The sequence below is a fragment of the Fistularia commersonii genome, chromosome 2, assembly GCF_037954325.1.
Source record: "Fistularia commersonii isolate RoL2024-O1a breed Wild chromosome 2, RoL_Fcom_v1.0, whole genome shotgun sequence".
NCBI classification, from domain to species: Eukaryota; Metazoa; Chordata; class Actinopteri; order Syngnathiformes; family Fistulariidae; genus Fistularia; species Fistularia commersonii.
The window spans coordinates 25,659,586-25,731,674 of record NC_141285.1 but is presented as its reverse complement, the minus strand read 5'-3'; the positions used below and the strand labels follow the sequence as shown (position 1 = coordinate 25,731,674).

The 72,089-nt window shown below is 44.0% G+C and overlaps 1 protein-coding gene across 1 annotated transcript; it reads right to left on the bottom strand.

Moving 5' to 3' along the window:
• Positions 1 to 11,697: 11,697 nt before the first annotated feature.
• Positions 11,698 to 61,570, bottom strand: LOC147236850 (uncharacterized). The gene is made up of 3 exons (XM_086163052.1): positions 60,781 to 61,570; positions 54,312 to 55,104; positions 11,698 to 11,764 (listed from the first exon to the last, which is right to left on the bottom strand). Exons 1-3 carry the CDS (start codon positions 61,568 to 61,570, stop codon positions 11,698 to 11,700), a joined length of 1,650 nt encoding a protein of 549 aa, XP_086019178.1.
• Positions 61,571 to 72,089: the final 10,519 nt, after the last annotated feature.

The window sequence follows — 72,089 nt, the reverse complement described above, 5'->3', positions numbered from 1 at the left end:
GACGCGTCTCAGCGGGTGTCTAGAGGAGCCGAACGATCCTCGCGGGGTGACATTCATTCTGGCCCGGGATAATCGTAAGTGTATTTTCCTGACTTTGAATAAACCATTCTTGCTTGATTAGTTCCTGGCCGTTGTGACGTTTTTCCCTGAATGATAATCTGAACACACCGGGACAACAAAGTCCGGTCCCGTGGCAGGAGCCACAAAAACGGACATCCCCAACACGAAAACTTTCCCGACCGACCGCGTTGAGGGGCACTCCGAGTCCAGAAACCAAGACGGAGAAAAGCGGAAACAAAATGAAAAAAGTGGAAGAAAGAAAGGCGCATGCGCACAACTCCAGATGAGACGGCGACACTGTTACGTCTCCTGGCGACTCTTTGAAATGAGTTTAAACGGAATCTCAAACTGAGTGTAACAGAAACATTTTGAACATGAAACACATCCCTGAGCCCACAAGGTTATTAGTTATCTATTGATTGTGTCCATTTTTGGACAAGAAAACACCATAAAAACACCATAAAAATTCAATGCATTCTTATCAAACACAGAAGGTCAAAGGAGGCTCCTCCTTGTTAGTGACATTCTGTGTTAAATGCAGGTCATTTACACACAAAAAAAAACAAAAAAACAACTTGCCAAACAAACTAGAACCTGCCATGAACGCACTAACAAAGCTTTTTGAACAAATCGAAACAAAGAGTACAGTTTGGACGACTAAATCTGCACCGACAGGGTTCTGTGGAAAAAAAAAGGAAAAAAAAAAAGGTAAATTCTGTGACATTTTTTCTTCCTGACCTTCGGTTCACAAACCCAGTCACCTCCTGTCCTTTCCCTCCATCCATCGTCCTTCCACGCAGATCTTCACCATGCCTCCTCCGTCCACATCCAAACCATCTCAGTCCAACTTGAACCTCTTTCACATTAAAGAAAACTTTCATAGTTTTAAAACAAGGAACAGATGGAACAACATGGCGAAATAAAAGAGTCAGGCTTACAAAAACAAAACTCTTCATGTATCGCCCCCTACGTAAAGCTGCGCTTGAAGCTTTTGAAAACAACACTTTTTGCTTGTCAAAAAGTCACATAACAAGGATGGCAAGCATCGATCCTGCTTCATTTTCTCCTCTTTGCTACGAGGTCAAAAAAGTCAAGTCTCTGCAGGTCTCAGAGAGCTGTGCGGAGTCTCGGCTGGGTTACTGAGCGGTTCTCCTTCCATCTGGATTACTTCAGGACTATTTTCCCTCACACTTCTTCCTCTCAAAAATGCACTGATCCTTTGGTGGATATATTTTCGTTTCCAAATTGCGAAAGCAACCAAACCCAAAACCACCAACACCAAGCCCACCACGACCCAAAGTGAAGGTGATGGCGGTGGAAGGAATAAAGGGTTCTGCAAGGGGTCGCTCCATTTCTGACTGACTGGATTCTTCAGCCTGCAGGAGAACTTCTCAGCCTTCTGGATGATGTTGCCGTTGTAGACGGTGATGTCTTTCCTCTCAATATCCCACTCATCATCTCCCAGTCTCCACAGGTAGCTGACAGGTCCCAAATTCTCGGTGTTTCCGTCGCAGCTCAAGGTGCATTTCTTGGATTCAGGACCACAGGATGGTGGATCGACGCTCACCGTGGGCTTCGGTACCTCCTCGATCATCTGGACCCTGTATTGATCCTGAAGAGCCCGTTGGTTGAGATCCAGTGTGAAGATCCCTGCGTCTTCTTTAGTGGCATTCCTGATTTCCAGCTCCGCGGTTCTGGTGTTCAAGGTTGTCCTGCCTTTAAACCTTGAATAATAAACCACATCCAGTTTGTCTTTCACCCACTCGGAAACTGGATTCCCGTTCATCATCCATCCAATAGCCCAGATCTCCTCTGAGATGGACGGATTCAGCCGCAGCTCCGCTTCTTCCTTGAAGTACAGCGACGTGACGGTGAAGGAGAAACACTGAGGTGCCGCTAAAAGCAGCGAGAAGAACCGGAAGGTTGTTTCTTTCTGCATGTTGGCTTCTGGAAAATCGAGATTCTGTTCCTCCCCGTAAAATCCAGCGGTCTCTGAGTAACTTTGTTGGTTGGAGAGCAGCATGGAGGAGAAACCTGCAGAGACTTTCATACACTGTGTTGTAAAACCTGCAAAATATTGATGAAAACAGGAAGTAGAACCAACGAAACTGGCGACACTCCCCACACTCTACTCGATGTTGACAATATATCGCAATATTACTACTTCATACTCTGTTGCAAGAGTGCTTCTTGCGCACACCTTCAACACTAAACTTTAGTGTTTAAACTTTAGTTTCAACCTATGTTGAAAGTGATTCAAGTGATTCAACCTGGTTGAGTACACGTATATTTAATATTCAAACAGATTTTTTTTTGTTGCAAATATTCACTGACTGAATTTGATCCACAGCGTCGGAGAAAGGGACGGGGCCGCCGTCACTGAGTTTAGAGCGCCCTCTAGTGGCGAGAGTGTGAACTGCATGTCATGTATGTGTGACGGCAGGTGAGGAAACAGAAGACACTCTTTCCTGGACGCTCACAAACGCTCACCTTTGTCTTCAGTCTGGCTTCCACGACTCCTTCCCGTAGCTCCATTGTGTGTCTCATTAGCTTAATTTCTCAGAAGAACATCTCCCTTGTTCTTGGCACACTTTGTTTTTTAAACGTAATTCTAAGTTTGAAGAGGGTGTTGATTTTGTAACATCGACAAAAAAACATGTAGAACGATCGTGTCTTTTCTGAGGGGAAACTGAAAAAGCTTGCCTTAGGAAGGACGGGCACATGGAGATGAATAAAACAATAAACAAATTTAAACTGGAGTAGCGAGAGCGTGCGGGCTGGCGCATGCGCACAACTCCAGAGGAGGCGGTGCCACATGACGTCATCCTCCTCAATCCACAGCGGTGTTGCCAGATAATCCCGACAATGAGCAAAAACACTTCCTGAAACCGGACCGCAAACCGGGTAATACAGAAACATGCTGAACAAGAAACGCATCAGGAGACCCCACTAAGATCTTTTCATTCATTCTTTGTATTTTATTTTTTTCAAGCCTTCAAATCGGTAATCTCTTTCAGGAGTGACCTGGACATGAGAAGACGAAAGGCGGAAACACCACCAATCTGGCAACAAGCTCTGTCGGTGAGCAAGTGACACATTGTTGGGAAACTCTCAAGCAGCGCGCTGGTGAAAAAGGATGAAAACAAAAGCAGTAAAATATATTTCTGGCGATGACACAGTGAAGAGGCCATGAAGAAGAAGGAAGGATGAAAAGTAACAATGTGTGAGTTCAGTGTCTGTCGATGGAAGAAGCTTCAAATGATGAAATCACTCAAATTCAACCACACAGTTCATCCTTGTCAATTCATGGTATGAACTTTTCTCCTGCCTTCATCAGGGTTACCTAAGGATCTTCTGAACCATGTTCCCTACCAGTCCTTCCTCTGAAACATCTACTGATCCGTTCGTGGATGGATTTCCGTCCCTTGATTGCTAAAACAACCAAAACAGAAACGCAGATCAAACCCAAAACCAAAGCCACCAGCCAATATGGAGGTGGAGGGAAAAAGGGGTTCTGCAAGGGGTCGCTCCATTTCTGACTGACTGGGTTCTTCAGCCGGCAGGAGAACTTCTCAACCTTCTGGATGATGTTGCCGTTGAAGACGGTGATGACTTTTGTATCATTCTCCAGTTGAACATCTCCCAGTCTCCACAAGTAGCTGACAGGTCCCACATTCTCAGTGTTTCCGTCGCAGCTCAAGGTGCATTTCTCCGATTCAGGACCACAGGATGGTGGATCGATGCTCACCGTGGGCTTCGATACCTCCTCGATCATCTGGGTCCTGTAGACATCTTGAAGAACCCGGTGGTTGAGATCCAGTGTGAAGTTCCCAGCGTCGTATTTAGTGGCATTCCTGATATCCAGCTCCCCAGAACTGAGGTTCAAGGTTGTCCGGCCTTTAAAGCTCCGATAATAAACCAAATCCAGTTTGTCTTTCACCCACTCAGACACCAGGTTCCTGTCCAGCTTCCAGGTGATGGCCCAGATCTCCTCTGAGATGGACGGATTCAGCCGCAGCTCCGCTCCTTCCTTGAAGTACAGCGACGTGACGGTGAAGGAGAAACACTGAGGCGCCGCTAAAAGCAGCGAGAAGAACCAGAAGGATGTTTCTTTCTCCATTTTGACTTCAGGAACACCGAGGTTCTGCTCAACTCTGTGAAACCAAGAAGACTTCAGTGTCTGAGTCATTTCACTGCAGGGACGGTTTAAGTGCACAGTTCGAAAACGCCCTCCTCGGTCGCTCAGCTGTTGCCAGATAATCTTGACGATCCGCAAAAACACGCCCTCAAACACGACCGCAAACTGGGTACAACTAAAACAGGAAGCACGCCAGTTTGCCAGCGTTATTTTAATCTACTATCTTATTGTAAACTTTATTCAACTAAGAAATCCAAATATGTATCATTAATCTATCTTTGATTTGTGATGTGGGCAAGATTAAGATGGCAACACCTATCAAACTCCTCCTGTGAGTCGCACAGTAAGCTAGCTATTGCTAGCTAGTGTGACGCAGCTCACAGAATATGCTAGTAGGCTACAATTATCGAGGAAAACTTATTTAATTCACATTACGAACTTTAAGGCTTGTGGTGCCTCCGCATTCTTCCCTCTTTAATGCCCAAATACAACAGTATTAACATGGAGCACCCATACAAACAGTTGGGTATATTAGCATGATTAGCAATATTAGCATGATTAGCATTAGGTAAAGGACGTGGACAAAGGATGACGGGCTGGTTTGAGGCGCCGACGGCCTTGGAGGTGTCAGAAGCCCCATCGAGGGATCTCTGACTCTCTGCAGAGAGCAGGATCATTTGAGATGGCTGCATCGCTCTTACATTGGTAGCTGGAGCTTTTCTGCATTTTACATCATTGTAAAGTCCAGTGAGAGTCTTTCAACTGAAGGCTAAATGAGGGTGAACCATATCAGTAGGCAACGGTAAACAATATCAAATTGGAGTCTTTAGATGCCAAACATGGAAGCGGGTGTTGTTGTGATAGAAATTCTTTTCTGCCAGGCTTCACAGATCACCTCTTCCTTCACTCTTTAGCTTGCAAACTTGGGAGTGATGGCCGGGGCCTCACCTGCAAGTTTAGGCACGTGTGTTCTTTCACTTGGAAGCTCCGAGTCCGGTGGAAATTCAGTGACTTTCGGTAGATTCTCCGGGTCCGCGCCTTCTGGACCACCGTAGATCCGGAAATTATCTCGGCGAGCCCGTCCCCGATCAATCGTTTTAGCCTCCTTTCGCTGACCCGGTGCTGCGAAACCCGTTTCACCAGCGTGTCTGGATCACTGCTTGGATCTCCATGTGCCTGTCCTTCTGCACGACAAGCTCTGGTCCCCCTTAGTTTACTTTCAGATCGGACCTGTTTTCCCACAGCAAAGAAAGAAGGCTGTTTCTTTCTCCACGTTGGCTTTAGAAACACAGAGGTTCTGTTCAATTCCAAGAAACCCAGAAGAGTTCAGTCTCTGAGTAACTTCTCTGCAGGGACGGTTTGAGTGCGTTGAGTTCTCAACCTTCCGGATGGTGTTGGTTTAGTAGACAGTGATGCCTTTCCCCTCAGCTTCCGGTTGAACATCTCCCAGTCTCCACAGGTAGCTGACAGGTCCCACATTCCTGGTGTTTCGGTTGCAGCTCAAGGTGCATTTCTCTGATTCAGGACCACAGGATGGTGGATTGACCCTCACCGTGGGCTTCGGTATCTCCTCGATCATCCGAACCCTGTATTGATCCTGAAGAAGCCGGTGGTTGAGCTCCGGTGTGACCAGTGTTGGTGCAAGAGAAAAGCTCAGCTATGAAACCTTCAGCAGCTGCAGCTGCAGATGCCAAGCATCGATCCTGCTTCATTTTCTCCTCTTTGCTACGAGGTCAAAAAAGTCAAGTCTCTGCAGGTCTCAGAGAGCTGTGCGGAGTCTCGGCTGGGTTACTGAGCGGTTCTCCTTCCATCTGGATTACTTCAGGACTATTTTCCCTCACACTTCTTCCACTCAAAAATGCACTGATCCTTTGGTGGATATATTTTCGTTTCCAAATTGCGAAAGCAACCAAACCCAAAACCACCAACACCAAGCCCACCACGACCCAAAGTGGAGGTGATGGAGGTGGAAGGAATAAAGGGTTCTGCAAGGGGTCGCTCCATTTCTGACTGACTGGGTTCTTCAGCCTGCAGGAGAACTTCTCAGCCTTCTGGATGATGTTGCCGTTGTAGACGGTGATGTCTTTCCTCTCAATATCCCACTCATCATCTCCCAGTCTCCACAGGTAGCTGACAGGTCCCACATTCTCAGTGTTTCCGTCGCAGCTCAAGGTGCATTTCTCCGATTCAGGACCACAGGACGGTGGATCGATGCTCACCGTGGGCTTCGGTACCTCTTCGATCATCTGGGTCCTGTATTGATCCGGAAGAGCCCGTTGGTTGAGATCCAGTGTGAAGATCCCAGCGTCTTCTTTAGTGACATTCCTGATTTCCAGCTCCGCGGTTCTGGTGTGTAAGGTCGTCCGGCCTTTAAACCTTGAATAATAAACCACATCCAGTTTGTCTTTCACCCACTCGGAAACTCGATTCCCATCCATCAACCATCCAATGGCCCAGATCTCCTCTGAGATGGACGGATTCAGCCGCAGCTCCGCTCCTTCCTTGAAGTACAGCGACGTGACGGTGAAGGAGAAACACTGAGGCGCCGCTAAAAGCAGCGAGAAGAACCATCATGTTGTTTGTTTCTCCATGTTGACATCCAAAGTAACACCGCCTGCAGGGATCGTTTAAGCGTACAGTTAGAAAACGCAGTTAAAAACCGCAGTTAGACAACGCCCTCCTCGGCGTTGCCAGATAATCTTGGCAATCCGCAAAAACACGCCCTTAACCACGACCGCAAACTGGGTACAACTAAAACAGGAAGCACGCCAGTTTGCCAGCGTTATTCTAATCTGCTATCTTATTGTAAACTTCATTCAACTAAGAAATCCAAATATGTATCATTAATCTATCTTTGATTTGTGATGTGGGCAAGATTAAGATGGCAACACCTATCAAACTCCTCCTGTGAGTCGCACAGTAAGCTAGCGATTGCTAGCTAGTGTGACGCAGCTCACAGATTATGCGAGAAGGCTACAATTATCAAGGAAAACTTATTTAATTCACATTACGAACTTTAAGGCTTGTGGTGCCTCCGCATTCTTCCCTCTTTAATGCCCAAATACAACAGTATTAACATGGAACACGCTGTGATATCCTTGCCTCGAAAGCTTCACAAACACCAGGAATGTGGTTTTCGCTAGTTTTACTGAGCACAAAGTTGATACAGTTTTTACACCTGTCATCGAGCCTACAGGTCTGTTTTCTACCCCTGTTTAAACACCCACAGTGATGTTAACCTCTCCTGCCCTCTACTGGACAGGAGTAGTGACACACTAACTATTACATTCCGACAATGAGGCAAAAACACTTCCTGAAACCGGACCGCAAACCGGGTAATACAGAAACATGCTGTACGGGAAACACATCAGGAGATCCACAAAGATCTTCCAATTAATCCTTTGCATTTATTTAAGCAGGAAAAACTCCATTGAGATCGAAAATCTCTTTCAGGAGTGACCTGGACAAGAGAAGCCGAAAGGCAGAAACACGACCAATCTGCCAACAACACACCGACAATCCTTGTTAGTAAACACTGAAGCAGCCCGCTGGGGAAAGAGGAGAAAAACACCAACAGTAAATGTATTTCTGGCACAGTGAAGAGGACTCCATGACGAAGAAGGAAAGTTGAAGAGTAACAACGTGTGTGAGGGTTCGGTGTTTTTCCATGGAAGAGGCTTCGAATGATGAAATCAAATTAGGACTGAAATGGGAAAAGCCGGCAGGTGTGACAACAGACGCTTGTCCAAATCGGACAGGGGAAAAATGTTGGACTTTTAAAGAGAATGCAGGATAAAGTGACACAAATCAACCCCTGTGCAGGATAAAAGTTGAGCGGAATTGTTTTATTTACAATATTTACAGCTATAATGTTGACCCTTGTCATGTAAGAACTGCAGTGATGGTAATAATTCAGTTGCCATGATTTATTCTATTCTGAAAAGGCCTGGTAAAACTCATTAGATGCTTTTGTTTTGACGCTAAAAGAATGGAAGTGTTATTGTGTGTTTCTACAGGTGACAAGGCTTGATGTCGTGTTTCACACCCGGAAGATGTTTCTGACCAGGTGTCATCTGTTTTTCACTGCATCTGCATTTCAGTGATTAAATGTTAAGTTTTGAACTTACAACAGTGACCTCGTGATCAAGAAGCTCCAGATATTCATGCACTGAATGATACACATGATGTGATGAAGTGCATTTTACAGTGGAAGACTGGTGAGCAGAATGAGGTTCAAGCTGCTGTCGCTGTGGCCCTCTGACACAATTCAGCTTTCTCACGTGACCCTTGTATAAATTAAACGCCAACCCCTGTATTACTGGGTATTAACCTTCCTCTTTCTTTTTTAACTGTCAAACTGTAACGACTCCATTCATCCAGGCTTCACTTGGGGTTTTCTTGTTGGTGGCGGGTGTTAAGTTTCTGTTGCAAACCTTCTCTATTTCAAGAAGAAAAACCCGTCCAGATCGTCAAGTAAACAGACCAAACGGTAAAACGGTTAGTAGAATACAAAAATATTGTAGCTTTTTAATCAATGGGACATCTGGGTGACACGGTATATTAACAGGGTGAAAAATGAAAAATACAGCCCATAATTTGCATGAACCTGGTGTTGCAGGATGTTGAGTGGAAGCCAAGATGAAGAAAACCTGAAATAAAGTGAAAAAGCAGAGGAAAGAAAGGTGCAAATGCACAACACAAGAGGAGGCGGCGACACCTGTTAGATCATCCTGATGACTCTCAAAAATGAGCTTCAATGGAAAAGCAAACTGAGTAAAACCGAACATCTTGAAAATGAAATATGTCACTGAGCCCACAGGGTTATTATTCTTGTATTGGTTTTTGTTCATTTTTTTTTTTACAGTTGACGATTAAAAAATTGCATTCTTAAGCATCTTTATTAAACAGATGAGGTCCACATATAAAAAAGAATAATGAAAATAAAAAGAAATAGACAAAAGATAAAAATCATAGAGCATAACAAGCACACGCACAGACACAAACAGAAATGCTCTGAGATAAAAAAAAAAAAATCAGCATCTGCAGTTCTTTGTGGATTCTAGGTTGGTTTGAGAGCAGTACTCGTTCCTTCAGGGTTACTTGAGGACCTTCTGAACCATTTTCCAACTCAGTCTTTCTTCTGAAACATCTACTGATCTGTTCGTGGATGAATTTCCGTCCCTTGGTTGCTAAAACAACCAAAACAGAAACGCAGATCAAACCCAAAACCAAACCCACCAGCCAATATGGAGGTGGAAGGAATAAAGGGTTCTGCAAGGGGTCGCTCCATTTCTGACTGACTGGGTTCTTCAGCCTGCAGGAGAACTTCTCAGCCTTCTGGATGATGTTGCTGTTGTAGACGGTGATGTCTTTGCTCTCAATATCCCACTCATCATCTCCCAGTCTCCACAGGTAGCTGACAGGTCCCACATTCTCAGTGTTTCCGTCGCAGCTCAAGGTGCATTTCTCCGATTCAGGACCACAGGATGGTGGATTGATGCTCACCGTGGGCTTCGGTACCTCCTCGATCATCTGGGTCCTGTAGACATCTTGAAGAACCCGGTTGTTGAGCTCCAACGTGAAGTTCCCAGCGTCTTTTTTAGTGGCATTCCTGATATCCAGCTCCCCAGAACTGATATTCAAGGTCGATCTACCTTCAAACGTCCGATAACAAACCACATCCAGTATGTCTTTCACCCACTCGGAAACTGGATTCCCTTCCATCAACCATCCAATGGCCCAGATCTCCTCTGAGATGGAAGGATTCAGCCGCAGCTCCGCTCCTTCCTTGAAGTACAGCGACATGACGGTGAAGGAGAAACACTGAGGCGCCGCTAAAAGCAGCGAGAAGAACCGGAAGGATGTTTCTTTCTCCATGTTGACTTCAGGAACACTGAGGTTCTGCTCAACTCTGTGAAACCAAGAAGACTTCAGTGTCTGAGTCACTTCACTGCAGTCACTTTGAGTGTGCAGTTTCCAAACGACCAGTTTCCTTAGTATTATCAGATAACGTTCAAAAAAGGCGCCATAATAAACTAAACGCTGGGCCAAAACATGCTTAACAGGAAACATGAAAGTCAGCCAGCAATTTTTTTCATTCTTATTTTATTCTTTTTTTCTATTGAACCAGGATTAGTGCCATTAACATCAATATGTCTTTTTCAGTGACCTGGACAAGAGAAGAAGCAGGAAAAACGACCAATCTTGCAATTATACGACGCCTCATCCTGAGAAAAACACGTTCAGTTTGTTTTTTTCTGCAGAGACACCTTAACGATGACTAAACACAGCATTTATGGACTGACACCGTTGATAACAAGAAGTCCTTCCAAGATGGAGAGATGATAGAAGAGGCATTTTCCCAAGCAGCTGACTCTAGTGATGGGAATTCCGGGTCTTTTTAGAGAACCGGCTCTTTTGGCTCGGTTCACTAAAAAGAGCCGGTTCTTTCGGCTTCCAAACGGCTCTTCAGATTTATTGTTGCCTTAATTGATATATTACCAATGATAATGTAACATTATGCACAAAATGAATTGATAAATAAAAAAATGTATTATACTACTGTATTATAGTAGCCTTTATTTTTTCAATCTACAGTGAACTTTTAACCAATTTAAACTTTTAACTCTTTTATACTAAGCAACTTTAAAGTCAAACAACACAGAAAACCTGAAAAACACACAACACAAGAAAATGTAAATTAAAAATATTTACTTTTCAGTGTACCAACAAATAAACTATTAAATACAAGAATAAACTTTTAGCTTTTTTATACGTAAAAAAATTAAAGTGAAACACAGGATACCTGAAAAAACACATAAAATGTAAATTAAAATATTTACAGATCTACAAAAAACAAATTATAAAATAGAAAACAATTTTAGCTTTTTATACACTCAACAAATTTAAAGTCAAACAACAACACAGAATCCCTAAAAAAAATGCAACACAACAAAATATAAATAAAAAACATTAACTCTTCAGAACCCACAAGAACTTTTAACTATTTACAATTTAACTTTTAACCAATTTAGACTGAAACAACGCAGAGCCCCTGAAAAAAAACGCAATATATATATATATATATATATATATACACATTTATTGATGTTCACCAGTTTGTTCTGATATATATACACATTTATATACACATAACGATGAGCTGTGTAAATAACAGGCAGTTCCAGGCTTGGCGGTCGCTAAGCTACAATGCAGAAACTGTGAGATGTATTTGCACGCGTTTGTGCACTGAGGCTTGTTCACAAGACGGTTCAAATCTTTTTTTTCTCGAAAACTCAGTTTGTTGGCTGATTTGGTCAGGATTAGGGACGTTCAAACACTGAGGTTCTACAACAACTACACATGAACAAAAAGTTCAGACGCAACACATACATACACACACACACACACACACACACAGACCTTTATTTGCGTACAAAGTCCACGTGTCGCTCTGTTCTTTCCTGTTTCTGTCGCGGCCCAAGGTGCAGGTTTCGGTTTCAGGACCACAGGATGTTGGAGCCAAACTTCACCGTGGTCTTTGGTATCTCCTCGACCATCTTGGCCCTGCAGGAAACCAGAAAAACAAAGTGAACAAGGGTCAAAGGAGGCTCCTCCTTGTTAGTGACATTCTGTGTTAAATGCAGGTCATTTACACACAAAAAAAAAAAATGTAGAAAAATCAAACTTGCCAAACAAACTAGAACCTGCCATGAACGCGCTAACAAAGCTTTTTGAACAAATGGAAACAAAGAGTACAGTTTGGACGACTAAATCTGCAACAACAGGGTTCTGTGGAAAAAAAAAGGAAAAAAAAAAAGGTAAATTCTGTGACATTTTTTCTTCCTGACCTTTGGTTCACAAACCCAGTCACCTCCTGTCCTTTCCCTCCATCCATCGTCCTTCCACGCAGATCTTCACCATGCCTCCTCCGTCCACATCCAAACCATCTCAGTCCAACTTTAACCTCTTTCACATTAAAGAAAACTTTCATAGTTTTAAAACAAGGAACAGATGGAACAACATGGTGAAATAAAAGAGACAGGCTAACAAAAACAAAACTCTTCATGTATCGCCCCCTACGTAAAGCTGCGCTTGAAGTTTTTGAAAACAATACTTTTTGCTTGTCAAAAAGTCACATAACAAGGATGGCAAGCATCGATCCTGCTTCATTTTCTCCTCTTTGCTACGAGGTCAAAAAAGTCAAGTCTCTGCAGGTCTCAGAGAGCTGTGCGGAGTCTCGGCTGGGTTACTGAGCGGTTCTCCTTCCATCTGGATTACTTCAGGACTATTTTCCCTCACACTTCTTCCTCTCAAAAATGTACTGATCCTTTGGTGGATATATTTGCGTTTCCAAATTGCGAAAGCAACCAAACACAAAACCACCAACACCAAGCCCACCACGACCCAAAGTGAAGGTGATGGAGGTGGAAGGAATAAAGGGTTCTGCAAGGGGTCGCTCCATTTCTGACTGACTGGGTTCTTCAGCCTGCAGGAGAACTTCTCAGCCTTCTGGATGATGTTGCCGTTGGAGACGGTGATGACTTTTGTATCATTCTCCAGTTGATCATCTCCCAGTCTCCACAGGTAGCTGACAGGTCCCACATTCTCAGTGTTTCCGTCGCAGCTCAAGGTGCATTTCTCAGATTTAGGACCACAGGATGGTGGATCGATGCTCACCGTGGGCTTCGGTACCTCCTCGATCATCTGGACCCTGTATTGATCCTGAAGAACCCAGCGGTTGAACTCCAGTGTGAAGATCCCAGCGTCTTCTTTAGTGGCATTCCTGATTTCCAGCTCCGCGGTTCTGGTGTGTAAGGTCGTCCTGCCTTTAAACCTTGAATAATAAACCACATCCAGTTTGTCTTTCACCCACTCGCAAACTGGATTCCCGTCCATCAACCATCCAATGTCCCAGATCTCCTCTGAGATGGACGGATTCAGCCGCAGCTCCGCTCCTTCCTTGAAGTACAGCGACGTGACGGTGAAGGAGAAACACTGAGGCGCCGCTAAAAGCAGCGAGAAGATCCAGAAGGATGTTTCTTTCTCCATGTTGGCTTCAGGAACACCGAGGTTCTGCTCAACTCGGAGAAAACCAAACCTTAAACCGTTTTCAAAATCCAAATTGCGGATTAGATTTTGGCTTCGATTTTTACTGTCTGTCCTGAACCCCCGATCACGTTACCAGATCTTCCTGACGATTTGGGAAAAAACAAAGACGCAAAACTTGGTAAAAAAAATTAAAAAAAAGTTAAAAAAAAAAGCAGCGAGAAGAACCAGAAGGATGTTTCTTTCTCCATGTCGAACTCGAGGAGAACCGCATGTCTGACTAACGCGGAAAGGCGGGTGCGACACTGTATAAATGCATGACACACTGTCTGACGTCAGTAGTAGAAACTCCTAACTGGTAGAGCGCAGCTTCCTTCTAGAATTTTTTTTTCTCTTGAAGCCGCATGTGATTGTTCAATATGCCTGGCGTGGTTTCTGATTGCAACTGGTCTAACTCAATGCCAACCTTCAGTAGAGACTGATCTTTTTCTTTTCGTTTTAATTTATTTATTTTTTTTGCGTGTTTTTCAGGGGTCACTGAAAAAGGGAAAGTTGAATTGTAAATGATTAAAAGTTCTTGTATTTTATAATTTATTTATAGCACTGAAGAGTTAATATTTTTAATTTATATTTTGTTGTTTTGCATTTGTTTCAGGGATTCTGTGTTGTTGTTTGACTTTAAATTTGTTGAGTGTATAAAAAGCTAAAATTGTTTTGTATTTTACAGTTTATTTTTTGTAGATCTGTAAATATTTTAATTTATATTTCGTGTGTTTTTCGGGGATCCTATGTTTCACTTTAAATTTGTGTCTTCTTTAGTGGCATTCCTGATTCCCAGCTCCCCAGAACTGATGTTCAAGGTTGTCCGGCCCTTAAAGCTCCGATAATAAACCACATCCACTTTGTCTTTCACCCACTCGCACACCAGGTTCCTGTCCAGCTTCCAGGTGATGGTCCAGATCTCCTCTGAGATGGACGGATTTGTCCGTTTTTGTGGCTCCTGCCACGGGACCGGACTTTGTTGTCCCGGTGTGTTCAGATTATCATTCAGGGAAAAACGTCACAACGGCCAGGAACTAATCAAGCAAGAATGGTTTATTCAAAGTCAGGAAAATACACTTACGATTATCCCGGGCCAGAATGAATGTCACCCCGCGAGGATCGTTCGGCTTCTGTTGAGATAGGTGATCTCATTAGTTTTATTTGAGTTTACATTCTAGTATACATATGTTGTATTTGTATCTACTCTCAGGAAATGTATGGCACTTTACGACAGGGTTTGGGACTTGTTTTAGTTTTTCGCGACTGTTCAGCTAACTTGACGTTAACTTCTACGTCAGTGTTCTTTTTTTGGTATAGCGGTGCTGGCGGGAATTTTTTCCCTCACTCTGTACTGTACATGTCCCATGGCTAACCGATGTTGATGCCCGGAGCTGTGAAGAAGAAATTAAAAGACGATTCAAACAAGGCAAACTTGTGAATTCCTTCCGAAACATGGAAAACGAAGAAGCTGCAAACTTAAACGCAACAGGTTATGGGCCCAGGCTATGAACAAAAGGAGGAAGATGGCAACGTTTGGTTTTCGATGGAGTCGAAAACAACTACGAGCTTTGGGAAGTAAAGTTTCTGGGACACATGCAACTCGAAGGTCTGAAAGAGACAATACTTTCAACTGTTGAGCCCGACCCAGATAAAAATGCAGAATGCTACGCTGAGCTTATCCAGTTCCTCGATGATAAAAGTCTATCATTGGTAATGAGGGAAGCCTCAGATGACGGTCGAAAAGCTTTGAAAATATTACGGGATCATTACGCCAGCCAGGGGAAGCCCAGAATTATTTCCCTGTACAGCGAACTATGCTCACTCAAGAAGGAACCCGACGAAACAATAACAGATTACATTATCAGAGCAGAAAAGGCAGTCACCGCTCTGAGAAACACAAAACAGGTGATAAGTGATGAGCTGATGATCGCTATGGTTATGAAAGGGCTTCCAAAACCGTACAAGCCCTTCGTCATTCACGTAACTCAGAGCAGTGAAGAAATGACGAGTAAACTAAGAAGTTATGAAGAGACTGAAAAGTTTGACAGCAAAACCAAATCAGACAATGTAATGAAAGTGGACATGTCAACGGTGATCTGCTATGGATGTGGAAACCGTGGCCATATGGCAAAAGCTTGTCACCAAAAATCAGGGCCAAAATGGTGCAGCTATCACAGAAGCACAACCCACACCGACGAGACATGCAGAAGAAAATCCAAGCCCAAAGAAGACTCGGTCAAACAAAACACAGACGTCCAAGACAAAGATAAGGAAGATGAGCAAACTTTTGTATTCAAGGTCAGTCAAAAAGTCCCTCCGGAAAATATCAGAAAAAATGGACTGATGGTAGACTGTGGCGCTACATCACACATCATAACACAAGAAGACAAATTCACAAGATTTGATGAGTTTTTCAACCCAAACAAACATTACATGGAGCTAGCAGACGGGACCAGAAGAAACAAAGTGGCACTAAAAAGAGGTGATGCAGAAGTGTTACTCCAGGACATTGAAGGAAAACCTGTCCTGGTAACCTTAAGGGGAGCCTTATTCATCCCATCATATCCTCAGGACTTCATATCGGTGAAGGCAGCCACAGCTGATGGAGCCAGCGTGATATTCAAAGAAGGAGAGAACAGATTCATAACCAAAGAAGGAAACATTTTCAGCATTGAGGAATGTGACAGACTCTACTACATAAGAACGGTAAATTATCAACAACTTTATGATGATACAGTAAATGACATGATGTCCAGGGATAAAGTAAACTTAACTTGTGATGTCAAAACATGGCATGAGATTATGGGACACTGCAATGTAAAAGATGTATTAAAATGACCAAACTTAGTAGAGGGTATGAAGATTACAGGTCAGACCAAGGTAGACTGTAACGTATGCACAGAGGGAAAATTCACAAATAGCAGAAACAGGCAAGCTGATGCAAAAGCTGATGCACTCCTAAAAATGGTACACACTGACTTATCAGGCCCGATTGAACCAGCTGGTCAAGAAGGGAATAAGTATGTCATTTCATTCACAGATGATTATTCAGGGGCAGTATTTGTATATTTTCTCAAATACGAGAGTGAAGCTACATTAGCAACAGAGAAGTTCCTTGCTGACAGCGCAGCGTATGGTCGTGTCAAATGTATCAGGTCAGACAACGGGACTGAATACACAGGAAATGCATTTCAATCTCTTCTAAGGGAGAAAGGCAGAAGACATGAATCATCCCCATACTCTCCCCATCAAAATGGGACAGCAGAAAGACAATGGAGGACCCTTTTTGAAATGGCAAGGTGTATGCTAATAGAAAAAGGATTACCAAAGGTTTTGTGGCCTTATGCTGTCCAGACCGCTGCCCATATTCGAAATAGATGTTACAATGACAGACTCAAAAATACCCCATACTTCATGTTAACAGGGAGAAAGCCAAATCTCTCAAAAATGTGGATATTCGGAACTGAGTGCTATGCATACAAACATGACACTAAGAAATTAGATCCCAGATGTGAAAGAGGAATATTTGTGGGATACAGTAAGAAAAGCCCTTCATACCTGGTCTATAATCCACTTACAGAAAAAGTGTCAAAACAGAGACTGGTGAAATTTATCAAAAAGGGAAGAATTGAACAACAAACACAAACTGATGATTATGAGACAGAAATCCAGGGATATGAAGGCACAGAATCTACAGATGAAACCAGTATTGATGTGTCACAAAGTGAAAATAAAACAGACAACCATATACAGAATGAGGATGAGAGTACTAACGCAGATGTATCGCATGATGAAGAAACAGCAGAAAATGTCCAAAATGAAAAAGAGACGAGGTCAGACATAAAACCCAGATATAATCAAACCAGTCGCTATCCTAGACGAAAAAGGGTCGTTCCAAGGTATTTAGAGGATTATCAGACGGACTATATTAACAATGATAAAAACCATACAACTATTGATTACTGTTACAGGACTGTGTGCGGAGTCCCACAGAATTATAGTGAAGCACTGAAGTCACCACTGGCACCCGGGTGGAATTGTGCCATGAGGGAAGAGATTGACTCGCTTAAACAGGATGACACATTTGAACTGACAACTTTACCTGAAGGGAGAAAAGTAATTGGAGGAAAATGGGTATTTGCCCTTAAAGAAAATGCTGAAGGAGGACAAATATTTAAGGCGAGATATGTAGCGAAGGGTTACAATCAAACAGAAGGCATAGACTACTATGAAACTTTTGCACCGACAGCTAACATTACATCAGTGCGGGCACTAATGCAGATAGCCGTACAAAATAACCTCATTGTCCATCAGATGGATGTTAAGACGGCATATTTACATGCTCCTATACATGAGGAGATTTTCTTGGAACAACCAGGAGGGTTTGAAATGATGTCAGAAACAGGAGAGAAACTAGTGTATGGATTAAAGAAATCTCTTTATGGCCTGAAACAATCAGGAAGAAACTGGTATGAACTCCTAAATGACCATTTAGAACAGGACAACTTTGTGAACAATCTCTCTGACCACTGTGTGTACAGAAAACAGACGGAAAATGGTGACACAATCATTGTAATAATTTGGGTAGATGATTTAATTATTGCCGCAAGCAGCAATGATGCACTCAGCACATTTAAACAGAACATGAAATTCAAGTTCAACATGAAAGGCCTGGGGAAACTATCATATTTTTTGGGCATACAATTTGAACAAAAGGGGGATGAAATCAAAATGAACCAGACAAAGTACATCCTAAAAATGCTAGAGAGATTTGGAATGTCAGAATGTGAAGCAAGATCTACTCCAAGTGAGCAAAAATTAGAGGGCATCCCTGTAGCTGTTGAAAATGAGCAAAGTGAACCTGTCGACCCCAAAGAATATCGTGAGATTGTAGGCAGTCTTATTCATGCCATGACTTGCACCAGACCTGATATCAGCTGGATAGTGAGCAAACTATCACAGAATCTGGCAATGCCAAAAGTAGAAAACTTAGTAGCTGCAAAACATGTCCTGAGGTATTTGAAGGGGACAGCTGATTATGAACTAAGTTTCAAGAAAAAGAAGGAGGATTTGAACCTGATAGCTTACAGTGATTCAGACTGGGCATCATCTGTAGAAGACAGACGTAGCACTACAGGCTACTGTTTCAATTTAACAAAACAAGGCCCAGCCATTGCATGGAAGTCAAGGAAACAGCCCACAGTGGCTCTGTCAACATGTGAGGCTGAATACATCGGCCTAGCCACCACCGCACAAGAAAACATGTACCTGTCTCAACTGTTAAACGGTATGGACAACAAAATGTACAGTTGCACAACAATCTACGGAGACAATCGGGGGGCCATCGCACTGAGTAAGAATCCTGTAAACAGACAAAGGTCAAAACACATTGATGTAAAATATCATTTCATTCGTGAAGCACTCAGTGAGGGTAAAATAAATCTTATCTATTGTCCATCAGCGGACATGTTGGCAGACATCTTGACAAAACCCATGACAAAGGTAAAAATAGAAAAAATTCAAAAAGTGGTTCTTTGGAAATTAAAATGTCCAAAGTTTTTTTTTTTGGATGTTGAGATAGGTGATCTCATTCGTTTTATTTGAGTTTACATATGTTTTATTTGTATCTACGCTCAGGAAATGTATGGCACTTTACAACAAGGTTTGGGACTTGTTTTAGTTTTTCGCGACTGTTCAGCTAACTTGACGTTAACTTCTACGTCAGTGTTCTTTTTTTGGTATAGCGGTGCTGGCGGGAATTTTTCCCTCACTCTGTACTGTACATGTCCCATGGCTAACCGATGTTGATTCCCGGAGCTGTGAAGAAGAAAATAAAAGACGATTCAAACAAGGCAAACTTGTGAATTCCTTCCGAAACATGGAAAACAAAGAAGCTGCAAACTTAAACGCAACACAGCAGATGGCGCATTGTCTTCTATTCTGACCAAAATAGTGCGCCCCGAGCGGCACATTCTTGAATTGCATTTAATTAAATAAATTAAATCCTTGTCTTTTATGCATTTTTTCCACTTTCAAATTATCCTGCGGGCCTGATCGAACCTCAATTGCGGGCGGCTTCCGGCCCACGGCCCGTATGTTTGACACCCCTGCCCTAGTTGCAGGTGAACACCAGGAAACCTCATCCCACACAGACATATTGTTCAACCGGACGTGTTCAACAATTTCCAGTCATTGGTAAACAAACGCTTCTTTTATGAGAACACTTGTGTCCAAAAACCTACAATGCTCGATCATCCAAGAAACATTCGCAAACCAGTGGGGAATTACAAAACTCTGAACATTCCTCTCAGCAGTACGGCATGGATGCCACAATATACATAGATAACGCAGGAAAAAAGCCGTTTTAAACAACCACCCACATAGATCGTAGTGTCTTGTGACGTCACAGCGTCGTGAACGGGGCGGGCCCACCGTTACTGAATCTACAGCGCCCTCTAGCGGTGATAGTGTGAACTGCATGTGTGTGACGGCAGGTGAGGAAACAAAACACTCTTTCCTGGACGCTCACAAACGCTCCCCTGTGTGTCTCATCAGCTTCAAAACATGTAGAATGCTTTTGTCTTTTCTTGGGGGGGGGGGGGGGGGACTGAAAGCGCCTGCCTTAAGGACGGGCACATGGAGATGAATAAAACAATAAATTTAAACAGTGGAGCGAAAGCGTGCTGGCAGGCGCATGCGCACAACTCCCGAGGAGGTGGTGCCATATGACGTCATCCTCCTCGGTCCACAGCAGTGTTGCCAGATAATCCCGACAATGAGCAAAAACACTTCCTGAAACCGGACCGCAAACCGGGTCACACAGAAATCTGCTGAACAAGAAACGCGTCAGGAGACCCACAAAGATCTTTTAATTCATCGTATTTATTTAAGCAGTAAAAACTTCATTGAGATCGAAAATCTCTCAGGAGTGACCTGGACAAGAGAAGCCGAAAGACGACCAATCTGGCAACACATCGACGATCCTGGGAAACATGTGGAGTTCTTTCTGTGAAGATCTGATACTTTGTTAGTAAACTCTGAAGCACCCTTATGCAACAACTTTATTTATCCCGAAGGAAATTGTTGTGCCAAAGTAAACATAACAGTAATAGTAGAAAGAAGAAATATAAATAAACTTAAACAATTTGCCCAGATCTTGAAGGAACCCAAACAGTGCACAAGGAACACATCAGTAGAATACAAAGATTTCCAAGTGAACAAAATATTCAGGCTGATCTCTGCACTCACAACACAAAATCTCAAAGTTGCTAAACAAGATCGAGATGTGAGACGACACCTCCTGAACTGCTTTACTGTCTGTATTCCCTGGAAGAAATTCTTTGTTTCTAAGTGGCCTTTCAAACACCAACAACACCTATCAAACACTTAAGATCATGGATGCATTAGCAAACATTTTTTTTACTCTGGAAAAACAATAGACAGATAAACACAGAGAGTAAATGTCACGGGCCGCAGGGCGGACTCGGGCAGGGAACCACACCTTCAAGGCTGAAATCAGGGTTGAAGCGCTTTTAGGTAGACAGGGTGTCTCAGGTAGGCAGGCAGGGTGTCACTGGCAATTCCCAGGCCCCGAGACAGTCGCACAAGGCTGGGTCTTGGCAGGCAGGGCGGCAGGAAGGGCCCCAAGCAGGATCTGGGGCTGGGTCAAGGTCCAGTGGTCCACCAGGGGTCCCAGTCCTGACAGGCGTCTTGGAGAAAAACATGGCAAAGGGGAAGTCAAGGAACCACAGCTAGGACCGGCCGTGGGGACCCGCAGTGGTCAGGGTTGTTGGGCAACCACAATCCCCCGACCCCAAGCAGAGCGTGCCGCTGCCCTTTATAGGAATCTTGATTAGCGGCCGCTGCTGCAGCTGGCGCCGATTACGAATTGAACCCAGGTGTGAGACCCTGACGGTAAAACACACACAGGTAATTCCTTATTTGATTTCTTCCTCATTCCCTGAGCAGTGTTAGAACTAAAACAATCAAAAAAAAAAACCCTCCAGCTCCGCTTTGCTTGTTTTGTTCTTTTTGTCCTTGTCTACAAAACACAGGCGTCCTTCTCCCTGAGGAGAGACATGCGGTCCAAACAGGTCGTCTCCTCTGTGCTACGAGGTCAAAGTCTCAACAGTTCAGTCTCGCCTGGGTTACTGGGCGGTTCTACTTTGATCTGGATTACTTCAGGACTATTTTCCCTCACAGTCCTTCCACTCAAACATGTACAGATTTTTTGGTGGAAATATTTTCGTTTCCAAATTGCGAAAACAACCAAACACAAAACCACCAACACCACAAACACCATCACCCAATATACAGGTGGAAGGAATAAAGGGTTCTGCAAGGGGTCGCTCCATTTCTGACTGACTGGGTTCTTCAGCCTGCAGGAGAACTTCTCAACCTTCTGGATGATGTTGCCGTTGTAGACGGTGATGTCTTTGCTCTCAATATCCCACTCATCATCTCCCAGTCTCCACAGGTAGCTGACAGGTCCCACATTCTCAGTGTTTCCGTCGCAGCTCAAGGTGCATTTCTCAGATTCAGGACCACAGGATGGTGGATCGATGCTCACCGTGGGCTTCGATACCTCCTCGATCATCTGGGTCCTGTAGACATCTTGAAGAACCCAGTGGTTGAGATCCAGTGTGAAGTTCCCAGCGTCGTATTTAGAGGCATTCCGGATTTCCAGCTCCCCAGAACTGAGGTTCAAGGTCGTCCGGCCTTTAAAGCTCCGATAATAAACCAAATCCAGTTTGTCTTTCACCCACTCGCACACCAGGTTCCTGTCCAGCTGCCAGGTGATGGCCCAGATCTCCTCTGAGATGGACGGATTCAGCCGCAGCTCCGTTCCTTCCTTGAAGTACAGCGACGTGACGGTGAAGGAGAAACACTGAGGCGCCGCTAAAAGCAGCGAGAAGAACCAGAAGGATGTTTCTTTCTCCATGTTGAACTCCAATAGAGCAGCATGTGTGGCTCACTCTGTCTGCAGGGACGGTGCTAAGCACTGATTGTCGCTCGCGAACGGACCGGCTCTGATGAGTCAGCACTCTGGAATGAACAAGAGAAGCAAGCTCCTGATTGGTGGAGAGCAGCTCCGTTTTATACACTTTTTTTCTCTTGAAGGCGCATGTGATTGTTCAATATGCCTGGCCTGGTTTCCGTTTGCACTCGGTGTAACTCAATGCCAACCTTCAGCAGAGACTGCTGATCTTTTTCTTTTCGTTTTACACATTTTAATTTATATATTTTTGCGCGTTTTTCAGGGGTCACTGAAAAAGGGAAAGTTGAATTGTAAATAATTAAAAGTTCTTGTATTTTATAATTTATTTATAGCAATGAAGAGTTAATATTTTTAATTTATATTTTGTTGTTTTGCATTTGTCTCAGGGATTCTGTGTTGTTGTTTGACTTTAAATTTGTTGAGTGTATAAAAACCTGAAATTGTTTTGTATTTTACAATTAATTTTTTTGTAGATCTGTAAATATTTTAATTTATGTTTCGTGTGTTTTTCAGGGATCCTGTGTTTCACTTTAAATTTGTGTCTTCTTTAGTGGCATTCCTGATTTCCAGCTCCCAAAACTGATGTTCAAGGTTGTCCGGCCCTTAAAGCTCCGATAATAAACCAAATCCAGTTTGTCATTTGTCCGTTTTTGTGGCTCCTGCCACGGGACCGGACTTTGTTGTCCCGGTGTGTTCAGATTATCATTCAGGGAAAAACGTCACAACGGCCAGGAACTAATCAAGCAAGAATGGTTTATTCAAAGTCAGGAAAATACACTTACGAGATATCCCGGGCCAGAATGAATGTCACCCCGCGAGGATCGTTCGGCTCCTCTAGACACCCGCTGAGACGCGTCCAGTCGAATGTGTAGATGAAGAAGTTCTGGATCCAAAGGATCAGGCTCATTTTATACCTTTTGGCCAAAAGGGTCGGAGGGAGTCCTGACAATGGCTTCCCCGACCCCCCCCCGGTTTTACGCTCTCTAGGAGTGCGGCCATCTGGGGTGCGGGCATCGTAAACTGCGCTTCGATCAGAGCTGTTGGTCGGAGGAAGTTTTGATAAACTTCCTCCGACCCCTGGTTTACGCTCTCTTGGAATATGAGCACCTGGGTTGTGTAAAACCGTGCTTTGATCGAAGTCGCGGTTCGGAAGAAGTCCTGATAATGACTTCCTCCGACCCCTGGCTCTAGTCGATTATCCCCGGGGGGTGTCATTGGAACAGCAGGGTAGCGCATTCCTTCACCTTACATGATGGGGTCTCACAGTTACATTTTACAGTCTTTGCAATTGATAGCGAAATAATGATGTGAGGTTGGAGATTCTATAATTTGACGTAGGAGATTTTGCAAGTCCCTCTCTTGACGTGAGCGTCCCCACGTCACACAAGGACTACAAAAAATAAGTAAATACAACAAATGCGTGCAAACACAAGGTATTATAACGGAATATTCTGACAATCCCTCTCTTGGTGTGACTTTGTCACACCACAACTCCTGAGAATGGCCTAGTACAGTATGCCAGGGTGTAGACTTCATCATTCTAGTGTTCTTAATTGTGTGATTGTTTTAGCTTTGCGATCTTTCTGTATGTTTGGTCCTCTGTCAGGTGCCTTCTTCGTGTTGTGCGTCAGGATCGTGTTGCAGTGAGTGCAGAGGTGCACACGTGCCTCACCGACTTTTTTCTAAAAGTGTTTTTCTTCAGACAGCCGGAGGTGTGTCTACGACCGCCCCTTTCGACTCTTTATTCTTCGTCTTTGCTTTTGCTTGGAGGTCCAGTCTTCTGCTGGTAACGCGATGTTCCGAGGAGGGGGAACTGCCTTGGCGCAGTGGTTGAGGTGGAACCACGTCTTATGGCCCTCTACCTGTAGGCTGTGCGATGTCCGCTGTTGCACTCTGAGGGGGCCGTACCACCTTGGCGTCCACCAGCTGCTCTTGAACCTCTTCACATACACCCAGTCGAGAGCCTCGTCGTTTCGGTCCGGTTTTTCGTTGTCTGGTCCAGGCCTGCATTCACTTCGTCTTGCTCCTTTTGGGTAGTGCTACTTGGTTCTGAAGGAGGGGCAGACGGCATGACTATCTCTCTTGCTCTGTTCTTCACGTCCGGCCCCTCATTATCAGTGTCTTCATCGTCTGTTGGGAGGAGTTGTCCCCTCCCCTTTACTGTCCCGGTAATTTCAAACATGGGGAGGAGACTAGTTGAGGGAGCTGCGGGGGAGTCGCTGGGGGTGGAGTAAGGAGGAGGCAGGCTGGGGTGGAGTTGCCGTCTCATCTGAGTTTGATGTTTTGCCTTTCCTGAACATGCGGTCGGGGTGGTGGTGACAGCTGCGGCTTTAGTGCAGCCCTCTGTTTGTCCCTCCATTTTTGCCACAAGGTTTGCAATATGTGATAACATACTTACTCGTTCTGAGACAATATCACCTTTCTTGGCCCACTTCCCAGTGTTGCGCCTCCATTTAGGCACGCTACATTCTTCCTCCCACCTGGCTTTACAATAAGATATTTCCATTTTTCCGCTTAATAACTGTGTCTTAAACATTCTTGTTAAAGGTCCGGTGTAATCTGGTTTTGGCCAATAAGTTCGCTTTTTCTCTTGTTTTTCAAATTGTTTAAGTTTTACGGTCATCATCTGGGGGGTGGTGGTGTACACCCCAGACGTGAGCGTTTCTACAATCATATTCCATCTATCGGCGAAGGTGGGGGAACCACCTTTACCCTCCTCCGCCAGCACCATCTTACGATCAGTTTTCTTTGTCATTCACACAGCAATCTGCACTTTCACGCCTACTTCAACAGGCTGCCAGTTTACGTTTGCACCGTTAGGTTTCCACTGACACCGCTGCTTCAGCGATCCGGCACAGCATTCACACACAGAATTCAATATACGTATATTATAACCCTTATTTCCCCCCCCCTTTTTTTTCTGATGTTCTATTGTTTTTTGTCTTCCTAATATTCCATTGTTTTTTGTCTTTCTTTGGCTTTTTGAACACTAACAGTCAGCACGGAGTGATAACTCCCGATTGCCCTGTTAGGTGGGGTCGTAAAACCCCCACTGCGCTTTATTGCCAGTGTCTCAGAGATTTCCTTAATCTCGACTGGTCTCAGACTCAGCCACCATAAATTTTCTATATTATTTAATTCTTTTTGGTTTCCAAAACAAAAATAAAAATAAATAATGGGAACGGTATTTTGAACACTAGCGATCCACACGGCGCGATCAGTTCCGCTGATCCACTAGGTGGAGTTTTCGGCTCCCACTGTCTTCTTTCACAGTGTCTCAGAGGTTTTCCTAACCTCGACTGGTTATGGATTGATCACCGTTCTCCAGGAGTCCTCGACTCCTCCGGAGGTTCTCTCTCAACCTCAACTTCACTTTACTTCGGATCCCACACAATAACCCTCTGACTCCCCACTTTGATCGATTAGTTCCTCTCCGTCTCTTGTTTTCCCGATTTATTTTCAAATTTCGGTTTTTAGTTTTTTCCCAATTCCAGGCTCTACTCTGTATCAGATTACGGTCATCCGTTGATTCCAGTAATTTATAATATCCAATCACAGTTTTTGGAAAAGGAAACTGCTTACCTTTAGTTGCGCGCGCTGTTTGGAATCGACAGTTTCCGTCCTCGAATACCTTCAAGCCTGCTTTTTTCCCGCTGAGAAATCACGTCGGGAAGACCACACCAGTTGACAATCACATTTGATAATCACGTCGGGGTCACCAATTTGTCCGTTTTTGTGGCTCCTGCCACGGGACCGGACTTTGTTGTCCCGGTGTGTTCAGATTATCATTCAGGGAAAAACGTCACAACGGCCAGGAACTAATCAAGCAAGAATGGTTTATTCAAAGTCAGGAAAATACACTTACGATTATCCCGGGCCAGAATGAATGTCACCCCGCGAGGATCGTTCGGCTCCTCTAGACATCCGCTGAGACGCGTCCAGTCGAATGTGTAGATGAAGAAGTTCTGGCCCCGATCCAAAGGATCAGGCTCATTTTATACCTTTTGGCCAAAAGGGTCGGAGGGAGTCCTGACAATGGCTTCCCCGACCTCCCCAGTTTTACGCTCTCTAGGAGTGCGACCATCTGGGCTGCGGGGCCTCGTAAACTGCGCTTCGATCAGAGCTGTTGGTCGGAGGAAGTTTTGATAAACTTCCTCCGACCCCTGGTTTACGCTCTCTTGGAATATGAGCACCTGGGTTGTGTAAAACCGTGCTTTGATCGAAGTCGCGGTTCGGAAGAAGTCCTGATAGTGACTTCCTCCGACCCCTGGCTCTAGTCAATTATCCCCGGGGTGTCATTGGAACAGCAGGGTAGCGCATTCCTTCACCTTACATGATGGGGTCTCGCAGTTACATTTTACAGTCTTTGCAATTGATAGCGAAATAATGATGTGAGGTTGGAGATTCTATAATTTGACGTAGGAGATTTTGCAAGTCCCTCTCTTGACGTGAGCATCCCCACGTCACACAAGGACTACAAAAAATAAGTAAATACAACAAATGCGTGCAAACACAAGGTATTATAACGGAATATTCTGACAAAGGCTTGTGGTGCCTCCGCATTCTTCCCTCTTTAATGTCCAAATACAACAGTATTAACATGGAGCACCCATACAAACAGTTGGGTATATTAGCATGATTAGCAATATTAGCATGATTAGCATTAGCTAAAGGACGTGGACAAAGGATGACGGGCTGGTTTGAGGCGCCGACGGCCTTGGAGGTGTCAGAAGCCCCATCGAAGGATCTCTGACTCTCTGCAGAGAGCAGGATCATTTGAGATGGCTGCATCGCTCTTACATTGGTAGCTGGAGCTTTTCTGCATTTTACATCATTGTAAAGTCCAGTGAGAGTCTTTCAACTGAAGGCTAAATGAGGGTGAACCATATCAGTAGGCAACGGTAAACAATATCAAATTGGAGTCTTTAGATGCCAAACATGGAAGCGGGTGTTGTTGTGATAGAAATTCTTTTCTGCCAGGCTTCACAGATCACCTCTTCCTTCATTCTTTAGCTTGCAAACTTGGGAGTGATGGCCGGGGCCTCACCTGCAAGTTTAGGCACGTGTGTTCTTTCACTTGGAAGCTCCGAGTCCGGTGGAAATTCAGTGACTTTCGGTAGATTCTCCGGGTCCGCGCCTTCTGGACCAGCGTAGATCCGGAAATTATCTCGGCGAGCCCGTCCCCGATCAATCGTTTTAGCCTCCTTTCGCTGACCCGGTGCTGCGAAACCCGTTTCACCAGCGTGTCTGGATCACTGCTTGGATCTCCATGTGCCTGTCCTTCTGCACGACAAGCTCTGGTCCCCCTTAGTTTACTTTCAGATCGGACCTGTTTTCCCACAGCAAAGAAAGAAGGCTGTTTCTTTCTCCACGTTGGCTTTAGAAACACAGAGGTTCTGTTCAATTCCAAGAAACCCAGAAGAGTTCAGTCTCTGAGTAACTTCTCTGCAGGGACGGTTTGAGTGCGTTGAGTTCTCAACCTTCCGGATGGTGTTGGTTTAGTAGACAGTGATGCCTTTCCCCTCAGCTTCCGGTTGAACATCTCCCAGTCTCCACAGGTAGCTGACAGGTCCCACATTCCTGGTGTTTCGGTTGCAGCTCAAGGTGCATTTCTGTGATTCGGGACCACAGGATGGTGGATCGACCCTCACCGTGGGCTTCGGTATCTCCTCGATCATCCAAACCCTGTATTGATCCTGAAGAAGCCGGTGGTTGAGCTCCGGTGTGACCAGTGTTGGTGCAAGAGAAAAGCTCAGCTATGAAACCTTCAGCAGCTGCAGCTGCAGGCAGTGGTGCTGGAAGTAGAAGCTCAATGCACCTGCAGTCCCCACTCTCTCCACTAGAGGGCGCTCGAGTCTCAGTGCAATCAATGAACTCCTACAGGGAAAACCAAATCAAATGTCTGCATTTCAGCTAAGATCCAAAAAAAGGACAAGTTTATTGAAAATTCAGAATATACATTTTCAAACGAACCTGAGCGCACAGCATCTGCCTGGAATAGCTCAAGAGATGATGTTACCACCGGTTGTAGCGCATATTTTGAGCAACACGAAAATTCAGCTTTGTACAGCTTTACATTCATGCTCAGTCAGTCAACATACTTTTAGCCATCAACAAATTATTACAATCTTCTTCTTTTTTCTGTTTTTCCCGTCAGGGGTCGCCACGGCAAATCAACCTTCTCCATCTAACCCTATTCTCTGTAGCCTCTTCTCTCACACCAACCACCTTCATAATTAACAAATTATTACAATAATATTCATTCATTCAAATCGCTTAAGCCGTATTAAGTGCATTGAGAGGTCATGAGAGCAGGAGTGCGTCAGCAGAGCAATGTGTCTTCAACCAAAACAATATTGTAGCGAGTCACAAATGTTGGGGTTTACAAACCAGCGTATGTGATTTTTGACAGTCGGAACAGGACCGATCAAGGACGACTGTCTTCACTGGCAGTGATTTCCATTGAGACGGAGAGACTTTTAAAACTGCAGACAGAAATGGAAGACTTCCACAAGCAAGTTATCAATGCTTCAGAAGGAGCGGGGCATGGACTTTATGTGTTCGTAAAGGTAAGAGAAAATAACGTTTTTTTTACATGTGCTTTTTTTATATGCAACAGTTTGTATATGTAAAGAATGCTGATATGATATTTTAAACAGCACTGCAGGGATGCAACAATATAGATTACACAGGAAAGGAAATTTTTAAAAACAAGCCAACACCCACACACTCAGCTCGTAGTGACGTCACCGCGACGGAGAATGGGACGGGGCCGCTGTCACTGGGGCTACAGCGCCCTCTAGCGGTGGGAAAGTGAACGGCAGGTGAAGAAACAGGACACACTCTTTCCTGGTCGCTCACAAACGCTCACCTCTGTCTTCAGTCTGGTTTCCACGACTCCTTCCCAGAGCTCCATTGGGAGGCTCGTCAGCATTATTCCTCCACTGAACATCTCCCTTGTTCTTCACCATGGCCACCTGCACTCTTCAAACATCTGCTCAGTTGTTTTTTCTTTAAACGTAATTCTAAATTTGAAGAGGATGTTGATTTTGTAACGTCGACATAAAAATATGTAGACTGTTCTTGTCTTCCCTGTGGGAACACTGAAAAAGCCTGACTTAAGAAGGACGGGCGCACGGAGATTTAAAAAAACAATAAACAAATTTAAAAAATGGAGAAGTGCAAGCGTGCGGGCTGGGGCATGCGCACAACTCCAGAGGAAGGAGTGCCACATGACGTCATCCTCCTCGGACTCACAGCGGTGTTGCCAGATACTCCCGACAATGAGGCAAAAACACTTCCTGAAACCGGACCGCAAACCGGGTAATACAGAAACATGCTGAACAAGAAACGCGTCAGGAGATCCACAAAGATCTTTATATTCATTCATTGCATTTATTTAACCAGGAAAAACTCCATTGAGATCGAAAATCTCTTTCAGGAGTGACCTGGACAAGAGAAGCCGAAAGGCGGAAACACGACCAATCTGCCAACAACACACCGACGATCCTGGGAAACAAGTGGAGTTCCTTCTGTGAACATCTGATACTTTGTTAGTAAACACTGAAGCAGCCCGATGGGGAAAGAGGAGAAAAACATCAACAGTAAATGTATTTCTGGCACAGTGAAGAGGACTCCATGACGAAGAAGGAAAGTTGAAGAGTAACAACGTGTGTGTGTTCGGTGTTTTTTTCATGGAAGAAGCTTCAAATGATGAAATCAAATTAGGACTGAAATGGGAAAAGCCGGCAGGTGTGACAACAGACGCTTGTCCAAATCGGACAGGGGAAAAATGTTGGACTTTTAAAGAGAATGCAGGATAAAGTGACACAAATCAACCCCTGTGCAGGATAAAAGTTGAGCGGAATTGTTTTATTTACAATATTTACAGCTATAATGTTGACCCTTGTCATGTAAGAACTGCAGTGATGGTAATAATTCAGTTGCCATGATTTATTCTATTCTGAAAAGGCCTGGTTAAACTCATTAGATGCTTTTGTTTTGACGCTAAAAGAATGGAAGTGTTATTGTGTGTTTCTACAGGTGACAAGGCTTGATGTTGTGTTTCACACCCGGAAGATGTTTCTGACCAGGTGTCATCTGTTTTTCACTACATCTGCATTTCAGTGATTAAATGTTAAGTTTTGAACTTACAACAGTGACCTCGTGATCAAGAAGCTCCAGATATTCATGCACTGAATGATACACATGATGTGATGAAGTGCATTTTACAGTGGAAGACTGGTGAGCAGAATGAGGTTCAAGCTGCTGTCGCTGTGGCCCTCTGACACAATTCAGCTTTCTCACGTGACCCTTGTACAAATTAAACGCCAACCCCTGTATTACTGGGTATTAACCTTCCTCTTCCTTTTTTAACCGTCAAACTGTAACGACTCCATTCATCCAGGCTTCACTTGGGGTTTTTCTGTTGGTGGCGGGTGTTAAGTTTCTGTTGCAAACCTGCCCTATTTCAAGAAGAAAAACCCGTAAAGATCGTCAAGTAAACAGACCAAACGGTAAAACGGTCAGTAGAATACAAAACTATTGTAGCTTTTTAATCAATGGGACATCTGGGTGACACGGTATATTAACAGGGTGAAAAATGAAACATACAGCCCATAATTTGCATGAACGTGGTGTTGCAGGATGTTGAGTGGAAGCCAAGATGAAGAAAACCTGAAATAAAGTGAAAAAGCAGAGGAAAGAAAGGTGCAAATGCACAACACAAGAGGAGGCGGCGACACCTGTTAGATCATCCTGATGATTCTCAAAAATGAGCTTCAATGGAAAAGCAAACTGAGTAAAACCGAACATCTTGAAAATGAAATATGTCACTGAGCCCACAAGGTTATTATTCTTGTATTGGTTTTTGTTCATTTTTTTTTTACAGTTGACGATTAAAAAATTGCATTCTTAAGCATCTTTATTAAACAGATGAGGTCCACATATAAAAAAGAATAATGAAAATAAAAAGAAATAGACAAAAGATAAAAATCATAGAGCATAACAAGCAACACACACGCACAGACACAAACAGAAATGCTCTGAGATAAAAAAAAAAAAAATCAGCATCTGCAGTTCTTTGTGGATTCTAGGTTGGTTTGAGAGCGGCTCTCGTTCCTTCAGGGTTACTTGAGGACCTTCTAAACCATTTTCCTTCTCGGTCTTTCTTCTGAAACATCTACTGATCCGTTCGTGGATGAATTTCCGTCCCTTGATTGCTAAAACAACCAAAACAGAAACGCAGATCAAACCCAAAACCAAACCCACCAGCCAATATGAAGGTGGAAGGAATAAAGGGTTCTGCAAGGGGTCGCTCCATTTCTGACTGACTGGGTTCTTCAGCCTGCAGGAGAACTTCTCAGCCTTCTGGATGATGTTGCCGTTGTAGACGGTGATGTCTTTCCTCTCAATATCCCACTCATCATCTCCCAGTCTCCACAGGTAGCTGACAGGTCCCACATTCTCAGTGTTTCCGACGCAGCTCAAGGTGCATTTCTCGGATTCAGGACCACAGGATGGTGGATCGATGCTCACTGTGGGCTTCAGTACCTCCTCGATCATCTGGGTCCTGTAGACATCTTGAAGAACCCGGTTGTTGAGCTCCAACGTGAAGTTCCCAGCGTCTTTTTTAGTGGCATTCCTGATATCCAGCTCCCCAGAACTGATATTCAAGGTCGATCTACCTTCAAACGTCCGATAACAAACCACATCCAGTATGTTTTTCATCCACTCGGAAACTGGATTCCCTTCCATCATCCATCCAATGTCCCAGATCTCCTCTGAGATGGAAGGATTCAGCCGCAACTCCACTCCTTCCTTGAAGTACAGCGACTTGACGGTGAAGGAGAAACACTGAGGCGCCGCTAGAAGCAGCAAGAAGAACCAGAAGGATGTTTCTTTCTCCATGTTGACTTCAGGAACACTGAGGTTCTGCTCAACTCTGTGAAACCAAGAAGACTTCAGTGTCTGAGTCACTTCACTGCAGCGACGGTTTGAGTGTGCAGTTTCCAAACGACCAGTTTCCTTCGCATTATCAGACAATGTTCAAAAAAGGCGCTATAATAAACTAAACGCTGGGCCAAAACATGCTCAACAGGAAACATGAAAGTCAGCCAGCAATTTTTTTCATTCTTATTTTATTCTTTTTTTCTATTTAACCAGGATTAGTGCCATTAACATCAATATGTCTTTTTCAGTGACCTGGACAAGAGAAGAAGCAGGAAAAACGACCAATCTTGCAATTATACGATGCCTCATCCTGAGAAAAATATGTTCAGTTTGGTTTTTTCTGCAGAGACACCTTAACGATGACTAAACACAGCATTTATGGACTGACACCGTTGATAACAAGAAGTCCTTCCAAGATGGAGAGATGATAGAAGAGGCATTTTCCCAAGCAGCTGACTCTAGTGATGGGAATTCCGGGTCTTTTTAGAGAACCGGCTCTTTTGGCTCGGTTCACTAAAAAGTGCCGGTTCTTTCGGCTTCCAAACGGCTCTTCAGATTTTTTTGTTGCCTTAATTGATATATTACCAATGATAATGTAACATTATGCACAAAATGAATTGATGAATAAAAAAATGTATTATACTACTATATTATAGTAGCCTTTAGTTTTTCACTCTACAGTGAACTTTTAACTAATTTAGACTTTTAACTCTTTTATACTAAGCAACTTTAAAGTCAAACAACACAGAATCCCTGAAAAACACACGACACAAGAAAATGTAAATAAAAATATTTACTTTTCAGTGTACCAACAAATAAACTATTAAATACAAAAATAAACTTTTAGCTTTTTTATATGTAAAAAAATTAAAGTGAAACACAGGATACCTGAAAAAACACATGAAATGTAAATTAAAATAGTTACAGATCTACAAAAAACAAATTATAAAATACAAAACAATTTTAGCTTTTTATACACTCAACAAATTTAAAGTCAAACAACAACACAGAATCCCTAAAAAAAATGCAACACAACAAAATATAAATAAAAAAAATTAACTCTTCAGAACCCACAAGAACTTTTAACTTTTAACCAATTTAGACTGAAACAACACAGAGCCCCCGAAAAAAAACACAACATTTATATATACACATTTATTGATGTTCACCAGTTTTTTCTGATATATATACACATTTATATACACACAACGATGAGCTGTGTAAATAACAGGCAGTTCCAGGCTTGGCGGTCGCTAAGCTACAATGCAGAAACTGTGAGATGTATTTGCACACGTTTGTGCACTGAGGCTTGTTCACAAGACGGTTCAAATTTTTTTCTCTCGAAAACTCAGTTTGTTGGCTGATTGGGTCAGGATTAGGGACGTTCAGAAACTGAGGTTCTACAACAACTACACATGAACAAAAACATGAACAAAAGGGTAAATTCTGTGACATTTTTTCTTGCTGACCTTTGGTTCACAAACCCAGTCACCTCCTGTCCTTTCCCTCCATCCATCGTCCTTCCACCCAGATCTTCACCATGCCTCCTCCGTCCACATCCAAACCATCTCAGTCCAACTTTAACCTCTTTCACATTAAAGAAAACTTTCATAGTTTTAAAACAAGGAACAGATGGAACAACATGGCGAAATAAAAGAGTCAGGCTTACAAAAACAAAACTCTTCATGTATCGCCCCCTACGTAAAGCTGCGCTTGAAGCTTTTGAAAACAATACTTTTTGCTTGTCAAAAAGTCACATAACAAGGATGGCAAGCATCGATCCTGCTTCATTTTCTCCTCTTTGCTATGAGGTCAAAAAAGTCAAGTCTCTGCAGGTCTCAGAGAGCTGTGCGGAGTCTCGGCTGGGTTACTGAGCGGTTCTCCTTCCATCTGGATTACTTCAGGACTATTTTCCCTCACACTTCTTCCTCTCAAAAATGCACTGATCCTTTGGCGGATATATTTTCGTTTCCAAATTGCGAAAGCAACCAAACACAAAACCACCAATACCAAGCCCACCACAACCCAAAGTGAAGGTGATGGAGGTGGAAGGAATAAAGGGTTCTGCAAGGGGTCGCTCCATTTCTGACTGACTGGGTTCTTCAGCCTGCAGGAGAACTTCTCAGCCTTCTGGATGATGTTGCCGTTGTAGACGGTGATGTCTTTCCTCTCAATATCCCACTCATCATCTCCCAGTCTCCACAGGTAGCTGACAGGTCCCACATTCTCAGTGTTTCCGTCGCAGCTCAAGGTGCATTTCTCCGATTCAGGACCACAGGATGGTGGATCGATGCTCACCGTGGGCTTCGGTACCTCTTCGATCATCTGGGTCCTGTATTGATCCGGAAGAGCCCGTTGGTTGAGATCAAGTGTGAAGATCCCAGCGTCGTCTTTAGTGGCATTCCTGATTTCCAGCTCCGCGGTTCTGGTGTGTAAGGTCGTCCGGCCTTTAAACCTTGAATAATAAACCACATCCAGTTTGTCTTTCACCCACTCGCAAACTGGATTCCCGTCCATCAACCATCCAATAGCCCAGATCTCCTCTGAGATGGACGGATTCAGCCGCAGCTCCGCTCCTTCCTTGAAGTACAGCGACGTGACGGTGAAGGAGAAACACTGAGGCGCCGCTAAAAGCAGCGAGAAGAACCAGAAGGATGTTTCTTTCTGCATGTTGAACTCGAGGAGGAGAACCGCATGGCACACTAACGCGGAAAGCCAGGTGCGACACACTGAACAATAGGAACAAGCTCCTAACGGGTAGAGCGCAGCTTCCTTCTAGACTTTTTTTTTCTCTCGAAGCCGCATGTGATTGGTCAATATGCCTGGCGTGGTTTTTGTTTGCACCTGGTGTAACTCAATGCCAACCGTCAGTAGAGACTGATCATTTTCTTTTCGTTTTAATTAATTTATTTTTTTTGCGTGTTTTTCAGGGGTCACTGAAAAGGGAAAGTTGAATTGTAAATGATTAAAAGTTCTTGTATTTTATAATTTATTTATAGCACTGAAGAGTTAATATTTTTAATTTATATTTTGTTGTTTTGCATTTGTTTCAGGGATTCTGTGTTGTTGTTTGACTTTAAATTTGTTGAGTGTATAAAAGGCTAAAATTGTTTTGTATTTTACAATTTATTTTTTGTAGATCTGTACATATTTTTAATTTATATTTCGTGTGTTTTTCGGGGATCCTATGTTTCACTTTAAATTTGTGTCTTCTTTAGTGGCATTCCTGATTCCCAGCTCCCCAGAACTGATGTTCAAGGTTGTCCGGCCCTTAAAGCTCCGATAATAAACCACATCCACTTTGTCTTTCACCCACTCGCACACCAGGTTCCCGTCCAGCTTCCAGGTGATGGTCCAGATCTCCTCTGAGATGGACGGATTTGTCCGTTTTTGTGGCTCCTGCCACGGGAGCGGACTTTGTTTTCCCGGTGTGTTCAGATTATCATTCAGGGAAAAACGTCACAACGGCCAGGAACTAATCAAGCAAGAATGGTTTATTCAAAGTCAGGAAAATACACTTACGATTATCCCGGGCCAGAATGAATGTCACCCCGCGAGGATCGTTCGGCTTCTGTTGAGATAGGTGATCTCATTCGTTTTATTTGAGTTTACATTCTAGTATACATATGTTGTATTTGTATCTACTCTCAGGAAATGTATGGCACTTTATGACAAGGTTTGGGACTTGTTTTAGTTTTTCGCGACTGTTCAGCTAACTTGACGTTAACTTCTACGTCAGTGTTCTTTTTTTGGTATAGCGGTGCTGGCGGGAATTTTTTCCCTCACTCTGTACTGTACATGTCCCATGGCTAACCGATGTTGATTCCCGGAGCTGTGAAGAAGAAAATAAAAGACGATTCAAACAAGGCAAACTTGTGAATTCCTTCCGAAACATGGAAAACGAAGAAGCTGCAAACTTAAACGCAACAGGTTATGGGCCCAGGCTACGAACAAAAGGAGGAAGATGGCAACGTTTGGTTTTCGATGGAGACGAAAACAACTACGAGCTTTGGGAAGTAAAGTTTCTGGGACACATGCGACTCGAAGGTTTGAAAGAGACAATACTTTCAACGGTTGAGCCCGACCCAGATAAAAATGCAGAATGCTACGCTGAGCTTATCCAGTTCCTCGATGATAAAAGTCTATCATTGGTAATGAGGGAAGCCTCAGATGACGGTCGAAAAGCTTTGAAAATATTACGGGATCATTACGCCAGCCAGGGGAAGCCCAGAATTATTTCCCTGTACAGCGAACTATGCTCACTCAAGAAGGAACCCGACGAAACAAGAACAGATTACATTATCAGAGCAGAAAAGGCAGTCACCGCTCTGAGAAACACAAAACAGGTGATAAGTGATGAGCTGATGATCGCTATGGTTATGAAAGGGCTTCCAGAACCGTACAAGCCCTTCGTCATTCACGTAACTCAGAGCAGTGAAGAAATGACGTTTATTCAGTTCAAGAGTAAACTAAGAAGTTGTGAAGAGACTGAAAAGTTTGACAGCAAAACCAAATCAGACAATGTAATGAAAGTGGACATGTCAACGGTGATCTGCTATGGATGTGGAAACCGTGGCCATATGGCAAAAGCTTGTCACCAAAAATCAGGGCCAAAATGGTGCAGCTATCACAGAAGCACAACCCACACCGACGAGACATGCAGAAGAAAATCCAAGCCCAAAGAAGACTCGGTCAAACAAAACACAGACGTCCAAGACAAAGATAAGGAAGACGAGCAAACTTTTGTATTCAAGGTCAGTCAAAAAGTCCCTCCGGAAAATATCAGAAAAAATGGACTGATGGTAGACTGTGGCGCTACATCACACATCATAACACAAGACGACAAATTCACAAGATTTGATGAGTTTTTCAACCCAAACAAACATTACATGGAGCTAGCAGACGGGACCAGAAGAAACAAAGTGGCACTAAAAAGAGGTGATGCAGAAGTGTTACTCCAGGACATTGAAGGAAAACCTGTCCTGGTAACCTTAAGGGGAGCCTTATTCATCCCATCATATCCTCAGGACTTCATATCGGTGAAGGCAGCCACAGCTGATGGAGCCAGCGTGATATTCAAAGAAGGAGAGAACAGACTCATAACCAAAGAAGGAAACATTTTCAGCATTGAGGAATGTGACAGACTCTACTACATAAGAACGGTAAATTATCAACAACTTTATGATGATACAGTAAATGACATGATGTCCAGGGATAAAGTAAACTTAACTTGTGATGTCAAAACATGGCATGAGATTATGGGACACTGCAATGTAAAAGATGTATTAAAATGACCAAACTTAGTAGAGGGTATGAAGATTACAGGTCAGACCAAGGTAGACTGTAACGTATGCACAGAGGGAAAATTCACAAATAGCAGAAACAGGCAAGCGGATGCAAAAGCTGATGCACCCCTAAAAATGGTACACACTGACTTATCAGGCCCGATTGAACCAGCTGGTCAAGAAGGGCATAAGTATGTCATTTCATTCACAGATGATTATTCAGGGGCAGTATTTGTATATTTTCTCAAATACGAGAGTGAAGCTACATTAGCAACAGAGAAGTTCCTTGCTGACAGCGCAGCGTATGGTCGTGTCAAATGTATCAGGTCAGACAACGGGACTGAATACACAGGAAATGCTTTTCAATCTCTTCTAAGGGAGAAAGGCAGAAGACATGAAACATCATCCCCATACTCTCCCCATCAAAATGGGACAGCAGAAAGACAATGGAGGACCCTTTTTGAAATGGCAAGGCGTATGCTAATAGAAAAAGGATTACCAAAGGTTTTGTGGCCTTATGCTGTCCAGACCGCTGCCCATATTCGAAATAGATGTTACAATGACAGACTCAAAAATACCCCATACTTCATGTTAACAGGGAGAAAGCCAAATCTCTCAAAAATGTGGATATTCGGAACTGAGTGCTATGCATACAAACATGACACTAAGAAATTAGATCCCAGATGTGAAAGAGGAATATTTGTGGGATACAGTAAGAAAAGCCCTTCATACCTGGTCTATAATCCACTTACAGAAAAAGTGTCAAAACAGAGACTGGTGAAATTTATCAAAAAGGGAAGAATTGAACAACAAACACAAACTGATGATTATGAGACAGAAATCCAGGGATATGAAGGCACAGAATCTACAGATGAAACCAGTATTGATGTGTCACAAAGTGAAAATAAAACACAACCATATACAGAATGAGGATGAGAGTACTAACGCAGATGTGTCGCATGACGAAGAAACAGCAGAAAATGTCCAAAATGAAAAAGAGACGAGGTCAGACATAAAACCCAGATATAATCAAACCAGTCGCTATCCTAGACGAAAAAGGGTCGTTCCAAGGTATTTAGAGGATTATCAGACAGACTATATTAACAATGATAAAAACCATACAACTATTGATTACTGTTACAGGACTGTGTGCGGAGTCCCACAGAATTATAGTGAAGCACTGAAGTCACCACTGGCACCCAGGTGGAATTGTGCCATGAGGGAAGAGATTGACTCGCTTAAACAGGATGACACATTTGAACTGACAACTTTACCTGAAGGGAGAAAAGTAATCGGAGGAAAATGGGTATTTGCCCTTAAAGAAAATGCTGAAGGAGGACAAATATTAGCTAAGGGTTACAATCAAACAGAAGGCATAGACTACTATGAAACTATAGCGGTGCTGGCGGGAATTTTTCCCTCACTCTGTACTGTACATGTCCCATGGCTAACCGATGTTGATTCCCGGAGCTGTGAAGAAGAAAATAAGAAGATTCAAACAAGGCAAACTTGTGAATTCCTTCCGAAACATGGAAAACGAAGAAGCTGCAAACTTAAAACGCAACACAGCAGATGGCGCATTGTCTTCTACTCTGACCAAAATAGTGCGCCCCGAGCGGCAAATTCTTGAATTGCATTTAATTAAAAAAATTAAAGCCTTGTCTTTTATGCATTTTTTCACTTTCAAATTATCCTGCGGGCCTGATCGAACCTCAATTGCGGGCGGCATCCGGCCCACGGCCCGTATGTTTGACACCCCTGCCCTAGTTGCAGGTGAACACCAGGAAACCTCATCCCACACAGACATATTGTTCAACCGGACGTGTTCAACAATTTCCAGTCATTGGTAAACAAACGCTTCTTTTATGAGAACACTTGTGTCCAAAAACCTACAATGCTCGATCATCCAAGAAACATTCGCAAACCAGTGGGGAATTACAAAACTCTGAACATTCCTCTCAGCAGTACGGCATGGATGCCACAATATACATAGATAACGCAGGAAAAAAGCCGTTTTAAACAACCACCCACATAGATCGTAGTGTCTTGTGACGTCACAGCGTCGTGAACGGGGCGGGCCCACCGTTACTGAATCTACAGCGCCCTCTAGCGGTGATAGTGTGATAGTGTCTTTTCTGGGGGGGGGGGAACTGAAAGCGCCTGCCTTAAGGACGGCCACATGGAGATGAATAAAACAATAAATTTAAACAGTGGAGCGAAAGCGTGCTGGCAGGCGCATGCGCACAACTCCTGAGGAGGCGGTGCCTACATGACGTCATCCTCCTCGGTCCACAGCAGTGTTGCCAGATAATCCCGACAATGAGCAAAAACACTTCATGAAAGCGGACCGCAAACCGGGTCACACAGAAACATGCTGAACAAGAAACGCGTCAGGAGACCCACAAAGATCTTTTAATTCATTGTATTTATTTAAGCAGTAAAAACTTCATTGAGATCGAAAATCTCTCAGGAGTGACCTGGACAAGAGAAGCCGAAAGACGACCAATCTGGCAACACATCGACGATCCTGGGAAACATGTGGAGTTCTTTCTGTGAAGATCTGATACTTGGTTAGTAAACTCTGAAGCACCCTTATGCAACAACTTTATTTATCCCGAAGGAAATTGTTGTGCCAGAGTTTCAAGTAAACATAACAGTAATAGTAGGAAGAAATATAAATAAACTTAAATAACAATTTGCCCAGATCCTGAAGGAACCCAAACAGTGCACAAGGAACACATAAGTAGAATACAAAGATTTCCAAGTGAACAAAATATTCAGGCTGATCTCTGCACTCACAACACAAAATCTCAAAGTTGCTAAACAAGAGCGAGATGTGAGACGACACCTCCTGAACTGCTTTACTGTCTGTATTCCCTGGAAGAAATTCTTTGTTTCTAAGTGGCCTTTCAAACACCAACAACACCTATCAAACACACTTAAGATCATGGATGCATTAGCAAACATTTTTTACTCTGGAAAAACAATAGACAGATAAACACAGAGTAAATGTCACGGGCCGCAGGGCGGACTCGGGCAGGGAACCACACCTTCAAGGCTGAAATCAGGGTTGAAGCGCTTTTAGGTAGACAGGGTGTCTCAGGTAGGCAGGCAGGGTGTCGCTGGCAATTCCCAGGCCCCGAGACAGTCGCACAAGGCTGGGTCTTGGCAGGCAGGGCGGCGGGAAGGGCCCCAAGCAGGATCTGGGGCTGGGTCAAGGTCCAGTGGTCCACCAGGGGTCCCAGTCCTGACAGGCGTCTTGGAGAAAAACATGGCAAAGGGGAAGTCAAGGAACCACAGCTAGGACCGGCCGTGGGGACCCGCAGTGGTCAGGGTTGTTGGGCAACCACAATCCCCCGGCCCCAAGCAGCGCGTGCCGCTGCCCTTTATAGGAATCTTGATTAGCGGCCGCTGCTGCAGCTGGCGCCGATTACGAATTGAACCCAGGTGTGAGACCCTGACGGTAAAACACACACAGGTAATTCCATATTTGATTTCTTCCTCATTCCCTGAGCAGTGTTAGAACTAAAACAATCAAAAAAAAAACCCTCCACCTCCGCTTCGCTTGTTTTGTTCTTTTTGTCCTTGTCCACAAAACACAGGCGTCCTTCTCCCTGAGGAGAGACATGCGGTCCAAACAGGTCGTCTCCTCTGTGCTACGAGGTCAAAGTCTAAACAGTTCAGTCTCACCTGGGTTACTGGGCGGTTCTACTTTGATCTGGATTACTTCAGGACTATTTTCACTCAAACATGTACAGATTTTTTGGTGGAAATATTTTCGTTTCCAAATTGCGAAAACAACCAAACCCAAAACCACAAACACCACCAACACCCAAACCCAATATGGTGGAGGGAATAACGGGTTCTGCAAGGAGTCGCTCCATTTCTGACTGACTGGGTTTTTCAGCCGGCAGGAGAACTTCTCAGCCTTCTGGATGATGTTGCCGTTGTAGACGGTGATGTCTTTTGTATCATTCTCCAGTTGAATATCTCCCAGTCTCCACAGGTAGCTGACAGGTCCCACATTCTCAGTGTTTCCATCGCAGCTCAAGGTGCATTTCTTGGATTCAGGACCACAGGATGGTGGATCGATGCTCACCGTGGGCTTCGGTACCTCCTCGATCATCTAGGCCCTGGTTGTTTCATTGACATTGACATTCAGTTCTACCTTGCCATGCGTATTTGTAGATATGTATATTTGTTTGGAATGTTTATGTTCAATTAAAAAAAAAATAAGAAAAAAACATTCCTGGTGTTTCCCGGTGCTGGCAGTTGAAGCTCAACGCGCCTACAGTTCCCACTCTCACCGCTAGAGGGCGCTACAGTTTCAGTGAACTCAATGAACTCCTACAGAGAAAACCAAATCCAGTGTCTGCACGTCAGCTGCCAATTGGGATCCAAAAAAAGGACCATGGTCACATCTTCTGTACCTCAAGCAGATCGCAGAAAGCCCGTGTAATAATGCAGTCGTACAAATAAAGTTACAGTTTGAAGTTCAGCTCTTCTACGTCTGCCTCCATCTATGTGTGTGATTTGCGCGTCCACTTGGACACAACAAAAGTGTGAAGCAGGGGTCTGCAGAGAGCCGGTCGGACCCGAATTCCCACAGGGAAGAAAACACCCGGAGCCACAAAACCCCCTTTAGACATGGAAAATCAAGATAACACCGCATGGATCTTTTTGACTGTTAAAATGCGCTTAAAACAACAACAGTGAGTGGCATTCATAACATCAATGAAATTCCCTGCACTCCTTCTGACCGCGCAGTCCGTCCACCCCACTTGTCCCGTCCGTTTCCCCGAAAGCTCAATGGGACACACGGCTTGTATGTTCTTCTCTTCTCACCTCCTCTTCCAGCGGCCTGTTTTTCTCCACATTCCAGCTGAAGCTCCACAGAGCTGGTGAACCGCTGGGCCGGTCTAAGGCCGACCAGCTGATCTCCAAGACAAAAACTCTCCCGACCGACGGTGTTGAGGGGAAACCCAAGTCCAGAAACCAAGATGATGAAAACCAGAAACAAAGTGAAAATGTTAAAAGTGGAGGAACAAACGGCGCATGCGCACAATTCCGGAGGACGCGTGACATCTGTTCCTGACGATTCAAAGAAATGAGCTTAAACGGAAATGCAAACTGAGTAAAACTGAAACATGTTGAACATAAAACACATCACTGAGCCCAAAGAACCATTTATTTAAATTCATTTCTTATTTACAATGTCTGTTTCAGCAGTGACCTGGACAAGAGAAGACGGCGGATATATGATGCATTCTTGATGCATATGATGCAGGTCCGTAAAATATATTTCTGGCGATGACACAGTGAAGAGGACATGAAGAAGAAGGAAGGATGAAAAGAAACAATGTGTGAGTTCAGTGTCTGTTGATGAAAGAAGCTTCAAACGATGAAATCACTCAAATTCAACCACACAGTTCATCCTTTTCACTTCATATGAAGTCTATCACGTTATACACACATGCACACACACACAAACACACACACACACACACACACACACACACACACGCGTGACCATTTTGATCCTGTAACTCTGGTGCTTTAGTCTAAAAACACACACATAAAAAAAATATGTCTGCTTCTGCAGTTCTTTGTGGAGTCTAGGTGGGGTTTGAGAGCGGTTCTCCTTCCTTCAGGGGTACTTGAGGATATTCTAAACCATTTTCCTTCTCAGTCTTTCTTCTGAAACATCTACTGATCCGTTCGTGGATGGATTTCCGTCCCTTGATTGCTAAAACAACCAAAACAGAAATGCAGATCAAACCCAAAACCAAACCCACCAGCCAATATGGAGGTGGAGGGAAAAAAGGGTTCTGCAAGGGGTCGCTCCATTTCTGACTGACTGGGTTCTTCAGCCGGCAGGAGAAGTTCTCAACCTTCTGGATGATGTTGCCGTTGAAGACGGTGATGACTTTTGTATCATTCTCCAGTTGAACATCTCCCAGTCTCCACAGGTAGCTGACAGGTCCCACATTCTCGGTGTTTCCGTCGCAGCTCAAGGTACATTTCTCCGATTTAGAACCACAGAATGGTGGATCGACGCTCATCGTGGGCTTCGGTACCTCCTCGATCATCTGAACCCTGTATTGATCCTGGAAAACACGGTAGTTGAACTCCAGTGTGAAGATCCCAGCGTCTTCTTTAGTGGCATTCCTGATTTCCAGCTCCGCGGTTCTGGTGTGTAAGGTCGTCCGGCCTTTAAACCTTGAATAATAAACCAAATCCAGTTTGTCTTTCACCCACTCGCAAACTGGATTCCCGTCCATCAACCATCCAATGGCCCAGATCTCCTCTGAGATGGACGGATTCAGCCGCAGCTCCGCTCCTTCCTTGAAGTACAGCGACGTGACGGTGAAGGAGAAACACTGAGTCGCCGCTAAAAGCAGCGAGAAGAACCAGAAGGATGTTTCTTTCTGCATGTTAACATCCAGAAGAACAGCATGTGTGACTCACTCTGTCTGCAGGGACGGTTTGAGCCACTGACTCTCGCTCGCGAACTGAACGGCTTTTATGAGCACTCTGAAATGAACAAGAGAAGCAAGCTCCTGATTGGTGGAGAGCAGCTTCCTTCTAGACTTTTTTTTTTTCTCTTGAAGGCGGATGTGATTGGTCAATATGCCTGGCGTGGTTTCCGTTTGCACCTGGTGTAACTCAATGCCAGCTGTCAGTAGAGACTGCTGATCTTTTTCTTTTCGTTTTACACATTTTAATTTATATATTTTTGCGTGTTTTTCAGGGGTCACTAAAAAGGGAAAGTTGAATTGTAAATGATTAAAAGTTCTTGTATTTTATAATTTATTTATAGCACTGAAGAGTTAATATTTTTAATTTATATTTTGTTGTTTTGCATTTGTTTCAGGGATTCTGTGTTGTTGTTTGACTTTAAATTTGTTGAGTGTATAAAAAGCTAAAATTGTTTTGTATTTTACAATTTATTTTTTGTAGATCTGTAAATATTTTTAATTTATATTTCGTGTGTTTTTCGGGGATCCTATGTTTCACTTTAAATTTGTGTCTTCTTTAGTGGCATTCCTGATTCCCAGCTCCCCAGAACTGATGTTCAAGGTTGTCCGGCCCTTAAAGCTCCGATAATAAACCAAATCCAGCTTGTCTTTCACCCACTCGCACACCAGGTTCCTGTCCAGCTTCCAGGTGATGGTCCAGATCTCCTCTGAGATGGACGGATTTGTCCGTTTTTGTGGCTCCTGCCACGGGACCGGACTTTGTTGTCCCGGTGTGTTCAGATTATCATTCAGGGAAAAACGTCACAACGGCCAGGAACTAATCAAGCAAGAATGGTTTATTCAAAGTCAGGAAAATACACTTACGATTATCCCGGGCCAGAATGAATGTCACCCCGCGAGGATCGTTCGGCTCCTCTAGACACCCGCTGAGACGCGTCCAGTCGAATGTGTAGATGAAGAAGTTCTGGCCCCGATCCAAAGGATCAGGCTCATTTTATACCTTTTGGCCAAAACGGTCAGAGGAAGTCCTGACGATGACTTTCCCGACCCCCCCCCCCCGGTTTTACGCTCTCTAGGAGTGCGGCCATCTGGGGTGCGGGGCCTCGTAAACTGCGCCTCGATCAAAGCCGCTGGTTTACCCCTGGTTTACGCTCTCTTGGAATATGAGCACCTGGGTTGTGTAAAACCGTGCTTTGATCGAAGTCGCGGTTCGGAAGAAGTCCTGATAGTGACTTCCTCCGACCCCTGGCTCTAGTCGATTATCCCCGGGGGGTGTCATTGGAACAGCAGGGTTGCGCATTCCTTCACCTTCCATGATGGGGTCTCGCAGTTACATTTTAACAGTCTTTGCAATTGATAGTGAAATAATGATGTGAGGTTGGAGATTCTATAATTTGACGTTGGAGATTTTGCAAGTCCCTCTCTTGACGTGAGCGTCCCCACGTCACACAAGGACTACAATCAAAATAAGTAAATACAATGAATGTATGTAAACACAATGTATTATAATCATAGCGGAATATTCTGACAACACTGTGTTGTGTTTTGCGTAAAAGAGGCGACCGGAGATATTAGAGTAGCACTTAGTTATTTTACTGAAGAGCAGAGCACAGGTGATGATAGCGATTCGTATCAATAGACATGAGCCCTGCCTACAGAGAGTCTGCGCATGTGCAGATTCCAAGTAAACATATATGGTTAACTGTTCAATATTACTGTGTCCACAGTCAATATTCTACATCCCCTTTCCTTAGTTGGAACCTCTAACCATGAACACAGTCTCAACATCTTAATAGTAATACAGTGTTAAACTTATTCCATACTTATGTGACTGAATCATGAAATACGACATATCCAAACAATGAAAAGAAGTGTGCAAATAACTGCGATAACCATTCAACAAGTCATCGCGAAACTTAGTCAGACATGAACAAAATTCCCTCTTAGCAGAATAGATCTTTGTACTTGGGGTTCGGTTTACTGATGCCACCTGAGCGCGTTCTATAAACATCCACGTTTACAGATGGTTCAGAAGCAGAGGCTCGATCCGCTGGGCACTCAGAGTCCGCATTCTGTTCTGCATAGCCATGTCCGGTAACTGTCATACGCCTTGTCGGATCAGGTCCAGTGTCCTGATGAGAGTCTCTCGGGTCAACCTGAGTCGGTGCGGGTTCAGGAACAGTTAAGATGTGTTTTCTGTTTCTCCTGTATGTTTGTCCTTCCGACTGAATCAGGTATGATCAGGGCTCATTGCAAGTTTCTTTCACAACTCCTGTGCGTTCATATCCTTTCGGTGTTTGAAGCCTGACTACCTGTCCTTCTGTCAGAGGTTTCAGAGATCGGCTCGTTTTGCCATAGTAGCTTTTTTGCGCGAGTCTTTTATTTAGAAGTTGAGCACGTACGTCCTCTAGCTTGCACGTGTCGGGTTCGAGCAGCTTTTTGGAGACAGGGAGAGTAGTGCTCGTCTGTCGCGACTTTAGTCTTTGTGCAGGAGACCCAAGCTTAGTGTCACGAGGAATGTTTCTCAAATTGAGTCGGTTGAGAAAGATGTCAATTTTGTCTCTGTGAGATTTCTCCATGAGGCTTTTAGCACTACGGACAGCTCTCTCCGCCAATCCATTGGATTGGGGATACTCAGGGCTGCTTGTCACATGAGCGAAGAAGTCCTTGAAGCGCTGACTCGTGAACTGTCGTCCGTTGTCGGTGATGAGTGTGAGGTGTACCGTGGACAGAGAAATGACGTTTCAACTTACCAATGACTGTCGTTGATGTGAGAGTACGCAGCAGGTCAATCTCAAACCAGCCTGAAAAGGAATCTACAAGTACCAAGTATTGTTGGTTATGCCAGTCAAAGATGTCTGCCGCCACAGTCGACCAAAATATCTCCGGAACAGGGTGGAGAAGAAGCGGCTCTTTTTGTTGGTGTGGTTTTGTGCTGTTGCACACCGAGGATTGCACATTTCTCTGAACTTTCTTTTGAGGCATTCAGGATCCTCCTTCGACTCTGCGGGAACGAGGACACGTCCATCGTCGGCGCCATTTTCGCGCACCTCCGCCGCGTATACGAAAGACCTTTCCCGCTCGATGGCTTCGGGTCCGGCTAAGCTCAAGAGAATGTAGGCTCGAGTCCGCGCTGGCTTGTCCGAGTGCGCCGCAGCGATAAAAATGTCATACTCGTGCTCGAATATGCGCCAGTTTTCTGCCAAGTTGCCCTCAAACAGTAGTGGGTCGGGTCTCCTGAAACCCTTCGCCATGTTGGTGGAAAAAATGTAGCGTGGTAGCGCAGTGAAATGAATGAATGAATTTGAATGAATTCTTACTTTGACCAGAACATGGTGACAGAAAAGTAAGTGTTTGACTAATCAAACCTCGCGAAGAAACAGCGATTGTCAACGTCTGGCTGCCAGCAGTCACAAGGCACTCTGACTAAAATGTATTGATTTGTGTATTTCAGATGGAATAACCCACATGTGACACACCAGTCTCTGCCTCCCGTGTGGAACAAAAATGCCAACAATCTGGCAACGTCATACACCCCGCTTCGGGGTTTGTGGAGCCTTGGCTGGATTTGAGAGCGGTTCTCCTTCCTCCGGGGTTACTTCAGGATCTTCTGAACCATGTTCCCTATCAGTCCTTCTTCTGAAACATCTACTGATCCGTTCGTGGATGGACTTCCGTCCCTTGATTGCTAAAACAACCAAAACAGAAACGCAGATCAAACCCAAAACCAAACCCACCAGCCAATATGGAGGTGGAAGGAATAAAGGGTTCTGCAAGGGGTCGCTCCATTTCTGACTGACTGGGTTCTTCAGCCTGCAGGAGAACTTCTCAGCCTTCTGGATGATGTTGCCGTTGTAGACGGTGATGTCTTTTGTATCATTCTCCAGTTGATCATCTCCCAGTCTCCACAGGTAGCTGACAGGTCCCACATTCCTGGTGTTTCGGTTGCAGCTCAAGGTGCATTTCTGTGATTCGGGACCACAGGATGGTGGATCGACCCTCACCGTGGGCTTTGGTATCTCCTCGATCATCCGAACCCTGTATTGATCCTGAAGAAGCCGGTGGTTGAGCTCCGGTGTGACCAGTGTTGGTGCAAGAGAAAAGCTCAGCTATGAAACCTTCAGCAGCTGCAGCTGCAGGCAGTGGTGCTGGAAGTAGAAGCTCAATGCACCTGCAGTCCCCACTCTCTCCACTAGAGGGCGCTAGAGTCTCAGTGAAATCAATTAACTCCTATAGAGAAAACCAAATCAAATGTCTGCATATCAGCTAAGATCCAAAAAAAGGACAAGTTTATTGAAAATTCAGAATATACATTTTCAAACGAACCTGAGCGCACAGCGTCTGCGTGTCAGGCCTGGAATAGCTCAAGAGATGGTGTTACCACCGGTTGTAGCGCATATTTTGAGCAACATGAAAATTCAGCTTTGTACAGCTTTACATTCATGCTCAGTCAGTCAACATACTTTTAGCCATCAACAAATTATTACAATCTCCTTCTTTTTTCTGTTTTTCCCGTCAGGGGTCGCCACGGCAAATCAACCTTCTCCATCTAACCCTATTCTCTGAAGCCTCTTCTCTCACACCAACCACCTTCATAATTAACAAATGATTACAATAATATTCATTAATTCAAATCACTTAAGCCGTATTAAGTGCATTGAGAGGTCATGAGAGCAGGAGTGCGTCAGCAGAGCAATGTGTCTTCAACCAAAACAATATTGTAGCGAGTCACAAATGTTGGGGTTTACAAACCAGCGTATATGATTTTTGACAGTAGGAACAGGACCGATCAAGGACGACTGTCTTCACTGGCAGTGATTTCCATTGAGACGGAGAGACTTTTAAAACTGCAGACAGAAATGGAAGACTTCCACAAGCAAGTTATCAATGCTTCAGAAGGAGCGGGGCATGGACTTTATGTGTTCGTAAAGGTAAGAGAAAATAACGGTTTTTTTACATGTGCTTTTTTTACATGCAACAGTTTGTATATGTAAAGAATGCTGATATGATATTTTAAACAGCACTGCAGGGATGCAACAATATAGATTACACAGGAAAGAGGAAATTTTTAAAAACAAGCCAACACCCACACACTCAGCTCGTAGTGACGTCACCGCGACGGAGAATGGGACGGGGCCGCTGTCACTGGGGCTACAGCGCCCTCTAGCGGTGGGAAAGTGAACGGCAGGTGAAGAAACAGGACACACTCTTTCCTGGTCGCTCACAAACGCTCACCTCTGTCTTCAGTCTGGTTTCCACGACTCCTTCCCAGAGCTCCATTGGGAGGCTCGTCAGCATTATTCCTCCACTGAACATCTCCCTTGTTCTTCACCATGGCCACCTGCACTCTTCAAACATCTGCTCAGTTGTTTTTTCTTTAAACGTAATTCTAAATTTGAAGAGGATGTTGATTTTGTAACGTCGACATAAAAATATGTAGACTGTTCTTGTCTTCCCTGTGGGAACACTGAAAAAGCCTGACTTAAGAAGGACGGGCGCACGGAGATTTAAAAAAACAATAAACAAATTTAAAAAATGGAGAAGTGCAAGCGTGCGGGCTGGGGCATGCGCACAACTCCATAGGAAGGAGTGCCACATGACGTCATCCTCCTCGGACTCACAGCGGTGTTGCCAGATACTCCCGACAATGAGGCAAAAACACTTCCTGAAACCGGACCGCAAACCGGGTAATACAGAAACATGCTGAACAAGAAACGCGTCAGGAGATCCACAAAGATCTTCCAATTCATTCATTGCATTTATTTAACCAGGAAAAACTCCATTGAGATCGAAAATCTCTTTCAGGAGTGACCTGGACAAGAGAAGCCGAAAGGCGGAAACACGACCAATCTGGCAACAACACACCGACGATCCTGGGAAACAAGTGGAGTTCCTTCTGTGAACATCTGATACTTTGTTAGTAAACACTGAAGCAGCCCGATGGGGAAAGAGGAGAAAAACATCAACAGTAAATGTATTTCTGGCACAGTGAAGAGGACTCCATGACGAAGAAGGAAAGTTGAAGAGTAACAACGTGTGTGTGTTCGGTGTTTTTTTCATGGAAGAAGCTTCAAATGATGAAATCAAATTAGGACTGAAATGGGAAAAGCCGGCAGGTGTGACAACAGACGCTTGTCCAAATCGGACAGGGGAAAAATGTTGGACTTTTAAAGAGAATGCAGGATAAAGTGACACAAATCAACCCCTGCGCAGGATAAAAGTTGAGCGGAATTGTTTTATTTACAATATTTACAGCTATAATGTTGACCCTTGTCATGTAAGAACTGCAGTGATGGTAATAATTCAGTTGCCATGATTTATTCTAGTCTGAAAAGGCCTGGTTAAACTCATTAGATGCCTTTGTTTTGACGCTAAAAGAATGGAAGTGTTATTGTGTGTTTCTACAGGTGACAAGGCTTGATGTTGTGTTTCACACCCGGAAGATGTTTCTGACCAGGTGTCATCTGTTTTTCACTGCATCTGCATTTCAGTGATTAAATGTTAAGTTTTGAACTTACAACAGTGACCTCGTGATCAAGAAGCTCCAGATATTCATGCACTGAATGATACACATGATGTGATGAAGTGCATTTTACAGTGGAAGACTGGTGAGCAGAATGAGGTTCAAGCTGCTGTCGCTGTGGCCCTCTGACACAATTCAGCTTTCTCACGTGACCCTTGTACAAATTAAACGCCGACCCCTGTATTACTGGGTATTAACCTTCCTCTTCCTTTTTTAACCGTCAAACTGTAACGACTCCATTTATCCAGGCTTCACTTGGGGTTTTCCTGTTGGTGGCGGGTGTTAAGTTTCTGTTGCAAACCTGCCCTATTTCAAGAAGAAAAACCCGTAAAGATCGTCAAGTAAACAGACCAAACGGTAGAACGGCTAGTAGAATACAAAACTATTGTAGCTTTTTAATCAATGGGACATCTGGGTGACACGGTATATTAACAGGGTGAAAAATGAAACATACAGCCCATAATTTGCATGAACGTGGTGTTGCAGGATGTTGAGTGGAAGCCAAGATGAAGAAAACCTGAAATAAAGTGAAAAAGCAGAGGAAAGAAAGGTGCAAATGCACAACACAAGAGGAGGCGGCGACACCTGTTAGATCATCCTGATGACTCTCAAAAATGAGCTTCAATGGAAAAGCAAACTGAGTAAAACCGAACATCTTGAAAATGAAATATGTCACTGAGCCCACAAGGTTATTATTCTTGTATTGGTTTTTGTTCATTTTTTTTTTACAGTTGACGATTAAAAAATTGCATTCTTAAGCATCTTTATTAAACAGATGAGGTCCACATATAAAAAAGAATAATGAAAATAAAAAGAAATAGACAAAAGATAAAAATCATAGAGCATAACAAGCAACACACACGCACAGACACAAACAGAAATGCTCTGAGATTAAAAAAAAAAATCAGCATCTGCAGTTCTTTGTGGATTCTAGGTTGGTTTGAGAGCAGCTCTCGTTCCTTCAGGGTTACTTGAGGACCTTCTGAACCATTTTCCAACTCAGTCTTTCTTCTGAAACATCTACTGATCTGTTCGTGGATGAATTTCCGTCCCTTGATTGCTAAAACAACCAAAACAGAAACGCAGATCAAACCCAAAACCAAACCCACCAGCCAATATGAAGGTGGAAGGAATAAAGGGTTCTGCAAGGGGTCGCTCCATTTCTGACTGACTGGGTTCTTCAGCCGGCAGGAGAACTTCTCAGCCTTCTGGATGATGTTGCCGTTGTAGACGGTGATGTCTTTCCTGTCAATATCTCACTCATCATCTCCCAGTCTCCACAGGTAGCTGACAGGTCCCACATTCTCGGTGTTTCCGACGCAGCTCAAGGTGCATTTCTCGGATTCAGGACCACAGGATGGTGGATCGACCCTCATCGTGGGCTTCGGTACCTCCTCGATCATCTGGGTCCTGTAGACATCTTGAAGAACCCGGTTGTTGAGCTCCAACGTGAAGTTCCCAGCGTCTTTTTTAGTGGCATTCCTGATATCCAGCTCCCCAGAACTGATATTCAAGGTCGATCTACCTTCAAACGTCCGATAACAAACCACATCCAGTATGTTTTTCATCCACTCGGAAACTGGATTCCCTTCCATCATCCATCCAATGTCCCAGATCTCCTCTGAGATGGACGGATTCAGCCGCAGCTCCGCTCCTTCCTTGAAGTACAGCGACGTGACGGTGAAGGAGAAACACTGAGGCGCCGCTAGAAGCAGCAAGAAGAACCAGAAGGATGTTTCTTTCTCCATGTTGACTTCAGGAACACTGAGGTTCTGCTCAACTCTGTGAAACCAAGAAGACTTCAGTGTCTGAGTCACTTCACTGCAGCGACGGTTTGAGTGTGCAGTTTCCAAACGACCAGTTTCCTTCGCATTATCAGACAATGTTCAAAAAAGGCGCTATAATAAACTAAACGCTGGGCCAAAACATGCTTAACAGGAAACATGAAAGTCAGCCAGCAATTTTTTTCATTCTTATTTTATTCTTTTTTTCTATTTAACCAGGATTAGTGCCATTAACATCAATATGTCTTTTTCAGTGACCTGGACAAGAGAAGAAGCAGGAAAAACGACCAATCTTGCAATTATACGATGCCTCATCCTGAGAAAAACATGTTCAGTTTGTTTTTTTCTGCAGAGACACCTTAACGATGACTAAACACAGCATTTATGGACTGACACCGTTGATAACAAGAAGTCCTTCCAAGATGGAGAGATGATAGAAGAGGCATTTTCCCAAGCAGCTGACTCTAGTGATGGGAATTCCGGGTCTTTTTAGAGAACCGGCTCTTTTGGCTCGGTTCACTAAAAAGTGCCGGTTCTTTCGGCTTCCAAACGGCTCTTCAGATTTATTGTTGCCTTAATTGATATATTACCAATGATAATGTAACATTATGCACAAAATGAATTGATAAATAAAAAAATGTATTATACTACTATATTATAGTAGCCTTTAGTTTTTCACTCTACAGTGAACTTTTAACTAATTTAGACTTTTAACTCTTTTATACTAAGCAACTTTAAAGTCAAGCAACACAGAATCCCTGAAAAACACACGACACAAGAAAATGTAAATAAAAATATTTACTTTTCAGTGTACCAACAAATAAACTATTAAATACAAAAATAAACTTTAATTTTTTTACATATAAAAAAGCTAAAAGTGAAACACAGGATACCAGAAAAAACACATGAAATGTAAATTAAAATAGTTACAGATCTACAAAAAAACAAATTATAAAATACAAAACAATTTTAGCTTTTTATACACTCAACAAATTTAAAGTCAAACAACAACACAGAATCCCTAAAAAAAATGCAACACAACAAAATATAAATAAAAAAAATTAACTCTTCAGAACCCACAAGAACTTTTAACTTTTAACCAATTTAGACTGAAACAACACAGAGCCCCTGAAAAAAAACACAACATATATATATACACATTTATTGATGTTCACCAGTGTTTTTCTGATATATATACACATTTATATACACACAACGATGAGCTGTGTAAATAACAGGCAGTTCCAGGCTTGGCGGTCGCTAAGCTACAATGCAGAAACTGTGAGATGTATTTGCACGCGTTTGTGCACTGAGGCTTGTTCACAAGACGGTTCAAATTTTTTTTTCTCGAAAACTCAGTTTGTTGGCTGATTGGGTCAGGATTAGGGATGTTCAGAAACTGAGGTTCTACAACAACTACACATGAACAAAAACATGAACAAAAGGGTAAATTCTGTGACATTTTTTCTTCCTGACCTTTGGTTCACAAACCCAGTCACCTCCTGTCCTTTCCCTCCATCCATCGTCCTTCCACCCAGATCTTCACCATGCCTCCTCCGTCCACATCCAAACCATCTCAGTCCAACTTTAACCTCTTTCACATTAAAGAAAACTTTCATAGTTTTAAAACAAGGAACAGATGGAACAACATGGCGAACTAAAAGAGTCAGGCTAACAAAAACAAAACTCTTCATGTATCGCCCCCTACGTAAAGCTGCGCTTGAAGCTTTTGAAAACAATACTTTTTGCTTGTCAAAAAGTCACATAACAAGGATGGCAAGCATCGATCCTGCTTCATTTTCTCCTCTTTGCTACGAGGTCAAAAAAGTCAAGTCTCTGCAGGTCTCAGAGAGCTGTGCGGAGTCTCGGCTGGGTTACTGAGCGGTTCTCCTTCCATCTGGATTACTTCAGGACTATTTTCCCTCACACTTCTTCCTCTCAAAAATGCACTGATCCTTTGGTGGATATATTTTCGTTTCCAAATTGCGAAAGCAACCAAACACAAAACCACCAATACCAAGCCCACCACGACCCAAAGTGAAGGTGATGGAGGTGGAAGGAATAAAGGGTTCTGCAAGGGGTCGCTCCATTTCTGACTGACTGGGTTCTTCAGCCTGCAGGAGAACTTCTCAGCCTTCTGGATGATGTTGCCGTTGTAGACGGTGATGTCTTTCCTGTCAATATCCCACTCATCATCTCCCAGTCTCCACAGGTAGCTGACAGGTCCCACATTCTCAGTGTTTCCGTCGCAGCTCAAGGTGCATTTCTCTGATTCAGGACCACAGGACGGTGGATCGATGCTCACCGTGGGCTTCGGTACCTCCTTGATCATCTGAACCCTGTATTGATCCTGGAAAACCTTGTAGTTGAACTCCAGTGTGAAGATCCCAGCGTCTTCTTTAGTGGCATTCCTGATTCCCAGCTCCCCAGATCTGATGTTCAAGGTTGTCCGGCCCTTAAAGCTCCGATAATAAACCACATCCAGTTTGTCTTTCACCCACTCGCACACCAGGTTCTCGTCCATCAACCATCCAATGTCCCAGATCTCCTCTGAGATGGACGGATTCAGCCGCAGCTCCGCTCCTTCCTTGAAGTACAGCGACGTGACGGTGAAGGAGAAACACTGAGGCGCCGCTAAAAGCAGCGAGAAGAACCAGAAGGATGTTTCTTTCTCCATGTTGGCTTCAGGAACACCGAGGTTCTGCTCAACTCGGAGAAAACCAAACCTTAAACCGTTTTCAAAATCCAAATTGCGGATTAGATTTTGGTTTCGATTTTTACTGTCTGTCCTGAACCCCCGATCACGTTACCAGATCTTCCTGACGATTTGGGAAAAAACAAGGACGCAAAACTTGGTAAAAAAAATTAAATTTTTTTTTTTATAAAAGCAGCGAGAAGAACCAGAAGGATGTTTCTTTCTGCATGTTGAACTCGAGGAGGAGAACCGCATGACTCACTAACGCGGAAAGCCAGATGCGACACACTGAACAATAAGAACAAGCTCCTAACGGCGCAGCTTCCTTCTAGACTTTTTTTTTCTCTTGAAGCCGCATGTGATTGGTCAATATGCCTGGCGTGGTTTCTGTTTGCACCTGGTGTAACTCAATGCCAACCGTCAGTAGAGACTGATCTTTTTCTTTTCGTTTTAATTAATTTATTTTTTTTGCGTGTTTTTCAGGGGTCACTGAAAAGGGAAAGTTGAATTGTAAATGATTAAAAGTTCTTGTATTTTATAATTTATTTATAGCACTGAAGAGTTAATATTTTTAATTTATATTTTGTTGTTTTGCATTTGTTTCAGGGATTCTGTGTTGTTGTTTGACTTTAAATTTGTTGAGTGTATAAAAAGCTAAAATTGTTTTGTATTTTACAGTTTATTTTTTGTAGATCTGTAAATATTTTAATTTATATTTCGTGTGTTTTTCGGGGATCCTATGTTTCACTTTAAATTTGTGTCTTCTTTAGTGGCATTCCTGATTCCCAGCTCCCCAGAACTGATGTTCAAGGTTGTCCGGCCCTTAAAGCTCCGATAATAAACCACATCCACTTTGTCTTTCACCCACTCGCACACCAGGTTCCTGTCCAGCTTCCAGGTGATGGTCCAGATCTCCTCTGAGATGGACGGATTTGTCCGTTTTTGTGGCTCCTGCCACGGGACCGGACTTTGTTGTCCCGGTGTGTTCAGATTATCATTCAGGGAAAAACGTCACAACGGCCAGGAACTAATCAAGCAAGAATGGTTTATTCAAAGTCAGGAAAATACACTTACGATTATCCCGGGCCAGAATGAATGTCACCCCGCGAGGATCGTTCGGCTCCTCTAGACACCCGCTGAGACGCGTCCAGTCGAATGTGTAGATGAAGAAGTTCTGGCCCCGATCCAAAGGATCAGGCTCATTTTATACCTTTTGGCCAAAAGGGTCGGAGGAAGTCCTAACGATGACTTTCCCGACCCCCCCCCCCGGTTTTACGCTCTCTAGGAGTGCGGCCATCTGGGGTGCGGGGCCTCGTAAACTGCGCCTCGATCAAAGCCGCTGGTTTACCCCTGGTTTACGCTCTCTTGGAATATGAGCACCTGGGTTGTGTAAAACCGTGCTTTGATCGAAGTCGCGGTTCGGAAGAAGTCCTGATAGTGACTTCCTCCGACCCCTGGCTCTAGTCGATTATCCCCGGGGGGTGTCATTGGAACAGCAGGGTTGCGCATTCCTTCACCTTCCATGATGGGGTCTCGCAGTTACATTTTAACAGTCTTTGCAATTGATAGTGAAATAATGATGTGAGGTTGGAGATTCTATAATTTGACGTTGGAGATTTTGCAAGTCCCTCTCTTGACGTGAGCGTCCCCACGTCACACAAGGACTACAATCAAAATAAGTAAATACAATGAATGTATGTAAACACAATGTATTATAATCATAGCGGAATATTCTGACGGATTCAGCCGCAGCTCCGCTCCTTCCTTGAAGTACAGCGACGTGACGGTGAAGGAGAAACACTGAGGCGCCGCTAAAAGCAGCGAGAAGAGCCAGAAGGATGTTTCTTTCTCCATGTTGGCTTCAGGAACACCGAGGTTCTGCTCAACTCGGAGAAAACCGAATACTTCAGTCTAACTGAAGTATTAAAATGTACAGTCTTCTAACTGAGGTAAACCGTTTCCGAACAAATTAGATCCCTGAACAATGAGGTGGAGCGTCGGACTTTTTTTAAGTTTCGGTTTGAACGGCAGTCTTTCCAGTCACACTCTATCATGTTGCCAGATCATTCTGACGATTTGAAAAAAGACGCCAAACTTGTTAAAACCCAAACGTGCTGAACAAGAAACACGTCAATGAGCCCATGAAGTCTTTTGTATTTAATCATTTATTGATTCAACCGGGTAAAAACCCCATTGATATCACCATCTCTTTCACAGGAGTGACCTGGAGAAAAGAAGAAGAAATACGAAAACTCGACTAATCTGGCAACAACAAATCTGCTCCGGTTCCCCTGAGAAGAACAAGCTGAGCCTTTTGGTTTGTAAGGAGAAAACACACACACAATAATCTTGGCCCTCAACTAAATGTGTAGTTATTTTAAAATCTCGAACCTCCGAAAGCCAGAAAACCCTTAGACATGTCAAGTGTAGACAACACTGCAAGTGTCACGGGAGCTGTAGCGCCATCTAGTGGTGAGAGTTGGAACTGCATGTGTGTGTGGCGGCAGGTGAGGAAACGGCACACACTCTTTCCTGGTCGCTCACAAACGCTCACCTCTATCTTCAGTCTGGCTTCCACGACTCCTTCCCAGAGCTCCATTGTGTGTCTCATTAGCTTCATTTCTCAGAAGAACCTCTCCCTTGCTCTTCACCATGGCGACCAGCACACTGTTTTTTAAACGTAATTCTATATTTGAAGAGGATGTTGATTTTGAAACATCGACAAAGAAACATGTAGAACGATCGTGTCTTTTCTGGGGGGAAACTGAAAAAGCTTGCCTTAAGAAGGACGGGCACATGGAGATGAATAAAACAATAAACAAATTTAAACAGTGGAGTAACGAGTGTGCGGGCTGGCGCATGCGCACACCTCCAGAGGAGGCGGTGCCACATGACGTCATCCTCCTCGTTCCACAGCGGTGTTGCCAGATAATCCTGACTTCTTCTTCTTCTTCTTCTACTTTCGGCTTTTCCCGTTAGGGGTCGCCACAGCGAGTCAACTTTCTCCATCTAACTCTATTCTCTGTATCTTCCTCTCTCACACCAACTACCTTCATATCCTCTCTCACTACGTCCATAAATCTTCTCTTTGGTCTTCCTCGAGACCTCTTGCCTGGCAGCTCCAATTCCAGCATCCGTCTACCAATATATTCACTATCTCTTCTCTGTACATGACCGAACCATCTCAGTCTGGCTTCTCTGACCTTCTCTCCAAAACATCGAACATGTGCTGTTCCTCTGATAGACTCATTCCTGATCCTCTCCATCCTGGTCACTCCCAAAGAGAACCTCAACATCTTCATCTCTGCAACCTCTAGTTCTGCCTGCTGTCTTTTGATCATTGTAACAGTTTCTAGTCCAAACATCATCGCTGGTCTCACCACTGTCTTGTACACCTTTCCTTTTATTCTGGCCGATAGTCTTCTATCCCTTCGTACCCCTGACACTTTTCTCCACCCATTCCAACCTGCTTGGACCCGTCTCTTCACCTCTTTTCCGCACTCTCCGTTGCTCTGGACTGTTGACCCTAAGTACCTGAAATCCTCCAGCTTCTTGATCTCCACTCCCTGTAGCCTCACCGCTCCACCCGAGTTCCTCTCGTTCACACACATATATTCTGTCTTGCTGCGACTAACTTTCATTCCTCTCCTTTCCAGAGCATACCTCCACCTCTCTAGATTTTCCTCTACCTGTTGTCTGCTCTCACTACAGATCACAATGTCATCCGCAAACATCATGGTCCATGGGGATTCCTGTCTAACCTCATCTGTCAGCCTATCCATCACCATTGCGAACAAGAAGGGGCTCAGAGCTGATCCCTGATGGAGTCCCACCTCCACCTTGAACTTCTCGGTTACCCCTACAGCACACCGTACCAGTGTCTCACGGCTAGCATACATGTCCTGCACCAGTCTAACATACTTCTCTGCCACTCCAGACTTCCTCATACAATACCAGAGCTCCTCTCTTGGCACCCTGTCATATGCTTTTTCTAGGTCTACAAAAACGCAATGCAACTCCCTCTGACCTTCTCTGTACTTTTCTATTAGCATTCTCAACGCAAATACTGCATCTGTAGTACTCTTCCGAGGCATGAAGCCATACTGCTGTTCACAAATGCTGACTTCTGCTCTCAGTCTAGTTTCCACTACTCTTTCCCATAACTTCATTGTATGGCTCATCAACTTAATCCCTCTATCGTTGCCACAATTCTGCACATCCCCTTTATTCTTAAAAATAGGCACCATCACACCTTGTCTCCATTCTTCAGGCATCTTCTCACTCTCTAAGATCCTGTTGAATAATCTAGTCAGAAAATCTACCGCTGCCTCTCCTAGACACTTCCACACCTCCACAGGTATATCATCAAGACCAACTGCTTTTCCACTCTTCATCCTCTTCAATGCCTTCCTCACTTCATTTTTACTAATTTGTGCTAGTTTGTGGTCTACAGTAGTCACCTCGTCTACCCTTGCCTCTCTTTCATTGTCCACATTCATACACACACATAAAGATCGTAGTGTCGTGTGACGTCACAGCGTCGGTGAATGGGACCGGGCCGCCGTCACTGAGTCTACAGCGCCCTCTAGCGGTGAGAGTATGAACTGCACAGGTGTGTGTGTGTGTGTATGTGTGTGTGTGTGTGTGTGTGTGTGTGTGTGTGTGTGTGTGTGTGTGTGTGTGTGTGTGTGTGTGTGAAACGGCAGGTGAGGAAACAAAACACACTCTTTCCTGGACGCTCACAAACGCTCACCTGCCTTCAGTCTGGCTTCCACGACTCCTTCCCAGAGCTCCACTGTGTGTCTCATCAGCTTCATTCACCAGAAGAACATCTCACTTCTTCTTCACCATGGCCACCAGCACACCTTGTTTTTTAAACGTAATTCTGAATTTGAAGAGGATGTTGATTTTGTAACGTCGACATAAAAACATGTAGAATGTTCGTGTCTTTTCTGAGAGGAAACTGAAAGAGCTTGATTTAAGAAGGACGGGCTCATGGAAATGAATAAAACAATAAACCAATTTAAAAAGTGGAGTAGCGAGAGTCTGCGGGCTGGCGCATGCGCACAACTCCAGAGGAGGCGGTGCCACATGACGTCATCCTCCTCAGCCCGACAGCGGTGTTGCCAGATAATCCCGACAATGAGGCAGAAATACTTCCTGAAACCGGACCGCAAACCGGGTAATATAGAAACATGCTGAACAAGAAACGCGTCAGGAGACCCACGAAGATCTTTTAATTCATTCATTGTATTTATTTAAGCAGGAAAAACTCCATTGAGATCGAAAATCTCTTTCAGGAGTGACCTGGACAAGAGAAGCCGAAAGGCGGAAATACGACCAATCTGGCAACAACACAACGGCATTTCCTGGAAACAAGCTCTTTCTGTGAACATCTGAACATTGTTAGTAAACACTGAAGCAGCCCGATGGGGAAAAAGGAGAAAAACACCAACAGTAAAATATGTTTCTGGCGATGACACAGTGAAGAGGACATGAAGAAGAAGGAAGGAAAGTAACAATGTTTGAGTTCAGTGTCTGTTGATGGAAGAAACTTCAAATGATGAAATCAGTCCAATTCAACCACACCGTTCCCCGACCCTCTCTTTTTAACCTCATCCTTTTCACTTCATGGTCTGAAGTCTGTCACGTTATGCACACACACACACACACACACACACACACACACACACACACACACACACACACAGAAATGCTCTGAGGTAGAAAAAAAATGTCAGCGTCTGTAGTTCTTTGTGGATTCTAGGTTGGATTACTGAGCTGTTCTCCTCCCATCTGGATTACTTCAGGACTATTTTCCCAAACAGTTCTTCCACTCAAAATGTACTGATCCGATTGTGGAAAAAATTGTCGTCTCCGAATTGCGAAAAAAAACAAACCCAAAACCACAAACACCACAAACACCATCACCCAATATGGAGGTGGAAGGAATAAAGGGTTCTGCAAGGGTTCGCTCCATTTCTGACTGACTGGGTTCTTCAGCCTGCAGGAGAACTTCTCAACCTTCTGGATGATGTTGCCGTTGTAGACGGTGATGTCTTTCCTCTCAATATCCCACTCATCATCTCCCAGTCTCCACAGGTAGCTGACAGGTCCCACATTCTCAGTGTTTCCGTCGCAGCTCAAGGTGCATTTCTCGGATTCAGGACCACAGGATGGTGGATCGACGCTCACCGTGGGCTTCGGTACCTCCTCGATCATCTGAACCCTGTATTGATCCTGGAAAACCTTGTAGTTGAACTCCAGTGTGAAGATCCCAGCGTCGTATTTAGTGGCATTCCTGATTTCCAGCTCCCCAGATCTGATGTTCAAGGTTGTCCGGCCCTTAAAGCTCCGATAATAAACCAAATCCACTTTGTCTTTCACCCACTCGGACACCAGGTTCCTGTCCAGCTTCCAGGTGATGTCCCAGATCTCCTCTGAGATGGACGGATTCAGCCGCAGCTCCGCTCCTTCCTTGAAGTACAGCGACGTGACGGTGAAGGAGAAACACTGAGGCGCTGCTAAAAGCAGCGAGAAGAACCAGAAGGATGTTTCTTTCTCCATGTTGGCTTCAGGAACACCGAGGTTCTGCTCAACTCGGAGAAAACCAAGTACTCGATTTTCGATTTCGGTTGCGATTTTACGGTCTATCCTGAACTCCCCTCTCATGGTGACGATGGGGGGGGGGAGACGCAAAACTTGGTAAAAAAAACAAAAGGTGCTGAACTAGAAACACGTCAATGAGCCCATGGAGTTTTTTGTATTTAATCATTTAATTGATCCAACCAGGTAAAATCCCATTAATATCAACATCTCTTTTACAGCAGTGACCTGGAGAAAAGAAGAAATACGGAAACACCAAGAATCTGGCAACAACACATCCGCTCCGGTTCCCCTGAGAAGGACAAGCTGAGCCTTTTTCTTTGTAAAAATAAATACAAGTACAAGGAGAAAACACACACTCCTTGGCCTTCAACTAAATGTGTAGTTTAAAAACTCTCACCATGAAACATCTCAAAGTTGCCATAGAAGATCGAGATGTGAGACGACGCCTCCTGAACTGTTTCACTTTCTGTATTCGCTGGAAGAAATTCTTTGTCTCTAAGTGGCCTTTCAAACACCAACAACTGACTGCATTGACTATTGCCTGTGTAACACACTGCAGAAACACACACACACACACACACACACACACACACACACACCAAAACCAGTCCGATCAGCTGATCCCCAAGACGAAAACTCTCCCTACTGACCGCGTTGAGGGAAAAAACCCGCGTCCAGAAACCAAGACGAAGAAAAGCAGAAACAAAGTGAAACAGTGGAGGAGAGAAAGTTGCAGATGCACAACTCCAGAGGCGACACCTGTTACTTCATCCTGATGACGCGTAGAAATGAGCTTAAAAGGAAACACAAGGGAAAAGGAGAAAAAGGGAAACACGTTGAACATGAAACATGTCACTGATCCAAAGAGGTTATTATTCTTTTATTGATTTTGTTCATTTTTATTGACAATGGACAAGAAAACACAATAAAAAAAGGATGCATTATAATTAATCACAGGAGGTATAAAAAAGGAGATAGAAATCCAAGAGCGTAACAAGCAAGCACACACACACACACACACACACACACACACACAAACACACACGCGCGTGACCATTTTGATCCTGTAACTCTGGTGCTTTAGTCTAAAAACACACACATAAAAAAATATGTCTGCGTCTGCAGTTCTTTGTGGAGTCTAGGTGGGGTTTGAGAGCGGTTCTCCTTCCTTCAGGGGTACTTGAGGACCTTCTAAACCATTTTCCTTCTCAGTCTTTCTTCTGAAACATCTACTGATCTGTTCGTGGATAGATTTCCGTCCCGTGATTGCTAAAACAACCAAAACAGAAACGCAGATCAAACCCAAAACCAAACCCACCAGCCAATATGGAGGTGGAAGGAATAAAGGGTTCTGCAAGGGGTCGCTCCATTTCTGACTGACTGGGTTCTTCAGCCTGCAGGAGAACTTCTCAGCCTTCTGGATGATGTTGCCGTTGGAGACGGTGATGTCTTTTGTATCATTCTCCAGTTGAACATCTCCCAGTCTCCACAGGTAGCTGACAGGTCCCACATTCTCAGTGTTTCCGTCGCAGCTCAAGGTGCATTTCTCAGATTTAGGACCACAGGATGGTGGATTGATGCTCACCGTGGGCTTCGGTACCTCCTCGATCATCTGGACCCTGTATTGATCCTGGAAAACCTTGTAGTTGAACTCCAGTGTGAAGATCCCAGCGTCTTCTTTAGTGGCATTTCTGATTTCCAGCTCCCCAGATCTGATGTTCAAGGTTGTCCGGCCCTTAAAGCTCCGATAATAAACCAAATCCAGTTTGTCTTTCACCCACTCGCACACCAGGTTCCCGTCCAGCTTCCAGGTGATGTCCCAGATCTCCTCTGAGATGGACGGATTCAGCCGCAGCTCCGCTCCTTCCTTGAAGTACAGCGACGTGACGGTGAAGGAGAAACACTGAGGCGCCGCTAGAAGCAGCGAGAAGAACCAGAAGGATGTTTCTTTCTCCATTTTGACTTCAGGAACACCGAGGTTCTGCTCAACTCTGTGAAACCAAGAAGACTTCAGTGTCTGAGTCGCTTCACTGCAGGGACGGTTGGAGTGTGCAGTGTGAAAAACGACTAGTTTCCTGATCAGCAATACCAGATAATGTTCAAAAAAGGCGCAGAGGCGCAGCTAAAAGCAGCGAGAACAACCAGAATGTTGTTTGCTTCGCTATGTTGACATTCTAAGTAACTCCGCCTTCAGGGGCTGTTTAAGTGTGCAGTTCGAAAACGCCCTCCTCGGTCGCTCAGCTGTTGCCAGATAATCTTGACGATCCGCAAAAACGCGCTCTCAAACACGACCGCAAACTGGGTACAACTAAAACAGGAAGCACGCCAGTTTGCCAGCGTTATTTTAATCTACTATCTTATTGTAAACTTTATTCAACTAAGAAATCCAAATATGTATCATTAATCTATCTTTGATTTTGATGTGGGCAAGATTAAGATGGCAACACGTATCAAACTCCTCCTGTGAGTCGGACAATAACCTAGCGATTGCTAGCTAGTGTGAGCAGCTCACAGAATATGCTTCTTCTTCTTCTTCTTCTTCTTCTTCTTCTTCTTCTTCTTCTTCTTCTTCTTCTTCTTCTTCTTCTTCTGGCCTTTCCCGTCAGGGGTCGCCACAGCGAGTCAACTTTCTCCATCTAACCCTATTCTCTGTATCTTCCTCTCTCACATCAGCTACCTTCATATCCTCTCTCACTACGTCCATAAATCTTCTCTTTGGTCTTCCTCGAGACCTCTTGCCTGGCAGCTCCAATTCCATATGCTAGTAGGCTACAATTATCGAGGAAAACTTATTTAATTCACATTACGATCTTTAAGGCTTGTGGTGCCTCCGCATTCTTCCCTCTTTAATGTCCAAATACAACAGTATTAACATGGAGCACCCATACAAACAGTTGGGTATATTAGCATGATTAGCAATATTAGCATGATTAGCATTAGCTAAAGGACGTGGACAAAGGATGACGGGCTGGTTTGAGGCGCCGACGGCCTTGGAGGTGTCAGAAGCCCCATCGAGGGATCTCTGACTCTCTGCAGAGAGCATCATTTTTTCCATGTGCTTTTTTTATATGCAACAGTTTGTATATGTAAAGAATGCTGATATGATATTTTAAACAGTACTGCAGGGATGCAACAATATAGATTACACAGGAAAGAGGAAATTTTTAAAAACAAGCCAACACCCACACACTCAGCTCGTAGTGACGTCACCGCGACGGAGAATGGGACGGGGCCGCTGTCACTGGGGCTACAGCGCCCTCTAGCGGTGGGAAAGTGAACGGCAGGTGAAGAAACAGGACACACTCTTTCCTGGTCGCTCACAAACGCTCACCTCTGTCTTCAGTCTGGTTTCCACGACTCCTTCCCAGAGCTCCATTGGGAGGCTCGTCAGCATTATTCCTCCACTGAACATCTCCCTTGTTCTTCACCATGGCCACCTGCACTCTTCAAACATCTGCTCAGTTGTTTTTTCTTTAAACGTAATTCTAAATTTGAAGAGGATGTTGATTTTGTAACGTCGACATAAAAATATGTAGACTGTTCTTGTCTTCCCTGTGGGAACACTGAAAAAGCCTGACTTAAGAAGGACGGGCGCACGGAGATTTAAAAAAACAATAAACAAATTTAAAAAATGGAGAAGTGCAAGCGTGCGGGCTGGGGCATGCGCACAACTCCAGAGGAAGGAGTGCCACATGACGTCATCCTCCTCGGACTCACAGCGGTGTTGCCAGATACTCCCGACAATGAGGCAAAAACACTTCCTGAAACCGGACCGCAAACCGGGTAATACAGAAACATGCTGAACAAGAAACGCGTCAAGAGATCCACAAAGATCTTCATATTCATTCATTGCATTTATTTAACCAGGAAAAACTCCATTGAGATCGAAAATCTCCTTCACGAGTGACCTGGACAAGAGAAGCCGAAAGGCAGAAACACGACCAATCTGGCAACAACACACCGACGATCCTGGGAAACAAGTGGAGGTCCTTCTGTGAACATCTGATACTTTGTTAGTAAACACTGAAGCAGCCCAATGGGGAAAGAGGAGAAAAACACCAACAGTAAATGTATTTCTGGCACAGTGAAGAGGACTCCATGACGAAGAAGGAAAGTTGAAGAGTAACAACGTGTGTGAGGGTTCGATGTTTTTTTCATTGAAGAGGCTTCAAATGATGAAATCAAATTAGGACTGAAATGGGAAAAGCCGGCAGGTGTGACAACAGACGCTTGTCCAAATCGGACAGGGGAAAAATGTTGGACTTTTAAAGAGAATGCAGGATAAAGTGACACAAATCAACCCCTGTGCAGGATAAAAGTTGAGCGGAATTGTTTTATTTACAATATTTACAGCTATAATGTTGACCCTTGTCATGTAAGAACTGCAGTGATGGTAATAATTCAGTTGCCATGATTTATTCTATTCTGAAAAGGCCTGGTAAAAGTCATTAGATGCTTTTGTTTTGACGCTAAAAGAATGGAAGTGTTATTGTGTGTTTCTACAGGTCACAAGGCTTGATGTCGTGTTTCACACCCGGAAGATGTTTCTGACCAGGTGTCATCTGTTTTTCACTGCATCTGCATTTCAGTGATTAAATGTTAAGTTTTGAACTTACAACAGTGACCTCGTGATCAAGAAGCTCCGGATATTCATGCATTGAATGATTCACATGATGTGATGAAGTGCATTTTACAGTGGAAGACTGGTGAGCAGAATGAGGTTCAAGCTGCTGTCGCTGTGGCCCTCTGACACAATTCAGCTTTCTCACGTGACCCTTGTACAAATTAAACGCCAACCCCTGTATTACTGGGTATTAACCTTCCTCTTTCTTTTTTAACTTTCCAACTGTAACGATTCCATTCATCCAGGCTTCACTTGGGGTTTTCCTGTTGGTGGCGGGTGTTAAGTTTCTGTTGCAAACCTGCCCTATTTCAAGAAGAAAAACCCGTCCAGATCGTCAAGTAAACAGACCAAACGGTAGAACGGTTAGTAGAATACAAAAATATTGTAGCTTTTTAATCAATGGGACATCTGGGTGACACGGTATATTAACAGGGTGAAAAATGAAACATACAGCCCATAATTTGCATGAACGTGGTGTTGCAGGAATAGGACAGCAACAAAATCCACACACTTCTTAGTTTTTCACTTCTGCCCTTTGAAACATTCCATTTCTGAGCTAAACAGGTTGACTGTTGAGTGGAAACCAAGATGAAGAAAACCTGAAAAAAAGTGAAAAAGCAGAGGAAAGAAAGGTGCAAATGCACAACACAAGAGGAGGCTGCGACACCTGTTAGATCATCCTGATGACTCTCAAAAATGAGCTTCAATGGAAAAGCAAACTGAGTAAAACTAGAGGAAACTGGAAGCGCTTGCCTCGAGAAGGACGGGCACAAGAAAATAAAACAATAAACCAATTTAAAAAGTGGAGTCGCGAGAGTGTGAGGGCTGGCGCATGCGCACAACTCCAGAGGAGGCGGTGCCACATGACGTCATCAGGAGACCCACGAAGATCTTTTAATTCATTCTTTGCATTTATTTAAGCAGGAAAAACTCCATTGAGATCGAAAATCTCATTCAAGAGTGACCTGGACAAGAGAAGCCGAAAGACGGAAATACGACAAATCTGACAACACACCGACGATCCTGGGAAACAAGAGGAGTTCCTTCTGTGAACATCTGATACTTTGTTAGTAAACACTGAAGCAGCCCGCTGGTGAAAGAGGAGAAAAACACCAACAGTAAATGTATTTCTGGCGATGACACAGTGAAGAGGACATGAAGAAGAAGGAAGGATGAAAAGTAAAAATCTGTGAGTTCAGTGTCTGTTGATGGAAGAAGCTTCAAATGATGAAATCATTCAAATTCAACCACACAGTTCATCCTTGTCACTTCATGGTATGAGCTTTATCATGTTTCACACAAACACTCACACACACACACAAGCACACACACACACACACAAAGTGCTCAAATGTCAAAAACATGCAACAGAGAGACAGCAGTGTGGAAATGTCAGTATCTCCACTTCTTTGTAGAGACTTGGTTACTGAGCGGTTCTCCTTCCTTCAGGTTGACTTGAGGATCTTCTGAACCATTTTCCTTCTCAGTCCTTCCTCTGAAACATCTGCTGATCCACGGCCGTGACGGCCGGGTCCGGCTGAGCCGGGTGGGGCGCCGTAGATGAAGTTGAATCGCAAACCTCACCTGATTCAGACATGCTCGGTTCGGGGTCACCAATGTGGCGTTTCAAAGACGAAATAATGGCGGAGGCGTAGAGGAGTTCGGTTCTTTAATTTTAAACACCAACAAAATACAACTGGAACTTGAACATCCGGGATCAACTTAATATACGCGGCTTAAATCAGGTACTCTGATATCCGTCTGGTCCACAAAATCTTCCATAACGCCGCCCCGCCTCCTCTTAAGACCTACATCAAGCCTCGCTCCCAACTCACAAGTCGAGTGCTAAGGTCGGTGTCTAGAGGAGACTGCAATGTTCCTAAGAGAAAGTCTGCCTTTTCCTGTAAAGCCATAAAAGAATGGAATGTGCTTCCAGACAATCTTAAGAACATGACTGATTTTCACACCTTTACACGGGTCGTTAGAAATAGGATTCTGCAGCACCAAACATGCTCACGCTAACAATACCAGATGGATCCCAGATGACCAAAGTCATAATATCACAACAATAGCACTTTCAACTCGCAAAATACATATTTGATTGCCTGTTTATATATTGCATAGTTATTTTATTGCCTATCTGAACATTTTATATATATTGTCTATTTTGTACAGTTTTATATTTGTATTGCCCAGGACTACAGATGGAAATTAGCTATGAGCTACAATCTGGTACAAACATCTCTGTCTCTGTGCTTAATGTAATTGTACATTGTCCTAATAAACTTCTAAACAAACAAACAAACCACGTGCGGCAATTCCCCTGAGAAGAAAAATCTGAGCCTTTTTCTTTATAAAAAGTAAATAGAAATGCAAGGAGAAAACACACAAACACACAAACACACACACACACACACACACAATCTTGGCCTTCAACTAATCATTTGTTCGTCTTAAAATCTTTAACCTCCAAGAGCCACAAAACCCTTTAGACACATCAAGTGAAGATGGTTACTGTGGTTTGTCCGTTTTTGCGGCCTCCGCCACGGGACCGGACCTTGTTGTCCCGGTGTGTTCAGATGTGATCCAGGAAAAACATCAGAACTGTCAGGAACTGATTAAGCAATGAGTGGTCAATTAGAGGTCAAGAAATACATTTGCGGTAATTCCCGGGCCGAAATGAAAGTCACCCCGAGGGGATCGTTCGCCCTCTCTAGACGTCCGCTGAGCCGCGTCCAGTCGGATGTGCAGATGAGGAGGTTTCGGCCCCACTCTCAGGGAGTGGCAGTGATTTATTCCACTGTCTCGATGGTCAAGGTTACTTCCTAATAAGGAGTTGTTTTTCAAACTCTTTGGAAGTGGGCAACTAGGTACCAGGCTGTGTCTTGGACTGGGCCTCCGGGCCTTCGGGATACGTCATTGCTAGTGCACTGGGGGTGTTAGTGGAAAAATACAAAGTTGGGTGCACTTTTGCCATCACGTGATGCGTTCCCACGCAAAAAGACGCTGAAAGTTCCCGTCAAAGAAAATACTGAGCGTCTTCTTGAGTCCTTCTCGTATTTAGACAAAGTGTGTGTAAGAGTGTGTTTACCCGCGCAGACCTTCCTCTGAAAAGTCTCCTGACCTCTCTGCGGATATTTCTTTTCTAAAAAAAAGTAAAATATGTGTGTGTGTGCATCAGTGAATGGGACAAGGCCGCCATCACTGAGCCTCCAGCGTCCTGTAGCGGAGGAATGAAGCTGATGAAACACACAGTGTAGCTATGGGGAGGAGACCTGGAAGCCAGACTGAAGATGGAGGTGAGCGTTTGTGAGCGGCCAGGAAAGAGTGTGTTCTGTTTCCTCACTTTACGTCACAGAAACATACACACCATACACACCTGCAGTTCACACTCTCACCGCTAGAGGGCGCTCAGAGCTTGAGGGCGCTGTTGACTCAGAGCCGGCGGCCCCGTCCCATTCCGCTAAATCACTTGGCTGATGACACACTCCAATCACACACACACACACACACACACGCACACACATTGGTACCAGTCCGATCGGCTGATTCCCAAGACGAAAACTTTTCCGACTGACCGCGGTGAGGGGCAATCCGAGTCCAGAAACCAAGACGGAGAAAAGCGGAAACAAAATGAAAAAGTGGAGGAAAGAAAGGCGCATGCGCACAACTCCACACGAGTCGGCGACAGTTACGTCATCCTGGCGACTCGTAGAAATAAGTTTAAACGGAACCGCAAACTGAGTGTAACAGAAATATTTTGAACATGAAACACATCACTGAGCCCAAAAGGTTATTATATGTCCATTTTTTGAAAAGTGGACAAGAAAACCCCATAAAAATTCAATGCATTCTTATCAAACACAGAAAGTCCGTGTTTAAAAAAGAAGACTACAATCCGAGAGCGTAACACACGCACGCGCACGCGCACATACTCATGCTGTGATATAAAAAAGGCGGCGTCTGCTGCTACGTCAAACAGAGTCTAGGCGTTGTTTGGAAGCAGTTCTCCTTCCTTCAGGGGTACTTGAGGACCTTCTAAACCATTTTCCTTCTCAGTCTTTCTTCTGAAACATCTACTGATCCGTTCATGGATGGATTTCTGTCCCTTGATTGCTAAAACAACCAAACCAGAAACGCAGATCAAACCCACCAGCCAATATGGAGGTGGAGGGAAAAAGGGGTTCTGCAAGTGGTCGCTCCATTTCTGACTGACTGGGTTCTTCAGCCTGCAGGAGAACTTCTCAACCTTCTGGATGATGTTGCCGTTGAAGACGGTGATGACTTTTGTATCATTCTCCAGTTGAACATCTCCCAGTCTCCACAGGTAGCTGACAGGTCCCACATTCTCGGTGTTTCCGTCGCAGCTCAAGGTGCATTTCTCCGATTTAGAACCACAGGATGGTGGATCGATGCTCACCGTGGGCTTCGGTACCTCCTCGATTATCTGGACCCTGTATTGATCCTGAAGAACCCGGTGGTTGAACTCCAGCGTGAAGATCCCATCGTCTTCTTTAGTGGCATTCCTGATTTCCAGCTCCGCGGTTCTGGTGTGTAAGGTCGTCCGGCCTTTAAACCTTGAATAATAAACCACATCCAGTTTGTCTTTCACCCACTCGCACACCGTGTTCCCGTCCACCAACCATCCAATGTCCCAGATCTCCTCTGAGATGGACGGATTCAGCCGCAGCTCCGCTCCTTCCTCGAAGTACAGCGACGTGACGGTGAAGGAGAAACACTGAGGCGCCGCTAAAAGCAGCGAGAAGAACCAGAAGGATGTTTCTTTCTCCATGTTGAACTCGAGGAGAACTGCATGTCTCACTAACGCGGAAAGGCGGGTGCGACACTGTTTAACGGCGTGAGGTCACACACTGTCTAACAACCGCAGTCAGCTCCCCACTGGGAGAGCACCGTTCTCTGCTAGATTGCGGTTTTCATATGAAGGCACATGTGATTGGTCGATATGCCTGGCCTGGTTTCCGTTTGCACTCGGTGTAACTCAATGCCAGCTGTCATTAGAGACTGCCGATCTTTTTCTTTTCGTTTTACACATTTTAATTTATATATTTTTGCGTGTTTTTCAGGGGTCACTAAAAAGGAAAAGTTGAATTGTAAATGATTAAAAGTTCTTGTATTTTATAATTTATTTATAGCACTGAAGAGTTAATATTTTTAATTTATATTTTGTTGTTTTGCATTTGTTTCAGGGATTATGTGTTGTTGTTTGACTTTAAATTTGTTGAGTGTATAAAAGGCTAAAATTGTTTTGTATTTTACAATTTATTTTTTGTAGATCTGTAAATATTTTTAATTTATATTTCGTGTGTTTTTCGGGGATCCTATGTTTCACTTTAAATTTGTGTCTTCTTTAGTGGCATTCCTGATTCCCAGCTCCCCAGATCTGAGGTTCAAGGTTGTCCGGCCCTTAAAGCTCCGATAATAAACCACATCCACTTTGTCTTTCACCCACTCGCACACCAGGTTCCTGTCCAGCTTCCAGGTGATGGTCCAGATCTCCTCTGAGATGGACGGATTTGTCCGTTTTTGTGGCTCCTGCCACGGGACCGGACTTTGTTGTCCCGGTGTGTTCAGATTATCATTCAGGGAAAAACGTCACAACGGCCAGGAACTAATCAAGCAAGAATGGGTTATTCAAAGTCAGGAAAATACACTTACGATTATCCCGGGCCAGAATGAATGTCACCCCGCGAGGATCGTTCGGCTTCTGTTGAGATAGGTGATCTCATTAGTTTTATTTGAGTTTACATTCTAGTATACATATGTTTTATTTGTATCTACTCTCAGGAAATGTATGGCACTTTATGACAAGGTTTGGGACTTGTTTTAGTTTTT

Excerpts from the sequence above, each read along its gene's own strand:
- LOC147236850 (XM_086163052.1), bottom strand. The coding sequence starts at position 61,570 with ATGGAGAAAGAAACATCCTTCTGGTTCTTCTCGCTGCTTTTAGCAGCG. Across the intron at positions 55,105-60,780 it reads GATGGGAGGAGAACAGCTCA|GGTTCAGGACAGACAGTAAA; the intron begins GTAATCCAACCT and ends AACGTGATCGGG. Across the intron at positions 11,765-54,311 it reads GGCTTGGTATTGGTGGTTTT|GGCCAAGATGGTCGAGGAGA; the intron begins GTGTTTGGTTGC and ends GGTTTCCTGCAG.